This window comes from Heterocephalus glaber, unplaced genomic scaffold, assembly GCF_053883595.1.
Source record: "Heterocephalus glaber isolate CG9 unplaced genomic scaffold, H.glaber_assembly_v1.0 deba00001463, whole genome shotgun sequence".
Taxonomy (NCBI): Eukaryota; Metazoa; Chordata; class Mammalia; order Rodentia; family Bathyergidae; genus Heterocephalus; species Heterocephalus glaber.
The window spans coordinates 9,611,485-9,683,573 of NW_028258310.1; the positions used below are offsets into that span (position 1 = coordinate 9,611,485).

General features: G+C 39.1%; 1 protein-coding gene and 1 pseudogene across 1 annotated transcript; both read left to right on the top strand.

Moving 5' to 3' along the window:
* Positions 1 to 21,499: 21,499 nt before the first annotated feature.
* Positions 21,500 to 47,365, top strand: Znf300 (zinc finger protein 300). The gene is made up of 5 exons (XM_013075742.3): positions 21,500 to 21,750; positions 23,362 to 23,402; positions 39,041 to 39,167; positions 39,412 to 39,522; positions 40,827 to 47,365. Exons 2-5 carry the CDS (start codon positions 23,391 to 23,393, stop codon positions 42,374 to 42,376), a joined length of 1,800 nt encoding a protein of 599 aa, XP_012931196.2. The 5' UTR covers positions 21,500 to 21,750; positions 23,362 to 23,390; the 3' UTR covers positions 42,377 to 47,365.
* On the top strand, positions 30,380 to 33,895 carry LOC110351121 (WD repeat-containing protein 70 pseudogene; annotated as a pseudogene).
* Positions 47,366 to 72,089: the final 24,724 nt, after the last annotated feature.

Consider the following 72,089-nt stretch of genomic DNA (forward strand, 5'->3'; position numbering starts at 1 on the left):
ATGAAAAATTGTAAACAAAGTCTTTGTAAACAGGGAGGGATGGAGGGTTTGAAGGGAGGGCAGGGGAAGGGGGAAAAAATAAAAACCAAGAGAGTATGTAAAGGTGCATATCTCCAATGATGAATGTCATTATATTGTACACCTAAAATGTACCAATAAGAGGATATACAAAAATAAAAATAAAATAAAATAAAATAAAATGAGCCCTGAACATACATGTCCACCTCTGAGTTGTCAGGATTAGGCAAAATTGAGATAGGAAAGCACAAAGGGTCTCCAACCACCTTGCTCGATGTCACTGCCTTTTGCAGGGTATGGCAATAGGGAGTGGCCCCAGAAGTGGGCTTTACAAGGGGTGCAGCTAGATCTTTGAAAGATACCTGAGGAAGCTGAGGGGTTAGAGAATTAGGGTTCTCCTCAGCACACTTTGGTGGTAGAGAAGAAGCTGCAGTGAGATTAAAGCAAAGTGAGGAAGAAGCCAAACAAGGGGAAGCATGGCCAGAAGGGTGGGTGGGAGGAGGGATAGCTGAGGTATCCCGAATTGACTGAGAGAATTTGAGAGCAGAGTGGACTAAGGTCCAAGTGGGTAGCATTTGGAGGAAGAGACAATCACCCCTTCACCAGGTCTCGCTGAGAATGATACCTACATGTTGTCATGCTATTAAGTTAGTTGTCCCTTCCTGGGAAAGGATGGGAGGTACATTTATACATCTTTTAACAAATCTATCACAGCATCCTTTGATACTGGATACATAGCTTGCTTTAACAGCAACTTAAGTAATTTGGCAAAGTTACACTGCTCAGATGACAGAGACTGACCCATACTTGTAACTCAGCAAAGATAGAAAATTACCCCCAGCTGGACACACCACCAGTGTCCTTCATCCAAGTCTGGAAATTGTTCTGGAGGATCTACATGCTGTCTCTTTTACTCTGAGTTTGTCTCACAAGTGAGTGCACCCCAGGATCTGATACACATCAATGTCATTGGGCATCAAATGTAGGGAATAGGGGAAGGGGACATTACTAGGACCTCTCCAGTAAGTCCTAGTCTCCTGTGAACCATGGCAGCACAAGGCAAATTAACTTATTATACAGGAAAGGTAGAAAAAAATGAGACTTTGAGAAGAAGCTGAGCTTTGGGCCTGATCAGTGCTGCTCTGGGCAGCAAGGACAAAAGCCCCCAGCTTATTACACCTTTTATTCAGTACATCAGGAGAAACAGATGTAACAAATGACTTGCAGAGAGTTTAGTACATCTGGATAAACAAAGTATAAAAAATGACTTTAAGAGTGTTCAATACATCAGAATAAACAAAGTGTAACAATCCAAGAACAATTAGGAATTGAGTAGATAAAGATTTTGTTCCTCCCAGGATGTCTTCAGCTGGTGTAATCTTGTCCTGGAGCATCACTGCATCACTAGATCATTGAGGTCTCAGTTGTGATTGGGGGCCAAAATGGAATTATGTCCCCAAATGCCATAGCTGGCATGTAGGCAGGAGAACTAGGCCTAATCAAATGGTTTTTCTCTAAAATTACGTAGCATTGCTCCCGACAAAGGTTATACACCATGAGCAAGTAGGATTCATCACAAGGATGCAGGGATGGTTCAACGTAAACAAATCAATAAGTATAAGACAACATATTAACAAAGCCAAGGACAAAAAGCATATGATCATCTCAATAGATGCAGAAAAAGTGTTTTATAAAAGGCAACACCCATTCATGATTTTTTTTAAAACCCTACAGAAAATTGAAATAGATGGTCTTTATCTCAATCTGATAAAAGCCATCTATAACAAACCAATGGCTAACATCATACTACATCATCAAAAACTGAAAGTTTTCACTCTAAAATGAGGAACAAAATAAGTATGTCCACTATCGATACTTGTATTCAATGTAGTTCTGAAAACATTAACCACAGCAATTAGACAAGAGAAAGAAATAAACAGAAGAACAGGAAAGGAAGAAGTTAAATTATTATTTGTGAATGACATCAAATTCTACATAGAAGATCCCTAAAACTCCAACAAAAGACTTCTAGATTAAATAATGAAATTCAAAAGCATAACAGAGGAAGCTTCTGGATCGACATGATGCAGCTCCCAGCAGAGGAGGCTTCCAGATAATTGTACCACAGTTCCCAGTGCAGAGTACAAATCTTCCAGGCCAACCTACCACCACTCCCAGCACAGAGGAGGTAAGCCACGTGGGCACCAGTGGCACCCCCGTTGAAATGAGAAGGCACATAAACAAGCCTCAGAACCAGACTTCCAGATCACCTACAGCAACCCCAAAGGGAAACAAGATGAAACACTCTGATACTCAAACACCTGGACTCCCTGAGCTAGCAACAAAAGAAAATCTGGAAAATATGAAATCAGAAATAATTTCTCAGATAACAGCAGAGATTGTGCCCATAGTGCAAGACATGATTAATAAATCTAGAGAAGAGACAGATAAAAAAAATAGAGGAGCTGAGGAACATGATGGAATGCCAACATGGGAAATAAATGGAATCCATAAAATAGATACAAACAGATTTCCAGGAGATTAAAAACTCCACTGAAAGTCTATGCAGCAGAATGAGCCAATGTGAGGACAGAATTTCAGATATAGAAGATACGATGGTAGCTACTGACAAGGAAAGGAAAAATTACTTTAAAATTGTAATGGATCAGGAGAAATCTGTCCAGCAACTGCTAGATGATGCAAAGAAGAATAACATAAGACTGATTGGAGTCAATGAAGAAACAGGAGAGAGTGCAGAGGACATAAAAAGACTGTTCACAGAGGTGATGGCAGAAAACTTCCCAAGCAGGAGAAAAGAATTTGACATACAGATAAGTGAGTCATATAGGACTCCAAGCAGCTGTGATCTAAAAAAGTCTACACATAGGCATATAATAGTTAATATTTCAGAAACCCAACAGGAGAACAAAATTCTACAAGTAGTTAGAGAAAACAAACAAATTACATACAAAGGAAAGCTCATCAGAATCACAGCAGACTTCTCAATGCAAACCCTCAAGGCAAAAGAGCTTGGAGTGATGTGTTTCAAGCCCTAAAGGAAAACAACCTCCAACCCGATTCATGTACCCTGAAAAATTATCTTTCAAAATTGATGGAGAAATAAGATACTTTCATGACAAAGAGCACCTTAGGAACTTCAAAAATACCAAACCAGCACTCCAAAAAATTTTAGACAATATCCTAGGAAAAGACAATGAGGATCACAACCCCAGGAAGTCCAGCAGAATGAATCAATCAGGCATGACAAGAAATTAAAAGCAAAGGGGGAGAATCCAACAAACAGAAAAAGTCATGACAATGATAAGAAAATATGTATAAGTTATAACCATCAATGTTAATAGTCTCAATTCACCAATCAAAGGAAATAGACTGGTAGAATTGGTCAAAAAAGCAAGATCCAATGATATACTGCATACAGGAAACACATTTAATTCAAAAAGAAACTCATACCCTGAAATTTAAAGGGTGGAAAACAATACTCCATGTGAGGGGAACCCAAAAAAAGCAGGAGTAGCTATCCTCTTTGCAGATCAAGTGGATTTCAAACCAAAATCTGAAAGACTGTGGTCCCAAGAATTTCAGATAAGGGATAGTCAACTTGTGTGTACAAATCTATTGTGAACATGTGTTTTCATTCCTTTTGAGTAACTCAAAAACAGAACTGTTGGTTCTTAACAGTAATACAAGAAATTTCTATATTGTTTTCCAAAATAGTTTTATCATTTTACATTCACATTAGCAGTATTAGAAAGTTCTAACTGGGTCACACCTAAGCTGACATTTGTTTTTTTTAAACTTTTAACTTCATCTCCCTAATGAGTGTATAATTCAATCTTTTTTTTTCTGTTTTTTTTTTGTTGTTTTTTTTTTGGTACCAGGGATCTAACTAAGGACCTTGCACTTTAAAGGCAGGTAGGGGAACCACTGAGCTAAATCTCTGGCCCAAATTCAATCTTGTTATTTTATTTTTTAATATTTTCTGATTCTAGTGTTGCACACCTTTCCTTGTGCTGTAATGGCTACTTATCATCTTCTTGTGTCTACTTTTTATTTGAGTTGTCTATTAATGAGCTGTAAGAGTTCTTTATATACTCTGGTCATAGGTTATATGCATTATAAATATGGTCTGTTTAAGGACTACTTTTCATTTTTTTAACGATGTCATCTAAAGTTCTAAATTTTGATGGAATCTCATTTATCCTTTTTTTTCCATTGGCTGAAAACACTATCTTTTCCTCTGCTCTTGAATTGAATGTGTGTTCTGTTAAATAATCTTTCAAAACTCAGTGGACCATATATGTGTGCTTCTATTTCCAGATATTCTGTTTTATTCCAATGATCTACATGTCTTTCCTTAAACCAACACTGCCTTGATTACTGTAGCTTTAGTGGAAGTCTTAAAATTAGGTAATAAATGTCTTCCAACACTGCTTTTTTTTCTTTTTATTTTTCTAGACCCTTTGGACTCCTACATAACTTTTAAATTTCAAGATTCAATTCTTTATTTATAGCAAGTATACATAGACCTGAATTTTTATATGTACCGTGTGTTTTCTAATTCTGCTAAATTTAAATATAAGTTCTTAGGGATTTCTTAGTATTTTCTCTGTAGATGGTCATTTCATCTACATATAAAGATTTTACTTCTACCTTGCTAATCCTATCCTAATTGTGTCATTTTATTACCAGACTATTTTGGTTTAGGCCTATGTTTCAAAGTTATTGGACCAATGAAGACAAGGCATATCTGCCCTTGTTCCCCACCTTAGGGAGAAAGTATCATATCTTCTCCATTCATATAAGGCATTTTTGGTGGAAGTATGGAGTACATGGCTTATCTTTTGAGAAGGTTTTGTTCTACTTCTAGTCTCCTGATAGCTTTTACCATGAACAGCTGTAGAATTTAGTCCAATACTTTTTCTGCAACTACTGACAGGATCATATGGCTTTTTCCTTTCCTCTGTTAAAATGATGACTTTTGGGGGTGGATCTTCCAATGCTGAACCAACACTGCCATCCCTATAAGAAAACCACTTTCTACATACTGCCAGATCTGACTTCTAATAGTTTGTTTTGTTAAACAAATTTCTATCCATGGTCATACTTTTTTCTTCTATTATCTTTATCCAGTTTTAGGATTAGCACAATGTTGATTTCCTAAAATGAGGGGAGACATGTTCCTTCTTTTTTCTGCTTTAATTGTTTGATATAATTTATCAGTTAAAATGTATATCAGCCTGTTATTGTCATATAGGTAGGTCTTCAAGCTAGGAATATACTTTTTTGAATAGGTGCTATTCAAATTTTATATTTCCTCCAGAGTCAGTTTCATTAATTTGTCTTCCAAGGTACTTCTTAGAAGTTATCAAATTTATTTTCAAAACAGATTTTTGAAATATGCTTTCTATATCCTTTTAAATTCTGTAAAATCTGTGGTAATGTCTCCTAGGTCTTGATATTTTAATTTTTAAAATGTATGATTGATATTGTGTAATAGGAAGTAAAGGTCTAAAGGAGCAGGGGAAGTGGGAGGGGTAGGGGAAAGGAAAGAAGGGAAAAGAAAAAATTTGAAAAAAGGAAAAAAATGGAAACAAAGTCTTTACAAATAGGGAAGGGTGGAGCCCGTGAAGGGAGGGCAGGGGAAGGGGAAAAAAATAAGAACCAAGATACTCATGTAAATGTACAAGATCCCAATGATGAACATAACTGTATTTTATACCTAAAATGTACCAATAAACTTAATAAAAAAATTCAAAAGCATAGCTGAATACAATCTCAACAAAAAATCACTAGCATTCCTGTACATAATTAACAAACTCACTGAGAGAGAAATTAGGGAAACCACACTTTCACAATAGAATCCAAAAATTTAAATATTTAAGAATCAATCTAACAAAGGAAGTAAAAGACATTTACATTGAAAATTACAATACTCTCAAAAAGGAGGTTGAAGAGGATATCAGAAAATGGAAACATATCCCTTGTTCCTGGGTAGGAGGAACCAATATAGTGAAAATGGCCATACTTCCAAAAGTGTTATATAGATGTAATGTAATCCCAATCAAAATACCATAGTATATGTCACAGAATTAGAGAAAACAATCCTAGAATTTATTTGGAACCAGAAGAGACAGAACAAAAAAAGCAATTCTGTGTAACAAAGGCAAGGCAGGGAGCATCACAATCACTTACTTGAAATTACACTACAAAGCTACTGTGATAAAAACAGCATGGTATTGGCAAAAAAAAAAAAAGACCCAAGGATTAATAGAACAGATTAGAAGATGCAGAAACAACTCCAAACACATTCAAGCATCTTATCTTTGACAAAGGGGCCAAATACCTTCACTGGAAGAAAGACAGCCTCTTTAATAAATGGTGCTGGAAAAACTGGTTTTCCACATGCTGAAGATTAAAACTAGACCCATATCTTTCACTATGTATTAAACTAAAATTGAAATGGATCAAAAATCTAAATATTAAAACAGAAACACTAAATCTTCTGCAAAATAGAATAGGTAGGACTCTCTAAGACATAAGTAGAGGCAAAGACTTTATAAAGAAAACCCTGAACCCACAGAACATATTACAAAAAATCAATAACTGGGATCTCATCTCATTCAAAAGCTTTTGCACAGCAAAAGAAACCACCAACAGAGTGAAGAGACAACTCACAGCGTGGGAAAAAAATTTTTGCTAGCTGTTCCTAAGACAAAGTACTACTATCTAGAGTATATAAAGAATTCAGAAAAATCATCCCTCCCAAATTTAAAGATCCAATCCAAAAATAGGCATCTGAAATAAATAGACATTTCTCAGATAAAGAAGGACAATTGGCAAATAAATATATGAAAAACTGTTCAACATCACTGTTCATCTGTGAAATGCAAAGTTAAACAACAGTGAGATTCCATCTTACTCCAGAAAGAATGGCTATTATCAAGAAAACCAATAACAAATGCTGGAGGGTCTGTGGGGGGAAAGGAGCCCTTCTCCACTATTGATAGGAGTATAGATTGGTACAACCACTGTGGAAATCAGTGTGGAGAGTCCTCAAAAAACTAGTTTCCATTTGACCAAGCTATTCCCCTTCTTGATATTTTCCCAAAAGAATTAAAAGCAGCATACCACAGTGATATAGGCCCATGTTTATCACAGCAGAGTTTGTAATAGCTAAATCTTGGAAACAGCTTAAATGCCCATCAACCAATGAATAAAGAAAATGTGTTCTTTTATACAATGGAGTACTACTCAGCCATAAAGAAGGATACACTTGAGACATTTCTAGGTTAAATGGAGGCACCTTGAGACTATACTGCTAAGTGAAATAAATTGGACATATGTGTTTAAATATTGCATTGTTTCTCTGGTGAGAAACTGAAAGGGTAAATAAGGAGCAAAATGTGAAATAGGAAGAAAATGTTAAAATGGGAAGGAGTAGAAGGGAGGGAAGAAGGAAGGAAGGGAAAATAAAAAAAGAACAGAAGGAAAAAATGGAAACAAAGCTTTTGTAAATAAGGAGAAGAGGGGTTGAAGGGAGGGGAGGGGAATGATAAAAAAGGGTCAATTTATATAATGTAAGGTACAAATTCCCTATGATTAATATTATTTTGTATATCTAAAATGTACCAATACAATTAATTTTTTTCTGGTACCAGAGATCGAACTCAGGACGTTGCACTTGCGAGGCAGGTGCAGTGCCCCTGAGCTACATTCCCAGCCTAATAATTAATTTTTAAAAAGATATAATTAAGGTTAAAAAATTATAAGGATGGGCCCTAATCTGATAGATAAGAAAAGAGACACCCCACACACCCTCCCTTTCTTTGTGCATGTACATGCACAAAGAGAGAAGGCTATAGAAGGACACAGTGAGATGTCATCTACAAGTTGAAGAGAGAGGCCTAATCAGAAACTAAACCTGCTATCACCATGATCTTAGACTTCTAGCCTCCTGAACTGTAAGAAATAAATTTCTGTTACTTAAGCCACCTATAATTTTCAGTTGTATCAACTTGATTAGCTTGAGAGATGCCTACAAGATTAGTAAAATACATTTCTGGGTATGTCTGGATGGGTCATGGAGGCATGACCTTGGGGACTATACCTGGTCTCTGGACTCTTCCTGGTTCTCCAGCCTCTTCTCTGGAGTGCCTGCACAGATAGACATGGCAAACAAATCCTAGGAAAACAGTTCCCTAGATAGGCCTATGTGAGCAAGCTGCTGTGGGCTCTCTTCTGAAACCAAAATCTTTGTCCCTGTGATTGATGGGGTTCTTGATAATTCCTTTCTTATTGTCACAGTACAAAGAACTTGGCTTCTTCCTAATGACCCTAATCTCTTTAGCAACTACAGCCTTCTTGACTGCAACTTTGAACATATTCCTTTTTGTTTTTTGGCACAGGGGATCGAACTGAGGATCTTGCACTTGTGAGGCAGTTGGTGACACCACTGAGCTAAATCCCCAGTTGAACATACTCGATTTCTATCAAAACTCATTTTTCAAATCTTTCCACTCTGTTTTTTGCTACTGATTCTCACTGTGAATCTAGTCAAATGAGCCAACAATACCCATACTGATGCCACAATATAGGGCTGCCCTCAAATTTCCTCTCCAAGAGTAGTCCATTACCTTAAACTGAACCTAACACAAAGTCTAAGGGGATGGATAAAATATTAACCATTTCTTTCCTAGAATATAAAATGCATTTTTGCTAGTCTAATTCTCAACAGATTACTCATTTCCATCTGTAATCTCATGAGTTGACCTTTACTCTTACATTCTTATCAGCATTCTGGTCTTCTAAGTCCTCATCAGAACTACCCATCAAGCTCTGCTTACATCATTTTAGGCTTTCTCTATGCCTCTTCAATTTTATGAAATTCCTTCTGCAAATGAATTCAAAGGCCTTCTGAACCACAGCCTCACACCTATAGTGTAGTATACTATAGTATAGTCACACCTATGACCTACACTGGGTACCAATCTTCAGTGCTAGCTTTCCATGAGAAAATACAAAGATAGGCAACTTATAAGGAGGAAATTTTATTTTGGCTCATAATTTCAGAGGTTTCAGTCCATAATAATTCAGTTCCATTGCTTCTGAGTCTTTGGCAAGGCAGTACATTATAATGGTAAGCATGTGGTTGAACATATTTGCTTACTTCATTGTAGGTGGGAAGCAAAGAAAGAGAGGAAGGGGTTGGAGTCCCAAAGTCTTCTTTCAACAACACACTCCCTATGACCTAACTTCTTTCCACTAGACCCCATCTCCTAAGGTTTCACCACCTCCCAGTGGTCCCAACAGGCTGGGAATCAAGCTTTCAACACTTGAAACTTTAGGGAACATTTAAGATCTGAACTATAACTGAGTTTCCTTCTATTTTTTAGTTTATTAGTGTTTTACCATTAAAGTGTTGAATCTTGTCAATTTTTTGTATAAAATGAGATGATCTTTTCTCCTTTCATTCTCTTGTGATATACTACATGAATTTTTGCATGTTAAGCTATCCTTGCATTTCAGGAATAAATCCCACTTGACAATATGCTATCAATTTCAGTTTGATAATCTTTTGTTAAGGATTTTTTGCATCAATATTCATCAGTATATTAGCATGCATTTATATTTTCTTGTAGTGTCATTGTCTGGATTTTGAATAGGGATAACGCTAGTATCATAAAATGAATCAGGAATTGTCCTCTCTTCAATTTTTTGGAAGATTTTTTTTTTAAACCGGGGATCAAACTCAGGTCCTTGCGCTTGCACAGCAGGCAGCAAAACCACTGAGCTAAATCCCTGGCCCTTTTGGAAGATTTTGAGAAGGCTTGATGTTTGATGTTTATTCTTTAAATATTTGATAGAATTTACCAGTGAAGCTGTGTGGTCCTGGGATTCTTTTTATTGGCAAGTTATTTACTACTGATTCAACCTCCTTCCTAGTTTTGGTCTATCAGATTTTCTATTTATTCATGAATAACTTTTAGTAGCTGAATGAATTTGTCAATTTCCCCTAGGTTGTACAATTTATTGGTATATAACTGTTTGTACTTTTCTCCTAATCCTTCATATCTCTGTAAAATTGGTATTTTATGTTCTCACTTCCATTTCTGATTTTAGTGAGTTTATTTTAATCAATCTAGGAAAAAGTCAATTTTGTTGGTCTTTTCAAAGAATCAACTTACAATTTTTTTCTCTTATTTTTCTTTTACATATTTCACTTATTTTTGCTCTAATCTTTATCATTCCTATCCTACTAGTTTTGCATTTAATTATATTTATTTTTGCAGATGTTTACCATAGTCCACTTAATTGTGTTTCATTAATCCCTTACACTCCATTCACTTTTCTCTACTTTTTTCTTTCTTTTTCTTAGACTTGGCAATTTCAAATGATCTGTCTTTAAGTTTATTGATTCTTATTTCTGCATACCTAAATCTACTATTGAATCCCCCCAAGTGACTTCTTTCAATTCATTTATTGTACTTTTAAGCTCCATAATTTTTTATGTATAATTTCTATTTATTTGCTGAAGTTAATTAAAATGTCATTTATCTAACTTTCTTTCATTCTTTGTGTTTTCCCTTAGATCTTTGAGCATATTTAAGGTAGTTATCTTTGTCCATTTGGGCAAATGAATACCACTTATTACCTAAGTGGCTGATAAAAATATCAATTTATTTTTCACAGTCCTGGAAATGGAAAGCCCAAGATCAAGAAGATTGCAGATGTAGGTGACATAGACAGCTCTCTCTCTCTCTCTCTCTCTCTCTCTCTCTCTCTCTCTCTCTCTCCTCTCACATGGTGGAAGTGTAAAAAAAATTTTCAATTCCATTCATGAGAACTTCTCATGAACTAATCACCTCCTACTGTCTCCATCTCCAAATCCTTTCATACTGGACAGTATGATTTAACAAATGAATTTGGAGTGGACACAAAAACTCTGTCTATAACAGTTCATTTTAAATCTTTGTCTGGTATATATGATGAATGAACTTTATGGGGAATTTGTGTCAAATTATTGGTTTAAATTGAACAAGTTTGCTTATTTCCTTTTATGCTTTGTTATTTTTTGCTGAAAAATGGAGTACTATATATGGCTATTACACTGTGACTACCCTAGAAATCAAATTACCTGCCTCCCTCAGAGTTGAACATGATAGTAGTTATTTTTTGGATTCTTTTTACAAACTATCTTTATTGGCAAATGAAATTATTTTAAGATGTGCATGGAGAAGAAATATTTTATAAAAACATTACTAGGGAAAAGTTTATTTTACTATGATCAGAACATTTACATGATTTTTACCCTGTTAACAAAGTTTTAAGTCTATAATGCATTGTTGATGACTATTTGTACAATATTATAAGTAGATTTCTAGAGCTTATCTTAACTGAAACTTTATGCCCATTGATTAGCAACTCCCCATTTCCTTCTCCCTCTGGACACTGACAACCCCAGTTCTATTCTCGGATTCTATAAACTTAACCATTTTTGATAACTTTTTTTGCACTTTATTAAATTCTTTTATTGGTACATTGTAGGTATACAACACAATTACATTTCACATTGGGAATTGTACCTTTACATAATGCATCTTAGTTCTTATTTTTTCCCCATTCCTAGCCCTCCCTTCACACCCTCCACCCTTCCCTATTTACAAAGACTTTATTTCCATTTTTTCCATTTCTCAGCATTTTTCCTTTCCCTTCTTTCCTTTCCCCTGACCCTCCCACTACCCCTACCCCTTTGGACCTTTTCTTCCTATTTTGCATTACCAATTATTCATTCTAATCATTGGTACATTTTAGGCATAAAATATAATGACATTCGTCATTGGAAATTTGCACCTTTACATAATCTCTCTTGGTTCTTATTTTTCACCCTTGCCCAGCCCTCCTTTAACCCCTCCATTCCTCCCTATTTACAAAGATTTTGTTTCTATGTTTCCATTTTTTCATATTAATCCCATTCCCTTCTATCCTTGCCCCTAGCCCTCCCACTTCCTTCCCCTTTGCCTCTTTTCTTCCAACTTGACATTGCCTATTATACATTTAGTCCTTATTTACACTTTCAGGTTCTCACACCAGAGAAACTATTTGGTATATATACATGTGTGTCCTATTTATTTCACTTAAGAGTATCGCCTCAATGTGCATCCACTTAGCTACAAATGTCTTGAATTTCTCATTTTTTATGGCTGAGTAGATCTCCATTTTATTAAAAAACACACACACACATTTTCTTTATCCACTCTCCAGTTGATGAGCATTTGGGCTGTTTCCAAGTTTTAGCTATCACAAACTGTGCTGCTATGAACATGGTCACACATATATTACTGTGGCATGATTCTTTTAATTCTTTGGGGAAGATACCCAGTAGGGGAATAGCAGGGTTAAATGGGACTTCCAGCCCTAGTTCTTCGAAGTATCGCCATACTGATTTCCACAGTGCTTGCACCAGTCTATACTCCCACCAGCAGTGGAGCAGGGTTCCTCTTTCCCCACAGCCCAGCCAGCATTTGTTATTGGTTGATTTCATGATAGCAGACATTCTTTCTGGAGTGAAGTGGAATCTCAGCATTGTTTTCATTTGCATCTCTCAAATGACCAGTAATGTTGAACATTTTTTCATGTATTTATTTGCTATTTCTACTTCTTTGTATGAGAAATATCTGTTCATTTCAGATGCCCATTTTCAGATTGGGTCTTTAAATTTGGGAGGTCTAATCTTTTTAAGTTCTTTATAGATTCGAGATAGTAGACCTTTGTCTGAGGAAGAGCAGGTGAAGATTTTTTCCCACATTGTGGGTTGCCTCTTCAAACTGCTGGTGGTTTCTCTTGCTGTGCAGAAGCTTTTCAATAAGAAGAGATCCCACTTGTTGATTGTTTGTGCTAGTTCACAGGCAACTGAAGTTTTGTTCATAAAATCTTTTCCTACACCAATGTCTTCAAGGGTTCTACATAACCTCTGTTCCAACTGGTTCAGGTTTCTATTTTAATATTTAGATTTTTAATCCATTTTGATTTTAGTTTAGTGCATGGTGAGAGACATAGGTCTAGTTTTAATCTTTGGCAAGTTGAAGCCCAGTTTTTCCAGCACCATTTATTAAAGAAGCTATCTTTCCTCCAGTGAGAGTGTTTGGCTCCTTTAGCAAAGATGAGATGGCTGAGTGTGTCTGGCATTGTTTCTACACCTTCTAATCTGTTCCACTGGTCCTCAGGTCTGTTTCTTTGCCAGTACCACACTGTTTTTATCATAGTAGCTTTGTAGTATAGTTGCAGGTTTGGGATTGTGATACCCCCTGCCATGTCTCTGTTACCTAGATATGCTTTTGCTATTCTGGGTCTCTTCTTGTTCCCAATGAATTTTTGGACTGTTTTCTCAAGGTCCATGAAGTATGCTGCTGGGATCTCAGTTGGAATTGCATTAAATCTATATAGCAGTTTTGGAAGTATGACCATTTTCACTATATTAATCCTTCCTACACAGGAGCAGGAGATGTCTGTCCATTTTCGGATATCATCTTCAATCTCCCTTTTCAGAGTGCTATAGTTTTCAGAGAAGAGGTCTTTGATTTCTTTCATTAGGTTGATTCCTAGGTATTTCAGTTTTTTGGATGGTATTGTGAAAGGAATTATTTGCCCTATTTCTCTCTCAGCGAGTCTGTCATTGGTGTAGAGGAAAGCTGTTGATTTTTGTGTGTTGACCCTATAACTAGCTACTTGACTGAATTTGGTTATTAAGTCTAGAAGACTTTTGGTGGAGTTCTTGGGGTCTTCTATATAGAGTATCATGTCATCTGCAAATAATGACAATTTGACTTCTTCATTTCCTATCTTTATTCCGTTTTTTTCTTTCTCTTGTCTGTTTGCCATGGCTAATGTTTCCAAAACTATATTGAACAAGAGTGGTGATAGTGGACATCCTTGTCTTGTTCCTGATTTTAGTGTGAAGGATTTCAGTTTTTGACCATTTAGTATTATACTGGCTGTTGGTTTTTCATAGATGGCTTTTATCAGATTAAGGGAGAGACCATCTATTCCAGTTTTTGTAGCTTTTTTATCATAAATGCATGTTGGATTTTGTCAAATGCTTTTTCTGCATCTATTGAGATGATCATATGGTTTTTGTCCTTGGCTCTATTGATATAGTGTATTACATTGATTGATTTGCATATGTTGAACCATCCCTGCATCCCTGGGATGAATCCCACTTAGTCAGGGTGTATGGTCTTCTGCATTCTATTTGCCAGTATCTTTTTAAGGATTTTTGCATCTATGTTCATTAGTGAGATTGGCCTATACCTCTCTTTTTCAGTTGGGTCTTTCTCTGCTTTGGGGATCAAGGTGATGCTTGCTTCCAGGAATGAATTTGGGAGTATTGCTTCCCTTTCAATTTCATTGAAGAGTTTAAACAGTAGTGGCAACAGTTCCTCTCTATTAAATGTCTTGTAGAATTCAGCAGTGAAGCCATCAAGGCCCGGGCTTTTCTTAGTTGATAAGTTTTTAATTACATTTTCAATTTCATTGGTTGATACTGGGTTGTTCAGAATTTTGATGTCTTCTTTGTTCAACTTTGGTAATTCATATGTATCTAGGAATCTGTCCATTTCTTCTGTGTTGTCCATCTTATTGGTGTATAGGTTCTGGAAGTAGGTATTGATGATCCTCTGGATTTCTGCTGGGTCTGTTGTAATTTCACCCTTTTCATCCCTAATTGCATGGATTTGGCCCTTTTCTTTCCTTTTTCTGACAAAGTTGGCTAAGGGTTTGTCAATTTTGTTGATTCTTTCAAAGAACCAACTCTTGGCTTCATTGATTTTTTGTATTGTTCTCTTAGTCTCCATTGAATTGATTTCTCCTCTGATCTTTATCATTTCCTCCCTTGTATGAGTTCTGGGGTTGTCCTGTTCTCTTTCTAGAAGCTTGAGGTGCAGCATCAGGTTGTTTAATTGGGCTCATTCTGTTTTCCTAATATGCGTATTCACTGCTATAAATTCCCCTCATAAGACAGCTTTCATTGTGTCCCATAGATTCTGATATGTTGTATTGTCATTGTCATTTAATTGAAGGAACTATCTGATTTCTTCTTTAATTTCCTCTGTGACCCATCGGTTATTCAGAATGTTGTTCAATTTCCATGTGCTTATGAAATTTTTTGAGTTTCTTTTGCTATGGATCTCCAATTTCATCGCACTATGGTCTGATAATATACAGGGGATAACTTTGATTCCTTTTCACTTACTTAAACATGTTCTATGTGTGAGTCTGTGGTCTATTTTGGAGAATGACCCATGTGCAGCTGAGAAGAATGTGTATTCTGATTTTGTGGGATGGAAGACTCTGTAAACATCTGTTAACTTGATTTGTTCAACAGTTTGATTGAGTTCTAGTATTTCATTACTTATTTTTTGTCTAGTCGATCTATCTATTTGTGACAGTGGGGCATTGAGGTCCCTCACTACAATTGTATTAGTGCATATATGACTTTTCATGGCCATTATTATTTGTTTTATATAGTTGGGTGCACTAGTGTTTGGTGTATAGATATTTATGATTGTCATCTCTTCCTCTTGGATTCTTCCCTTTACAAGGATGTAGTGTCCTTCTTCATCTCTCTTAATCAGTGTTGGTTTGAAATCTACTTGATCTGCAAAGACGATGGCCACTCCTGCTTTTTTTCAGGTTCCCATCGCATGGAGTATTGTTTTCCACCCTTTAACTTTCAGTCTATGAGTTTCCCTTTGAATTAAGTGTGTTTCTTGTATGCAGTATATTGTTGGATTTTGCTTCTTGACCCATTCTGCCAGTCTATTTCTTTTGATTGGTGAATTGAGACCATTAACATTGATGGTTATAAGTGAAACGTATTGACTTTTCATTGCGATGAGTTTTTCTTTTTTTTGGGTTCTCCCCCTTTACATTTAATTTCTTGTCATGTCAGATGGGTTCCTTCTGCTTTGCTTCCTGGGGTTGTGATCCTCAATGTCTGTTCCTAGGATACTGTGCAAAATTCTTTGGAGTGCTTGTTTGGTATTCACGAAGTTCCTAAGGTGCTCTTTGTCATGAAAGTATCTTATTTCTCCATCAATTTTGAAAGATAGTTTTGCAGGGTACATCAGTCTGGGTTGGAGGCTGTTTTCTTTTAGGGCTTGGAATATGTCACTCCAAGCTCTTCTTGCCTTGATGGTTTGTGTTGAGAAGTCTGCTGTCATTCTGATGGCCTTTCCTTCGCATGTGATTTGTTTCTTTTCTCTAACTGCTTGTAGAACTTTGTTCTTCTGTTGAGTTTCTGGAATCTCAACAATTATATGCCTATGTGTAGATTTTTTTTGATCAAGGCTATTTGGAGTCCTATATGCCTCACTTATCTGTATGTCAAGCTCTTTTCCCCTGCTTGGGAAGTTTTCTGCCATTATTTCTGTGAAGAGTTTTTTTTATGTCATCATTCTCTCCTGTTTGTTCATTGACTCCAATCAGTCTTATGTTATTCTTCTTTGCATCAGCTAGCAGCTGCTGGATTGATTTCTCATGTTCCCTTATAATTTTAAAGCAATTTTTCTTTTCCTGGTCACTAATTGCAATCTTATCTTCTGTATCTGAAATTCTGTCCTCACATTGGCTCATTCTGCTGTGTAGACTTTCAATGGAGTTTTTCATGTCCTGGAAATCTATTTGCATCTGTTTTATGGATTCCATTTGTTTCCTATGTTGGGATTCCATCATGTTCCTGAGCTCCTCTCTAGATTCATTAATCATGTCTTGCACTAGGAGCACAATTTCTCCTGTTATCTGAGAAATTATTTCTGATTTCATTTTTTCCAGATCCCCTTTTGTTGCCAGTTCAGTGGGTCCAGGTGGTTGAGTATCAGAGTGTTCCATCTCATTTCCCTTTGGGGTTGCTGTAGGTGATCTGGAAGTCTGGTTTTGAGAATTATTTACGTGTTTTCTCATTTCGACTGGCGGAGGGCGGCTGTTAGCACCTGCACAGATTACCTCCTCTGAGCTGGAAGAGGTGGGACAGGGGCTGGGAGCAGTGGTAGGGATGGTGGCCCAAAAGCCCTTTCCTGTGGGCTGGGAGCAGCAGGAGGGTTGTTGGCCGGGAAGCCCCTTCCTCTGGACCAGGAGCAGTGGGACGGCATCTCAGAAGCCCCTACCTCTGGCCCGGGAGCAGTGGGACTCAGTACCGTGGTCTGGTGGTCTGGTGTCCTCTGCGTCTTTCTGCTGTAGAACCAAGTGGCTGTACAGAGGAGCGGGGCGCGGGGGGGGGGGGGGGGGTCCCAGTGGATTGTTGCCGGGGCACAGGCTTATTCAGCGTGTTCCGCGTGACTCGGGACCTCGGTAGGTCATGGGGAGACCTGCCTGTCTGCAGCGGGGTGATTCAGCGTCTTCCACATGACTCGGGGCCTCAGTAGGGTGTGCACAGACCTGCCTGTCTGCAGCGGGCTGATTCGGCATCTTCTGCATGACTTGGGACCTCAGCAGGGTGTGCACAGACCTGCCTGTCTGCAGCGGGCTGATTCGGAGTGTTCCACGCGACTCGGGACCTCCATTATTTTTTATCTTTAAGGACATATATAGTGTGTATATGTGTGTGTAGTTAATCCTCATGACTCACAGATCCCACATCTGCAAATTTTCTTATTAAACTTACCTGTAACCTCAAAATCAATATTTATGATATTTTTCAATCATTTGCCAACATATGCAAAGGAGTAAAAACTTTGATGCTTCATATGCACATTTCTAGCTGAGACAGAAGAGGGTGATATTCTGCTAATTTGCTTCAGCTCTGAAACAGAGATGACCAGAGGATGGAAACAAAGGAGCAGTGCAATGGAACACAAGAAACTGCAGCTCTATAGCAGATGGAGGAGATGTGAATCTATTTCTGGCATCTGTTAGTGGAGTGACTTTGGGTAAGTCATTTAACATTTCTGAACCTTGTTTTATCTGTTGTAAAACAAAATTTAACAGTGTAATTCACTTTTAGGATTTAAGGTTATAATCTCTGACCTACTTCTCTAGGAATAATGGTTCACTATGTGCTAATTCATTGTGGCAACTTCATAGAAGGTAAGTAATGTGAATATAGAGAATGCACTATATAACCATTAATTTTTATATTTTACAAAACTAAATGGTTACAACATACTTTTTTCCTATTTTGTGCTTATACATATTAACATTATATCCTGAAGTTCACTCCATATTAGTATATTCCCCCCTAATACTACTTTTTTATATATATACCGTAATTTACACAACTAAACTTCTGTTATTGGCTGTTTACTGTTTTGAGTATTAATACATCTTATAAAATGCCAAAGATTAAAACTAGACCCATACCTATCACCATGCACTAAACTAAGATGGAAGTAGATTAAAGATCTAAATATCAAGACAGAAACACTAAACTTGCTGGAAGATAAGTTAGGTAGAACTCTTGAAGACACTGGCATAGGAAAAGACTTTATGAACAAAATCTCAGTAGCACGGGAACTAGCACAAAGAATCAACAACTGGGATCTCATCTTATTAAAAAGATTCTGCACTGCAAGAGAAACCGCCAACAGAGCTAAGAGACAATGTACAATGTGCGAAAAAAATTTTAGCAGCTGTACCTCAGACAAAGGTCTACTATCTAGAATATATAAAGAATTGAAAAAAATCAGATCCCCCCCCCAAAAAAATTCAAAGGCCCACTTAAAAACTGGGCATCTGAAATGAACAGACATTTCTCAGACAAAGAAGTAAAAGCAGCAAATAAATACATGAAAAAATGTTCAACATCAATGGTCATTCGAGAGATGCAGATGAAAACAACACTGAGATTCCACCTCACCCCAGAAAGAATGGCTGTTATCAAGAAATCAACCAATAGCAAATGCTGGTGGGGGTGTGGAGAGAAAGGAACCCTTCTCCATTGTTGGTGGGAGTGTAGACTGGTGCAACCACTATGGAAATCAGTATGGAGATACCTCAAAGAACTACAACTAGAGGTCCCATTTGACCCAGCTATTCCCCTGCTGGGTATCTTCCCCAAAGAATTAAAAGAATCATACCACATATGTGCACCCATGTTTATAGCAGCACAGCTTGTAATAGCTAAAACTTGGAAACAGCCCAAGTGCCCATCAACTGGAAACTGGATAAGATGTGGGTTTTTTTATAAAATGGAGTACTACTCAGCCATAAAAAATGAGAAATTAGTCATTTTTAGCTAAATGGATGCATATTGAGGCCATACTCTTAAGTGAAATAAATAGGACACATGTCTAAATACCAAATAGTTTCTCTACTGTGAGAAACTGAAAGTGTAAATAAGGATTAAAAGGATTAATAATGAATAATTGATACTTTGAAATAGGAAAAGGTCCAAAGGTGTAGGGATGGTGGGAGGGAAAGGGGAAAGGAAAGAAGGAAAAGAAAAAATTATGAGAAAAGAAAAAAATGGAAACAAAATCTATGTAAATAGGGAAGAGTGGAGGGGGTGGCGGGCGCACAGGGAATGGGGAAAAAAATAAGAACCAAGATACATCATGTTCAGGTACAAACACCCAACGATAAATGTAAGCGTATTGTATAGCTAAAATGTATCAATAAAAGAATTTTTTTAAAATCTTATAATGGATAACATTTTGTCTTTTTTGCTAATAAACATTTGAGATATATTCCTCAAGCAGGGCTCTGAATCATAAGGTAAAAAGTTACATAGTGTTATAGTTTTAGAGATGTCATAATTCTTCGATAATCATCCCCTTTGGAAGTAGAGCTCAATTCCCATTTCTTTGACTGTGGACTGTCCTTAGTGACTCTCTTTTAGTAAACAGAAGACAGAAATAGAAGCGATCTCTTCCATTTTAGGTTATAAAAAAGACTGTGGTTTCAGTCGTGTGTGCTCTTTCTTCCTCGATTCACTTGGTCCATGCAGAAGTCAGCTACCTTATCATCAAGCAGCCTTGGGAGGAGGGATGACACAATTTAAACTTTCATAGTTACATCAATTTTTTTTTTTGGTACCAGGGATCGAACTCGGGACTTTGCACTTGCGAGGCAGGCGGCAGAACCACTGAGCTAAATCCCCAGCCCACATCAATATGTATTGATTGGCATGTGCTTACGACAATGTAACCAAAAAGGGCAACACTGTATTCTTCCTAGGTGAAAAGCTGTCTTAGTCTTTGTTGTATTGCTATAACAAAATACTGAGCCTGGATACTTTATTAAAAATAGAGGTTATTTGGCTAGTAACTATGGCTTATTTGGAAGGTCTAAACAGCATGGCAACAGCATGTGGCAGCATCACAACACTGCAGAGAAGCCGAAAGGGAAGTATCCACAGTCAGAAGGGGACCAAGCACACGGCCTCACTTTAACGACCCACTTTTGTGAGAGCCATTTCTTACCCTCTGCTTTGTCTTCACCAACCTTTAGTCAGGCTTCTCCTGTGCTCCCAACAGACCTCTACACTTGAACTCACCTCCAAGTTTAAGCAGTCTAACCACTGTGCTACATGCCCATCGCCGCAACAGTCTTTCTGAAGGAAAGACTCTCCTTTGCTAGGTTCAGATTTGACATCAGAAATAAAATTGCTAAATGTAAAACTCCCCGCTTATTTAATTATATGCCAAAAATCACGGCCTATGTGAAAAACTATGATTCAAAATTGTATCCATTTACACATATGAAATATCAGTTTAACGTGAATTTTTTAAAAGGTATAAAAATTAGATGTAAGGTGTTATATTTAAGGTAACAATTTTAGTACTCACTTTCGGCAGCATTTTTTAAGTTCTTTTAAATCTTGTCGGTTTTTTAAAAATTCTTTAAACTCTTCCGCAGTCTTTCTTTTCATGTTCTTTCTTCATTTTGAAGTCTCTCTTTTCTATTTCAGTGTCTGAGTCTCCGCGGCCTGTCTCTGATTCCCTCCTCAGCTTGTCCCTCATTTCTGCCCTTGAGGACCCAGTCTCCCCTCGCGCCTGCACCTCCAGGTTTCCTCTTCCTCTGCTTCTCACCAGGCCTCTCCATTCCTCAGTTCCCCTCTTCCTGAGTCTAGTTTCCTCTTCTGTTCACTTCCGTCTGCCCCTAAAATGTATTCCCGCAGTTACAATTTCCCCTAGAACTCCTTTTCATTGTTTGATTGTTTCAGTTGCATTGGTGTTACCATAACTACAGATGGTTATTGTCACTTATCCCTTCTCATCCCCAGATTTTGGCCCCAGCCGTGGAATCTCCCAAGAGAGGACTGCACCACTGACGAACACGTTTGCGTTGAATCGCTGACAAAAATAGTTTACCATTCCAAATGTCTCCTCTCTCACCAAAGTATTCTTGCCGTAAACAACGGTATCACTCCAACTACTTGTCCACAAAACCTCTCTTTAAAAGTTCGCAGTTTAAAAAAAAAAAAGTTCTCAGTTTACAGTCTGACGCCATAGTCCCTGTCATCTGGCATAGCCACGCCGCTTGTACGGAATTGACCGGCCTCAAGATGGCTGCTCCCTTTGAAAGGTTCCTAGGAGCAGCCATATTGCCTCTTGAACAAAGCGCCCAGTACGGAATAGCGCAGGCTCCGAGCCCAGCGCGAGCTCACCTATAGGAAGTGGGAGAGATCTCACCGCTATGGACATAACGATGTGACAGCCATCACCTTTAAGCTGTGATGGGCGTCTCAGGGCCTGATACTCGAGCTGATGGTCAGAAAAGGTACATGTGCAGTAGTGAGTGAGTCGGTGGGTTTGGTATTGGAGGAGAGGGGTCAGTGAGGGTATGTGATAGGAGATTTTGGTCACAATTAAGGGATGTGGAATTAGTATTAGGCTTATTTGGGAATCAAGGATGGAGTGAGCTGTTTGATAAACAATTAGGGGATGATGAGGTGATGGGGTATTTGTGGGATCAGGGATGGCGTGTACCAGGTGAACTACCTGTTAGGCGTAACTGAGTACAGTGATTTAGTGACTAGTGGTCAGGCACTATGGACTACATGATGAGAGCATCTGTATGGGTTACGTGACTGCCAAGCCCAAAGGTTCCAACATTTGGAGGTGCGCTTTTGTGGTCAGAGCATCATGGTGGTCATTCCCAATTTTCTGAGGAAGGCTTTAACTTATATTAAGTTTTGCAGGTCATAGGCAACTTTTGAGTACTTAAAAGGTCACATCCCTCTTCACATCTTTTGTCAGCCTACCATTGCCCCCTTAGCCTAGTGCCCCCCGCATAGTGATCATTTTAAAACAAGACCAAACAAATCAAAGGGGATAGGATTATTGTGAAAAGTTGATTTTAGTTCTCTACTTTCATTGAAATTGTTTTATATTTTACACAAGAAATGTTTACTGAGCGTGTACTGGGTGTATGAACATTAATATAACTTTCTTTTAATTTTTTCCTTCCAGATCTATTTTGATAAGTCCTGGAAATATAAAATATTAATCATTAGTCTCCCTGTCACAGGAGCCCCCACTTCCTCTGAACCAATTCAACCTTCTCCTCATGATTCCTTCTGAAAATAAGAAATATTTACCAGGTTCTTGCTTTCCTGTATCATGGTATATTCCCTTTTATGGGTGATTCCAACTTATCATTTTTATATGCAGCCAACTGCATTATTGAAAATCAGCAATAAGGGGCCTGGGATTTAGCTCAGTGGTTCCGCCGCCTGCCTCACAAGCTCAAGGACCTGAGTTCGATCCCTGGTACCAAAAAAAAGAAAAAAGAAAATCAACAATAAAAATTTGAACAAAAAATCTTAAAATTAACACTTTAGACAATATTGATTTGACAGAAAACTTTGCTAAGGTAGGGAAAATATGAGAGTTCTTGCGAGGTTATTGGAATTTGAGCTGCTGGTTCTTTCTGGGGACTAGGGGAATAGATTCTACAGGTTTTCATTTAGTCATTCCCATTCTTATTACCAGAAAACTCCATCTGCAGTTAAATCTTTATGAATTTATCCATGATTATTGTCTTGTGATAATGTTCTACAATAGAATTGCTGGTTCCCAGAAGGAGCAATAAGTCATTAGTAAATTTACTGGAAATGTATCTCTACATCAATTAAAAAACACTTGCCCATGTTCTTTAAGTAAGTAATCATCAGTAATCCTGTTTTAACAAAGAAGGAGGAAAATTTGTTGGTCAGTACCTTCTTCAAATGGTGCTTGCTGATGTTTCCCTAAGGCTCAAACAACCTTCTCCCTCAGAGTGGTCATTACCCACTTGACTTCTGATGGTCATTGTTTCTAGAATGTGGAAGCCGCAGAATGGGTTTGGGCTGAGAAAACCTGATTCTGATCACCAGTTTTGCATTTTCAGGCATCTGCCCTTTTGGAAGAGTATAGAAAATGAAGTCCCAGGTGAGTTGCTTTTTAAAAATTAACCTCCTTTGTTTTCTATACAGTCAAATGTAAAGTATAGGTAGCTAAAATTTGGATTATGGAAAATGTAGTAAGAATAAAAATCAAGACTTAGAAAGAGTTGCTGAGTAATATGTAGAAAATCTGGCTTGAAACCATTTTTATAAATTCTTGCATCAATTTTCATGTCCTTTCTTACAGACATTGACAGCTATATCCTTAAACCCAAGGAGACAAATTTCGCATGGGAAGAAAATGTTTCTTGCCATGTAAGACTAAAAAGAAAAATTTCTTTTTGAGTCTTTCACTAGGTCATAGAGTACATAGTGTTCAAACATTCCTTTACTAAATGCAGCAGTAGTTGCCTTGTAACTTGTAGGGAACAGGGAAAGGGGACATTACTAGAACCTCTGCAGTAAGTCCTAGTCTTCTGCGAGCCAAGGCAGCACAAGGCGAATTACAGTAAAGGTAGAAAAATGAGACTAAAAAGCTGAGCTTTGTCTCTGATCAGTGCTGCTCTGGGCGGCAAAGACGCAAGCCCCCAGCTTACCGCACCTTTTATTCAGTACATCCAGAGAAGCAAATGTAACAAATGACTTGCAGAGAGTTCAGTACATCTGCGTAAACAAAACGTAACAATCCAAGAACAATGAGGAACTGAGTAGATGAAGATTTTGTTCCTCTCAGGATGTCTTCAACTGGTGTAATCTTGTCCTGGAGAAACACAGCATCACTGGATCACTGAGGTCTCAGTTGTGATTGGAGGCCAAAATGGAATTATGTCTCGGAATGCCATAGCTGGGTTGTGGGCAAGAGAATTAGGCTAACCAAATGATTTTTCCATAAAATTATGTAGCATTGCTCCCAACAGTAACTGTGTCTTAAAATTATCTTTTTAAAGAAAATATCAATGTCTTAGTCAAAATTTTTGGAGCAAGGATTGGCAAACTATTACCAGTGGGCCAAATCCAGTTCTCCAGCTGTCTTTGCAATGTTGAGGCACAGCCAAGCTGTTTGTTCACATACTGTCAGTGGCTGTTTTTGAGTTATTGTAGCAGAGTTAAGTATTACACCAGAACCATGTGGCTTTGCAATGCTAGAAATATATACTTTTCCTAAAAGGTTTGTTGATCCATGCCTTAGAGGAGGAAACCCAGTACAGTCTACTTTTTTGTTGTTGTTGTTACCAAGAATCAAACTCGGGGCCTTGAGCTTGCCAGGCAGGCTCTGCACCGCTGAGCTGTATGCCCAGCTCTACAGTCTACTTTTATCCAGAGATGAAATCTAGATAGTATAGGATAGACACGTTTTTGAATGCTGCTCCAGAATACATTTTTCTCTCAAAAAACAATTATTGAATTATATTTATCTGGTAAAGGTTTGGAGGGTAAAGTTCCCTGATGCTCCATCCTTTGCTGTGCTTCCAAATTTGTAGGATTACTTTTCAAAACTCTTCCACTTTTAAAAGTCTGCATTAGTTTTATTTTCTCTGTGACAGCATTCATTATATGTATGGTATAAATATTTTTCCTTAAATTCTTTTATTGGTACAGTTCAGTTGTACAATACATTTACATTTATCATTGGGTGCTTGTACCTGTACATGATGTATCTTGGTTCTTATTTTTTTTCCCCATTCCCTGTGTGCCCTTCACCCCCTCCATCCTTCCCTATTTACATAGACTTCGTTTCCTTCTTTTTTTCTTTTCTCATAATTTTTCCTTTCCCTTCTTTCCTTTCCCCTTTCCTTCCCACCACCCCTACACCTTTGGACCTTTTCCTATATCAAAGTATAAATTATTCATTATTAATCCTTTTTATCCTTATTTACACTCTCAGTTTCTCACAGTAGAGAAACTATTTGGTATTTACACAGGTGTGTCCTATTTATTTCACTTAAGAGTATGGCCTCAATATGCATCCATTTAGCTAAAAATGACTCTAGTTTCTCGTTCTTTATGGCTGAGTAGTACTCCATTTTATAAAAAAAAAAAAACCCACATCTTTATCCAGTTTCCAGTTGATGGGTACTTGGGCTGTTTCCAAGCTTTAGCTGTTACAAACTGTGCTGCTATAAACGTGGGTGCACATATATCACTGTGGTATAATTCTTTTAATTCTTTGGGGAAGATACCCAGCAGGGGAATAGCTGGGTCAAATGGGACCTCTAGTTGTAGTTCTTTGAGGTATCTCCATACTGATTTCCATAGTGGTTGCACCAGTCTACACTCCCACCAACAATGGAGAAGGGTTCCTTTCTCTCCACACCCCCACCAGCATTTGCTATTGGTTGATTTCTTGATAACAGCCATTCTTTCTGGGGTGAGGTGGAATCTCAGTGTTGTTTTCATCTGCATCTCTCGAATGACCATTGATGTTGAACATTTTTTCATGTATTTATTTGCTGCTTTTACTTCTTTGTCTGAGAAATGTCTATTCATTTCAGATGCCCAGTTTTTAAGTGGGCCTTTGAATTTGGCGGGGGGGGGTCTGATTTTTTTCAATTCTTTATATATTCTAGATAGTAGACCTTTGAGGTACAGTTGCTAAAAATTTTTTTGCACATTGTACATTGTCTCTTAGCTCTATTGGTGGTTTCTCTTGCAGTGCAGAAGCTTTTTAATAAGATGAGATCTCAGTTGTTGATTCTTTGTGCTAGTTCCTGTGCTACTGAGGTTTTGTTCATGAAGTCCTTTCCTATGCCAATGTCTTCAAGAGTTCTACCTAACTTATCTTCCAGCAAGTTTAGTGGTTCTGTCTTGATATTTAGATCTTTAATCCACTTCCATCTTAGTTTAGTGCATGGTGAGAGGTATCATCTAGTTTTACTCTTTGGCAGGTTGAAATCCAGTTTTTCCAACACCATTTTTTAAATAGGCTATCTTTCCTCCAATGAAAGTGGTTGGCTCCTTTGTCAAAGATGAGTTGACTGAGTATATCTGATGTTGTTTCTGCATCTTCTAATCTGTTCCACTGATCCTCGGGTCTGTTTCTTTGCCAGTACCTGGATGGTATATAATTTGAAACTACAAACCTTTCAATTTAAACTCCTCCTGTGATAATCAGTGTTAATTATTTGTTTTGAACCTTCCCAATCTTTTTTGGTATAACTGCAATTAACTATGTATATGTGAAAGTGCAAACAGAAAATGTCTATTTTCTCCTATTTTTCTTTTGGAAAATAGTATTATAATAAATATTTTGTTCTGCAACCTGATTTTTAACTTGCTGTCCACTATAAAGGTTTTTGTGTACATTTCATTTATCTTCTCATGTAATGCATTGAATTCTTCTTTATTATTTTATCAGATGTAAAATATTTCCTTGTATCCTGGCTGCCTCAGGTTGTTTCTCATATGTAAAAATAGTGACTATAGGGCCAGGGATTTAGCTCAGTAGTTCTGCCACCTGCCCTGCAAACACAAGGACCCAAGTTCAATCCCTGGTACCCCCCCCCAAAAAAAAGAAAAAAAACCAAATAGTGACTATAATCTTCCTAACATTTTTGTGAAAATTTGAGGAGTAGAAAAAGCATGCCTGGGTGTGGGATTTAGCTCAGTGGTACTCCTGCCTGCCTTGCAAGTGGAAGGTCCTGAGTTGGATCACTGGTACCACAAAAAAAATAGAAAAGCATGCCTAACCCTGTAACTAGAACATGGCTTTTACTGAATGCATTAGCTCTTATTACATCATCATCATTCTCAAATCTTGAAATTTGCTTTCATATTAGGAGTCTTTTTGTATATTTTACAGAATTTAACAACTGAGTTCTATTGAGAAAAGATGGATTTTTCTCTTGGCTGTTAATATCTTTAGAGCTGTGTTCTTCAATATAGTGGCCAACAGCAATATGTGGTTATTGAGCACTTAAATTTGGTTAGTCTGAATTAAAATATGCTTTGACTGTGATGTATTGGAATTTGAAAATGTTGTTTTTAAAACTCACTAGTAGAGTACATATTGAAATGATATTTTGAGTGACATATTAGGATAAATATATGTCATTAGAAGTAATCTTTTTATGTAACTCCTAGTCCTAACAGTTTCAGCATTGCTGAAAAGTTCAAGTCCAAAGACTACTCTGAGATTTAAGGCAAATTCTTTATCTGCAACCCCCTGTACAAATGAAAAGAAAGTTAAACCCTTCCAACCTACAATGACACAAGATAAACATTTCTACTCCAAAAGATACAAATAGGGGGATGCAAGTGTATGGGACCAAAGCAAGTCTAAAACCCAGCAGGGGAAACATTAAATCCTGTAGTTCCATGGCCAGTGTCCAAGACAATCTGTGGCAAAGTGTGTACTTCAAAGGGCTTGGGTAGGTCCAACTCTACGGCACTACAGATGGTTGTAGTTCCCATAGCTTCTGCTGGTTCTGCTCCCTCCTTGCATTTTTTCTCAGATAATCCACATTCCTCGCTTCTCTGACCATCTGGAGAAGCATCTCCACTGCACCTTTGGTTTCACACTCCTACCTTCACACACTGCCTTCTCAGGGAAACACTGCCTGGCCTTCAAGGCCTTCTTCTGAAATCTGGGTGGAAGCCTTCCTGACTCCACAGCTCTTGCATTCTGCATGCACCCTAAAACCAGCCCCCAGTGGAAGATGCCAGGGTCAGCCACTAGCTGGAGCAGTAGCCAGACTTCCTTCTCTCTTGGCTGTAAGGGTCCAGTGCCTATGAACCAAATCCCAAGGAACAACTTCCACTGCCATTCTAGAACATGGTTCTCCGGGGCTCTCTTCTAAAGCAAAATCTTTCACTTTTGCATTTTTGAGGCCACAAAGAGTGGAGTCCTGCTGGGTCTTATGATGTCCTCAGGCCATCTTTTCTATTGTTTTCTTCTGAAATACTTGGCTTTTTCTTGCTAGTCTTTTCAGTGCACAATTTCTCCTTTGTCCCATCTTTGCAGACTGCAACTTTACTGGAGCTTCTTTTTTGGCCAAACTCAAAATGTTTTAAATCATTCTGCTGGGCTCTTTGTTCTTGATTCTCAGTATAGTTCTGGCTAAAAGCCCCCAATGATAGCCGTGCCACAGCCTCAACATTAGACTACCTTGAAATTTCTTCTGCAAGATTAATTAGTTCACTGCCCTTAATCTCAGTCTCAAAGTCTCTGGACTTGAGCAAAATATAGACAAACTTTCTGCTGAGGCATAACATGCATTATCTGGAGTCCAACACTGAATGCAGTCCTTTTTCCCAGCAGAAACTTCCTGAGCCTGATCTTTACCAACAGCATTTCTTTCAGCATTCTGGTATTTGAAGCTCTAACCAGAATTTCTCATCAAGTACAGTTTAAGACATTCTAGGTCTGCTTGTTCAACCAGCATCTCCAAACCTTTCTAAACTCTTCTCACAAGCCAGTTCCAAAGGATCCTAAACCACATGGCCAGATAATGTTATAGCAAAGACCCCACTTCTCTGGTACCAAATTCCATCTTACTTTTTGATTGCTAAGACAAAATACTAACACTCAAATTTGAAGGGGGAAAGGTTTATTTTGGCTCACAATATGTGGAGCTTTTAGTCCATAATTGGCTGGGTCCAAGGCAGGGTGGCATAGCAGAGAGGCATGACAAAGGAGAAACAGTTCATGGCAAGCAAAAGGCAGCAAAAGTGTCCAAGCTCCAAGTCCAAGCAACCAGTGACAAAAACTAGGAGCAAGCCTCTTTCTATCCCTTATCTTGTATCCAGGCTACCTGCCCTTAGAGCAGGTAGCACTCACATCCTTAATCCTAGCACTCTTAATCTTAGCATTGCATCATAAATCAATCCTAGCATCACACAATAAATCCAGCTACCTGTGAAAAAGCTCCACCTATGACCACATGGGGCTTTGGAGTGAATCTAAACACAAGCCATTAGAGAATGAGAATGGCTTGTTTGTTTGTTTGTCCAGTAGATTCAGCTAGCACAGCTCATTGGCTAATTAAATGTTTATTGCTTAAGAAGAAGGCTTTTTATTTTTTCTGTACCATCCAGAAGAAAAGTCATCATTTTTCACACAACCTTCCTTTTTACCTCTAACACCTACCCCTCTTCAATTCTTCTATCTTCAAATGGCATTTCCATTCTCTAAGTCTCCCATGCTATAGAAATTGTTTGCAAATAACCAATTCCCACTGATTATGCACTACATTTTTCTCAAAATTAACAAAATTTATACTTACTTAGTATATTGAAGTATTTGAGTATCATTAATAAAGCAAATGTTAAAATAACATTAATTTTCCATCTGAATGTGTTTCCTTTATATTCCACATTTATTATCTTTCTCGTGCTATTACTCTTCAGATCAAAGGAATGTAATTGGCTAATTTACAAAAACTATTTTTAACTAAACAGAAGTTTTCACTTATTTTAATTTCTGCAATTTTCATTCATTTAATTTTAGCAAACATTTCTTAAGTACCAAAATCATGTCATATGTATTAGCTAGCTGTTGACTGTCTCAAGAAGATTCCTTTCCTGAGGATACTGCAGAGAAAAATGAGATAAAGAGGTATGGAAATCCAAAAAAAGCTCTATTACAGACAGGAGCAATGTGCTGTTATCACAGAGATAGAGGAGCAACCAGCTTTGTAAGTTCAATTATTGAACTTTGGGTCATAAAGGAAGTGTGCTGAAGATGGAAGGAGCTTTTGTAGAAGTAGAAAGTGCAAGGTGATTTTAGGAAGGCTAAGAATTTGAGAAAAACTGAAGTGGAGATTGCTTCATGGAGAGATTGACTAAGGGTGGAGTATTAAGGTGATAAAATATGAAAGATCATGCTTGTAATGTCCAGGAGGCAGTTTGCAGTACAGTAGTTAAGAAGCAGGCTAGCAAGTCACAGTAGAGCTTGTAAATCTGAAAGTTAATCAGTCACATCATCAGCATATAACCTTTGGCAAATAGTTACTTAATCACTGTAGTCCTCAGTTTTCTGGTATGTAAAATAGGAATATTAATAATGTTGTCATGGTTAAACTGAATGCTTGGCAGCTTAAAAGTATACATATGGTACTGGATATAGCATGAGAGAAAATTTAAAATTAAAGTGATTGAGATAAGACTGTGCGAGGAGAGAAACAATAGAGGCTCTTAAATGTGGAAATATTGAAACATTTAATTTGTTTTCATTCTGAAAGCAGTGCTAATAATAATGGAATATTGAGGAAAATACTGAAAAGTAACTTAAAATAAGCTAACTAGTAGCTTAAAATAACAAATCATTCTGCTATTTGATTATTTTCTGCAACAAGATCACGATTATGAAAATAATGATGACATTGATTCAAGTAAACAGTATCCCTCCAGAGACATTGGCTACCTGTGTCCTTAACCAAATATTTTATTTTGTTCCCAACTTCCCTGTTTAGATTTTCTTCATGAATATTTCCTGTACATTTCTTTTTGAGGCTATTATTTGGGCTTTGTTACATTTTGTTGCTATTGCAATTTGTGTATTTCATTATATTGCTAGCTGTTGTGCATAAGAGAGCTGTTAAGTTTGGAGGAAGTGAAGATCTTTTTCTGCCAAAATGAGGAGATTTTGGTTAATTATCTTCAAAAACTCTGTGATTTTCTATTTTGTGTGTTGTGTGTGTGTGTGATTTTCTAAATGTAGTTTTTCTTTTTTTTTAATGTTGGCCTTCTCAGCTCTATAATTATGAATAAAAATTTTCCTTTTCAATATTTCTGTTATTTTTATTGTCTCTGGAACTTTTTCTTTTCCTTTTTTCTTTTTTTTTTTTTTTGCTTCAGAGATCGAACTCGGGACCTTGTACTTGCAAGGCAGGCAGCACCACCACTGAGCTAAATCCCTAGCCCTTCTGGAACCTTTTTAAAGTTTAAATTTTGTTTGCATGAGAATGTGTTTGTTCTGTTTTTCAAGGATGTAAGATGAGGTATATTAGCCACAGTTTGCTATGGCTACCATAGCAAAGTACTACACTGAGTGCCTTAAATAACTGCCATTTATTGTCTCACAGTTCTGGAGCCTTAAAGTCCAAAATCAAGGCATCTTCAAAGTTAGTTCTCCTGAGAATTGTTCAAGAAGGATCTGTTCCAAGCTTCATTCCTTGGCATATTGATGGCCATCTTCCTTATTTCTTTGCATTATCTTTCCCCAGTGCTTGTCTGTCTCTGTATTCAAATTTTCCCTTTTGTTAAGAGTATCAAACTTGACTTCCTCTTGGTTTACCAGGGAGAATGCGCTAGTGTTGTGGGCTGTAGCTGTTGGGTGTCTTGCTGTGAGGACAGCTATGGAGCCATCCGAGCCCAGTGAAGTGACAGGGACCGGACCCACAGCTGCCAGTGACCATGGGCTTCACGGGGTTCAGAAAAAAAGCTCTTGACTTGGAAACAATGTTTGAGCAAACTCGAAGATCAGCTGTAGAAAGAAGTTGTAAAACACTGAAGGCAAGAGAAAAAGAAGAAATGAACAAAGGGAAACAAGACAAAATGAAGATATGGAACCAACACCATCAGACTCAAATGTGGTCAGATTGCTCAAAATCATCATCCAGAGATACAAGCAGCAGTGAAAGTGAAGACAGTTCTGATTCTTCTGATGATGAGTTAATTGGCCCTCCTTTACCCCCTAAAATGGTAGGAGAACCTGTGAATCTGGAGAAAGACATCCTGATCCTTTACCTTGACCTCTTTCTGAAGAAGGAGATGATGATGATGATAAAGGAGAAGAAGAAAATCCTGTCCAAAAGATTCCTGACTCACATGAGATAACGTTGAAGCATGGCACTAAAACAGTGTCTGCTCTGGGTCAAGATCCCTCAGGTGCCCATTTGGTGACTGGAGGATATGACTGTCATGTTAAGTTTTGGGATTTTGCTGAAATGGATGCATCTTTTAAGGCTTTTCCATCCCTGCAGCACTGTGAGTGCCATCAGATCAAGTCATTACAGTACAATAACATGGGAGATATGATTCTTGTTGTATCTGGAAGTTCACAGGCCAAGGTGATTGACAAAGATGGTTTTGAAGTAATGGAATATATAAAGGAAGATCAGTATATTGTAGACATGGCCAGTACCAAGAGTCACACAGCAGTGCTTCACACTGCCACATGGCATCCCAAAATGAAGGGAAAATTTATGACTTGCTCCAATGATGCAACTGTGAGAATATAGGAGGTTGAAAATCTGAAGAAACAAAAAAAAGTGTGTTTAAAGATAATGCAGAGTAAAAAAGTCATACCCATTACATGCACATATAGCAGAGATGGAAACCTCATAGCAGCTGCCTGCCAGAATGGAAACATACAGATCTGGGATCAAAATTTGACTGTTCATCCTAAATTTCACTATATACAGGCTCATGATCCAGGCACAGACACTTCTTATGTGGCTTTTTCCTATGATGGTAAAGTCCTTGCCTCCTGTGGAGGTGATGACACATTAAAATTATGGGACATCTGACAATTTAATAAGTCACTTTTTTCAGCCTCAGGTCTTCACACCATGTTCCCAATGACTGCTGTTTCTGTCCAGATGATAAACTTGTAGTCACTGGCACCTCTGTAAAGAGAGGATGTGGTAATAGCAAACTTGTTTTCTTTGAACATAGAACTTTCCAAAGGGTGTATGGAATAGACATTTCAGATGTGAGTGTTGTCCACTGCCTGTGGCATCCAAAGCTGAACCAGATTGTGGTTGGAACTGCAAATGGGTTGACTAAAGTCTCCTATGACCCCAACAAGAGTCAGAGGAGAGCAAAATTATGCATGGTTAAAACCCATTGGAAGGTGAAACAAGCTGAGACTCTGACCCAAGACTACATTATCAACCCTCATGCCTTGCCTATGTTCCATGAGCCCCGCCAACAGAGTATGAGGATACAGCTGGAGAAGGACAAACTGGATCCCCTCAAGTCCCACAAACCTGAACCTCCTGTAGCAGGCCCAGGTCTCAGTGGCAGAGTTGGAACCTATGGGGGCACTCTACCATCCTACATTGAGAAGAACATTGCTTTGGATAACACAGACAACAACAGTAGCTACTGGGAAACCATTTTGCCTCATGCCAAAGCAGCGGAAGACAGCCTATACTGGGTTTCTCCAGCATATTCCAAGACTCAGCCCAAAACCGCCCAAGTTGCATCTGATGATGAAGGATCAAAGAATGAACCAGAATGGAAAACAACATAAAATTGGAAGAATCTCATTTGAGAGCTGTTTGCATGAGAAGGAGGGACATGGAGCAGTGCCCCCGCTTAATGCTAATAAAATTTTTAAAATACATTTATATAAAGAGTATCAAATTTGGAGTAGGGCCCACCCTAATGATTTCGTATAACTAGTTGTATCTGCAGTGACTCTGTTTCCAAGTAAGGTCACATTTTGAGGTACTTAAGGATTAGGGTTTTAACAGAATATTTTAGTAGATTCATTTCAACCCAAAACATATTGCTTCAGTATTACTCCTTTGCTGTTCAGTCACTTTTTTTACATTTTATTTTATTGGTACAATTTAGGTATACAGTATAATGACATTCATCGTTGGAAATTTACACCTTTACATAATCCCTCTTGGTTCTTATTTTTCCCCCTTCCCCTGCCCTCCCTTCAACCCCTCCCTCCCTCCCTATTTACAAACACTTTGTTTCCATTTTTTCATTTTCTCATATGGATTCCATTCCCTTCATTCCTTTCCCCTACCCCTCCCGCTTCCCCTTCCGCTTTGCCACTTTTCTTCCTATTTCATATTATCTATTATACCTTTTAGTCCATACTTACAATTTAAGTTTCTCACACTAGAGTAACTATTCGGTATTTACACATGTGTGTCCTATTTATTTCACTTAAGAGTATCGCCTCTATGTGCATCCATTTAGCAATAAATGTCTCCAATTTCTCATTTTTTATGGCTGAGTAGTACTCCATTTATCAAAAACCACATTTTCTTCATCCAGTCTCCAGTTGGTGGGCATTTGGGCTGCTTCCAAATTTTAGCTATTACAAATTGTGCTGCTATGAACATGGGTACACATATATCATTGTGGTATGATTCTTTTAATTCTTTTGGGAAGGTACCCAGCAGGGGAATAGCGGGGTCAAATGGGACTTCCAGTCCTAGTTCTTTGAGGTATCTCCACACTGATTTCCACAGTGGTTGCATGAGTCAACACTCCCACAGCAGTGGAGCAGGGATCCTCTTTCCCCACAGCCTTGCCAGCATTTGTTATTGGTTGATTTCATGATAGCAGCCATTCTTTCTGGAGTGAGGTGGAATCTTAGCGCTGTTTTCATTTGCATCTCTTGAATGACCAGTGATGTTGAACATTTTTTCACATGTTTATTTGCTATTTCTACTTCTTTGTATGAGAAATATCTGTTCATTTCAGATGCCCATTTTTGGATTGAGTCTTTAATTTTGGGAGGTCTGATTTTTTTTAAGTTCTTTATAGATTCAAGATAGTAGACCTTTGTCTGAGGAAAAGCAGGTGAAGATTTTTTCCCACATTGTGGGTTTTCTCTTCACACTGCTGGTGGTTTCTCTTGCTGTGCAGAAGCTTTTTAATGAGAAGAGATCCCACTTGTGGATAGTTTGTGCTAGTTCATGGGCAACTGAGATTTTTTTCATAAAATCTTTTCTTACACCAATGTCTTCAAGAGCTCTACCTAACCTCTGTTCCAGCTGATTCAGCATTTCTATTTTACTATTTAGATCTTTAATCCATTTTGATTTTAGTTTAGTGCATGGTGAGAGATATAGGTCTAGTTTTAATCCTTGGCAAGTTGAACTCCAATTTTTCCAGCACCATTTATTAAAGAGGCTATCTTTCTTCCAGTGAGGGTGTTTGGCTCCTTTATCAAAGATGAGATGACTGAGTGTGTCTGGAGTTGTTTCTACACCTTCTAATCTGTTCCACTGGTCCTCAGGTCTGTTTCTTTGCCAGTACCATGCTGTTTTTATCACAGTAGCTTTGCAGTATAGTTTCAAGTATAGTTGTGATACCCCCTGCCATGTCTCTGTTACCTAGAATTGCTTTTGCTTTTCTGGGTCTCTTCTTGTTCCAAATGAATTTTTGGATTGTTTTCTCCAGGTCTGTGAAGTATGCTGCTGGGATTTCAATTGGAATTGCATTGAATCTATATAGCAGTTTTGGAAGTATGGCCATTTTGACTATATTGATCCTTCCTACCCAGGAGCAAGGGATGTCTTTCCATTTTTTTATATCATCTTCAATCTCTCTTTTCAGACTGCTATACTTTTCAGAGAAGAGGTCCTTGATTTCTTTAGTTAGGTTGATTCCCAGGTATTTCAGTTTTTTGGATGCTATTGTGAAAGGAACTGTTTGCCCTGTTTCTCTCTCAGTGAGTCTATTGTTTGTGTAGAGGAAAGCTATTGATTTTTGTGTTTTGACCTTGTATCCAGATACTCTACTGAATTTGTTTATTAAGTCTAGAAGACTTTTGGTGGAGTTCTTGGGGTCTTCTATATAGAGTATCATGTCATCTGCAAATAATGACAATTTGACTTCTTCATTTCCTATCTTTATTCCGTTTTTTTCTTTCTCTTGTCTGTTTGCCATGGCTAATGTTTCCAAAACTATATTGAACAAGAGTGGTGATAGTGGACATCCTTGTCTTGTTCCTGATTTTAGTGTGAAGGATTTCAGTTTTTGACCATTTAGTATTATACTGGCTGTTGGTTTTTCATAGATGGCTTTTATCAGATTAAGGGAGAGACCATCTATTCCAGTTTTTGTAGCTTTTTTATCATAAATGCATGTTGGATTTTGTCAAATGCTTTTTCTGCATCTATTGAGATGATCATATGGTTTTTGTCCTTGGCTCTATTGATATAGTGTATTACATTGATTGATTTGCATATGTTGAACCATCCCTGCATCCCTGGGATGAATCCCACTTAGTCAGGGTGTATGGTCTTCTGCATTCTATTTGCCAGTATCTTATTAAGGATTTTTGCATCTATGTTCATTAGTGAGATTGGCCTATAGTCCTCTATATTGGTTGGGTTTTTCTCTGCTTTGGGGATCGAGGTGATTCTTGCTTCCAGGAATGAATTTGGGAGTATTGCTTCCCTTTCAATTTCATTGAAGAGTTTAAACAGTAGTGGCAGTAGTTCCTCCTTAAATGTCTTGTAGAATTCAACAGTTAAGCCATCAGGACCTGTGCTTTTCTTAGTTGGTAAGTTTTTAATTACGTTTTCAATTTCATTGGTTGATATTGGGTTGTTTAGAATTTTTAGGTCTTCTTTGTTCAACTTTGGTAATTCATACATATCCAGGAATCTGTCCATTTCTTTTGTGTTGTCCATCTTATTGGTGTATAGGTTCTGGAAGTAGGTATTGACGATTCTTTGGATTTCTGCTGGGTCTGTTGTCATTTCACCCTTTTCATTCCTAATTCCATGGATTTGGGTCTTTTCTTTCCTTTTTCTGATAAGGTTGGCTAAGGGTTTGTCAATTTTGTTTATTCTTTCAAAGAACCAACTCTTTACTTCATTAATTTTTTGTATCATTCTCTTAGTCTCCATTGAATTGATTTCTGCTCGTATCTTTATAATTTCCTCCCTTGTATGAGCTTTGGTTTGTTCTGGTCTTCTTTTTCTAGAAGCTTGAGGTTCAGCATCAGGTTGTTTATTTGGGCTCGCTCTGTTTCCCTAATATGTGTATTCACTGCTGTTAATTTCCCCCATAAGACTGCTTTCATCGTGTCCCATAGATTCCGATATGTTGTATTGTCATTGTCATTTAATTGAAGGAACTGTCTGATTTCTTCTTCAATTTCCTCTGTGACCCTTTGGTTATTCAGAAGTACGTTGTTCAATTTCCATGTGTTTATGTAATTTTTGAAGTTTATTTTGCTACTGATCTCCAATTTCATCACACTATGGTCTGATAATATACAGGGGATAACTTCAATTCCTTTGCACTTACTTAAACACGTTCTATGTGTGAGTATGTGGTCTATTTTGGAGAACGACCCGTGTGCAGCTGAAAAGAATGTGTATTCTGATTTTGTGTGGTGGAACACTCTGTAAATATCTGTTAAGTTCATTTGTTCAAGAGTTCGATTGAGTTCTGGTATTTCATTACTTATTTTTTGTCTAGTTAATCTATCTATTTGTGACAGTGGGGTATTGAGGTCCCCCACTACTATTGTATTTGTGCGTATATGATTTTTCATGTCTGTTAGTATTTGTTTTATATAGTTGGGCACACTATTTGTGTGTTAGTATTTGGTGCATAGATATTTATGATTGTCATCTCTTCCTGTTGGATTGTTCCCTTTACAAGGATGTAGTGTCCTTCTTTGTCTCTTTTTTAAAAATTCTACAAGCAGTTACAGAAAGGAAACAAATCAGGTACAAAGGAAAGCCCATCAGGATCACAGCAGACTTCTCAATGCAAACCCTCAAGGCAAGAAGAGCTTGGAGTGATGTATTCTAAGCCGTAAAGGAAAACAGACTCCAACCAAGATTGATGTACCCTGCAAAATTATCTTTCAAAATTGATGGAGAAATATGATACTTTCATGACAAAGAGCATCTCAGGAACTTCATGAATACCAAACCATTACTCCAAAAAATTTTAGATAATATCCTCAGAACAGACAATGAGGATCACAACCCCAGGAAGCACAGCAGAATGAATCCATTGTGCACAACAAGAAATTATATGTAAAGTGGGAGAATCCAACAAAAAGAAAAAGTCATGACAATGATAAGTCAATACGTATCAGTTATAACCATCAATGTTAATGGTCTCAACTCACCAATCAAAAGAAATAGACTGGCAGAATGGGTCAAGAAGCAAGATCCAACAATGTGGTGCATACGAGAAACACACTTAATTCAAAAAGAAACTCAGATTGAAAGTTAAAGGGGTGGAAAATAATACTCCATGTGAGGGGAACCAAAAAAAAGCAGGAGTAGCTCGCCTCTTTGCAGATCAAGTGGATTTCAAACCAACATTGATTAAGAGAGACAAAGAAGGACACTACTGTTCAGTCTTTTAAAAAAATATTCATTGAATATTCTGTCTTCATCTGAATTCTTCAGATGCTATCTTTTGTCTTATTCTCTTTGCTCATCACTGAGAACCAATACCTGACACCTATGACTTCAGAAAGATAGATTTATTTTGGCTCAGGGTTATACTCCATGGTAGGCTCTCTCCAAGGCAGAAACAGTATGGCAGAAGACCATGGTGGATGAAGAGTTGCTCATGTCATTGTGGCCAGGAAGTGGAGAGAAAACAAAGGAGCCAAGGAGCGAGGCATAGCCTTCCAGGTCACACCCCCAGTGATCTGCCTCTAACCAGGCCCCACCTCCTAAAAGCAAGTCAGTTATAAACTTATCAGTGGACTAATCCACTGATGAATATAGCACCCTCATGATCCAATCACCTTCCAAACACATGAGGCTGGAGGAAGGGATACCCAGATTTAAACCATAATACATAACAATTTATTAAATTGCCATGTACACTAGGTAGGTTTACCACTTCCATTTTCTTGATCTGTCTAGCTCTTTTTGCTTAAGACAGTATGCAACATTGTTTCTCAAAAACACTGTAATGCAAAACTAGGTGTGGGTATATTTTGGGTACTGTAGTAGAAATGGTAAGAATGATCACTTCAGACTGAACAGGAATGCACTCTTACAGGGGTTAGTATCATTCAAGGATGTGGCTGTGGATTTTACCCAGGAGGAGTGGCAGCAATTGGACCCTGCTCAGAGGACCCTGTACAAGGATGTGATGCTGGAGAACTATAGTCACCTGGTCTCAATGGGTAAGGATAGCTTCCTCGCATAACTTAGGAGTTGTCCAGTCAAGTGCTTTTTTTTATTAGATATTGTATTTAAGTGTTTTGCAACATATGTATTTATTTTTATGACCTTCATAACTTCTCAAATGGGGAACATTACTTTGTTTAATGCTAACTGCACAACTTCATTGTAAACCATCAGAAACTTCACCTTCTCTTCTTCCTTTCGTATAATTAATCTAGTTTCTTCATGATTTCCATGTAATAGGTTATCCAGTTTCCAAACCAGATGTCATCTCCAAGTTGGAACAAGGAAAAGATCCATGTATCATGAAGAGAGATATACCGAACTGGACCTACCCAGATGAAAATCACAGAGGTAAAAGACAAAGAAAGTCAAATATCAGTTTGTTTGATTTTTTAATTGATTGGTGCCTAAAGCTTATGGCTTATCCTTATTTAAATCTCTTACTCTTTATTCTTGTGCTGAGAATTTAGTAGGCATTCAAGAAATACTCTTTGTAGGCATTTAGTAAACATTCAATAATTAATTGAAAGTAATTGTGACCCTTTCCATGGAGAAGTATTTATGATTTATTTGCTCTTTAAATAGATGATAGATAGACAGATAGACTATATGCTTTTTATGATGTGAAAGAGCTTTAGAGGCAATAGAAGACAAAATTCTTCCAAAAATATAGGTTGTATTTTAGAGTGTAAAATTTCCTGATACATGACTGTACACAATTAAATGTCAAATAACTGTTTTAAAAGTTGAGAGAAATTCAGAATTTAAAGAGTTATAACAGAATTTGAAAAGGTGTTTTTCAGAGAATGCAGCTGTACCTGCTTTGAATGACATAAGTTGTGGTGAGGCTGCTGGAGACAAAGGAAAGCTAAAATGATATAGAAAAGAAAATATATAAGCAAAACCTTGGAGTTAGAAAGACATGGCTTTTCTGGGATTTGATAGTTTTACTTGATACACATAGAAAGTACTATCAGGAATAGTGGAATTTAAGTGTATATTCTTGTGTGAATCTGATATTGAATCTATAGAAGGATCTTGAGTTTTCTGTTGTTATACTTGTTAGGAAAATAGACAGGAGAATTAAAGTGTTTTGGGGTTTTTTTGCTGTTTTTGATTTGTTTTGTTGAGACAAGGTCTCACTTTGTAGTTCAGGCTGGCCCTGAACTCACTGTGTAGCTCAGGTTGCCCTCAAATTTGCAGCAATTTTCCTGCTTCAGCCTCCCAAGTGCTGGGATTACAGGTGTACACCACCACACCTGGCTTACTTAAAGTGTTTTGAGTACAGAAGAGATCTTTCTTTGGAGTGGTGGCAGGCTAATAGTGAAGTATATATAGCAAATGGTTTATAAGACAAAGGAATTCAGAAAGTGTAAAGGATTTTTTATTTAGAAAGCAATGAAAATGAGAAGATCCTAGAAGCATAATCTGAGATTAGAATAGTAAGAACCTAGATACTCTTCCATCTTTAAGTCTAAATTTTACATGAATAATTTCTCATCAATATCCTTATGTATTCTACCAGTCATATTTTAGGCTGCAGTGTCTTCCAAAATGCATTTTTCTAGTTCATATACTATGTTGAATCATCCATTTGTTCCTCTTTTTGCACTCTTAATTGTCCCTTATACCTTTTTTATTGTATCTTTTTTTAGACAGGAAGAATAACCTTCATAACTCCCAATCATGTATTTTGGGAACTGTTTCATTCTATAATAAGATACTAAAAGGAGTCACAAAGGACAGTTCATTTTACCCCATTTTAAAAGTCTATCATGGTGATGGACAGCTGCAGACATGTCAGGAAAACCAAGACAAACTTTTCAGGCAAGTTACATTTGTCAGTAGCAAAACAGTATTTGAAGCATCAAGTCATAAATATAATGCATTGGGAAAAATATTGCAAGAATACATAAAGCCAGATATGCCAAAAGAAAGGCTTCATAAATATGATTCATTCAAAAAGAATATAAAACCAAATATTGACCTACCTAATTGCAATACAAGTAATTCAAAACAAAACTTAGATGAGAGTTTTGATGCTGCAAAATCACCTATCCACCATGTATCTAATTCTAATATTGAGAAATTACACAGTGGAGTAATACCCTGTAATGATAATCTATGTGAAAACATTTTCCTCAATAAACAATCTCTTATTCAGTATCAGAATGTTGAAACTAAGGAGAAAACTTGTGTCTGTATTACATGTGGAAAAGCTTTTGCTAAGAAGTCACAGCTCATTGTACATCAAAGAATTCATACTGGAAAGAAACCATATAATTGTGGTGCATGTGGAAAAGCCTTCAGTGAGAAGTTTCATCTCATTGTACATCAGAGAACTCACACTGGAGAAAAACCTTATGATTGTTCTGAATGTGGAAAAGCATTCTCTCAGAAATCATCTCTCATTATACATCAGAGAGTTCACACTGGAGAAAAACCATATGAATGTAGTGAATGTGGGAAAGCCTTCTCTCAGAAATCACCTCTCATTATACATCAAAGAATTCACACTGGAGAGAAACCTTATGAATGCAGAGAATGTGGAAAGGCCTTCTCCCAGAAATCACAACTCATTATACATCATAGAGCTCATACTGGAGAAAAGCCATACCAGTGTACTGAATGTGGAAAGGCCTTTTGTGAGAAGTCCCACCTGATTATACATAAAAGAATTCACACTGGTGAAAAACCCTATAAATGTGCTCAGTGTGAGGAAGCCTTCAGCAGGAAGACAGAACTCATCACACATCAGTTAATTCATACTGGGGAGAAACCCTATGAATGCACTGATTGTGGAAAGACCTTCTCCCGTAAGTCACAGCTCATCATACATCAGAGAACACACACTGGAGAGAAACCCTATAAATGCAGTGAATGTGGCAAAGCCTTTTGTCAGAAATCACATCTCATTGGCCATCAGAGAATTCACACTGGAGAAAAACCTTATGTATGTACTGAATGTGGGAAAGCCTTCTCTCAGAAGTCTCACCTCCCAGGACATCAGCGGATTCATACAGGAGAGAAACCTTATATATGTGCTGAATGTGGAAAAGCCTTTTCCCAGAAATCAGACTTGGTTTTACACCAGAGAATTCACACTGGGGAAAGGCCCTATCAATGTGCTGTATGTGGGAAAACCTTCATTCAGAAGTCACAACTCACTGTGCACCAGAGAATTCATACAGTGATAAAATTATAATGAACTGACCACAGGAAAGCCTTCAGCTTTAGGTCAGGCCTTAATAATTACTAGAAACACATTAACTTGATAAGCATGAGCATAATATCTTTATAAAGTTGTACAAGGGAAATAATGTTTCTAGTGTGGTAATGCCTGATGTTTTCAGCTAAGATAATAGAAAATAATTATGTAAGTAGACTTTTAAAAAAAAAATTTTGAGACAGGGTCTCACTATGCAGTTTAGGTGGACCTTGAACTCACTATGTAGTCCAAGCTGGCCTCAAACTCCTCCTGCCTCAGCTTCCCAAGTGCTGGGATTACAGACATGTGCCACCATACCTGGCTATAAGTGGAATTTTTTGATACAACATGTAAAGATTTTAAAGTTTTGAACATATTGATCCATGGAATAAAACATACATACAGAATATTTTTGATTTGTATACTTCTTACCGTATCATATGTTAATGAAATGTTGAAATTGCCAATATCTGCTTGGTTGGTATAAGTATAACTGTACAGATCATGGAAGAAAGCTTAAGTAAAAATTCAACACAAAACCGATTATTGTCACTGTATTATAAGAAACTGCATGTAAAATTCTTATACAGGGCCAGGGATTTAGCTCAGTGGTTCTGGCGCCTGCTTTGCAAGCTCAAGGTCCTGAGTTCGATCCCCGGTACCAAAAAAAAAATTCTTATACAAAGATGGAAAGGTAGCTTAAGCATATTCAACAGAGATATAGATATATAGATATTTTTCCATCTGAAGTATATAAGTTGACCTGCATCTCTGAAAGGACCCTAGCCCTTGAAATTGATGCATTTTGACCAGGTTCCTCCTTTACTCTCCCCAACCAGTAACAATGTGGAGACTGTTTTACTAAAGCCAGATTATCTTGGGTTTTAATCCTCACTCAGCTACTCACAGATGTGTGACTTCAGGCAAGTGTACATCACTTGTCTGAAAATTTCTTCTTATCAGTAAATAAAAGTACAATGTAGAACATATATTAACTTAATATTAGTTCTTTATCTTTCTATTCTCATGCAACAGGGTGCTAGGACTAATGTGTGAAATCTATATCTGAGCTTGCTTTGCACTCCGAATACTCCTTATGATTGCCTACCCCTGACTCATCCATTTTACTCTCTGACGTTGATGGCCTTGTTCTTGCTATGAGAAAATGATATTTTTAATGCTTTTGTTTTTCTACATATATAAAGTGGTGATTGTACATAATGATCCTGCCTAATGTGTTTTCAGCTCTTTCTGACCCCTACCATGTAGCTCCAACTGTTTTCCCTGGAAGCTGAGCACAGTTAAAGAAAAAAACTCTTGAGATGAGATGATGCACCTTACACCTGCATAGATTGCAGAATTCAGTATCTCTAAAATTCCTCCCCTCCAACTCTTGTGTTCCCAGTGATTACTTTATAAGCAGCTTTAGTTAAGCAATTCTGCTGATGATACCCTTCAGGAGGAGCACATTTGACAAGGGTGATGGCATCTTTGTGGCAAAAGCAATATTGCACATAATTTCTGCTTGAATCCTTCACATTTCCAGCTCATCTGAACTCTTTCTAATTGACTAAACAGTCTGTTGTGAAAATTCAGGGGTCATCAGGGAAGGAAACCTTGCAGAGTAGAGGCACAACTAACAGCAATGTGAGAACTCAGTATTAAGGATGTCAGTTTTCCCCCTATTTATTGTTAAGGGAGAGGAAAATGAAACCCAAAGGAACAAGACCATTTATAAATAGAAAGTTAGCTAATTTTATTATTAAACAACAAAAGTAATAATACCATATAGCATACAGGTAGCCAAGATCTGTCTATGAACCTCTAGTGGGTTTTTAGCTCTATTTATGTGAAATTAACAATACAGTTGTTATAAATCATCCTGCTGTTGGTTATCAAATGACAGATACTAAATTTTCATCAGTACATACACTGAGTTTACTTTGTTCATCATTCATTATCAACATATTGTGTTATTGTCTCTTACAATGTATTGAACACACCATTAGTTGTATTCCTCAGCATTCCTCAATGAAGTTATGTCGTTTAGTTTCCCACAATATTGAATGCATCTCATGCCAAAATCCCAATAAAATTTAAAAATGGGTAGTCAAATAGACTGAGGGTAAAAGTGAATCTGAAAACTGAAAATTATCTGTACATACTTGAATTATGGCAAAGGTAACAGTCTAAAGTAGTGGGAAGAAAGCATGTCAGTTATCTGGGTAAAATAATAAGATCTGAACATCACATACCATTCATAAAATCAATTCCAGATGAAAGTCTCCAGGATTTTTTTTCTTCATAGTACATCTCTGCCACCAAACCACCTGACTAAAGAGACACCAGTGAGTAAATGTTCTGGTGTGATCTAAAGCACAGGGGTATAAGAAAACAAATACTTTCTTATTTCATACACTCTGAAGATACCGCCTTTCTTCTTAGCTGGGAATCAACTCAACATTCATACCTCCAAAACAGTTCAATTGGCCAAATGTGAACATTTTTGCCTAGCTCACTGTCACATTGTTAAAAGTTATCATCATCTTACCATCTTTATTTTTTGAGGCTACTCATGAACCCTGAAAATGAGCTGTGTGCCAGGCATTGTGGTGAATCCCTGTAATCTCAGAACTCAAGAGGCTGAGGCAGGAAGATCACCACAAGTTTGAGGTCAGCCTGAACTACATAACAAGACCCTGTCTCAAAAAAAGAGAGAGAGAGAAAATGAATGAGCTGTGTTAGATTTAAAGACAGTTCTAAAGCAGAGAGAAATGTTAGCAGGGGGCCTACCTCAAATCAGAAGTTGGCTGGCCAATGAACAATCTCAATCTCTCCCTCTCCCTTTTCTTCTCCCTCCCTTTCTCCCTCCTTTTTCTTCACTTCCTCCTCTGCCTCTCCATCTCACTCTGATCAACATGAGAATTTGGGCTATTAAATTAAAATTCCTGTAGAGGCAGATATGGGTAGCTATGTTTTGCCATGATCTATTGCTGGCAGAGAGCATCTTCTCTCAGTATCCTCTATGCTGAATACTAACAAGCATCTGGAATAAATGGGTGTAGGAAGTAGGCCAGTGCTCAGGCCATCTCTCTTAGATAAATATTTTGAATGTCACCCACAGATACCTAGGTAAGTCAGCAATATGCAGACAGAAAAGCTCAAAACAGGCAATGACTGACAGGAGCTAAGATGGAAGAGAACCAGCCTCCAAAATATGGAAAGTAACCCTCACTCCTGATCATTCCTCCCATTGTCTCCCTTCTGCCAGAGAACTACATGTGTAGTAGACATGCCCTTATAGTTCTGACTACCAGTGAGCTGCATAAGGAGCAATGTGCCCTGTCTCCCTGAAGAAATATCAGCTAGAATAGAAAAGTAATGAAACTAAAAATCACTAAATTCTTCAGAATTTCTCAAGTGCCCACACCTACTTTTTCCCTTCTTCTTAGTCCTCGATAAAGTGAATAATTATAAGATGATGACTCAGACACAGATAGAGGGAATGCTCTGTGGGGAAGCCCCAGGACATCAGCACACTTCTAGGACACTTTGTCCCAACAGATGGATGCCCTTCCCTGACCCCAGGCCCTGCCATCATGGACTAGCCTTCAGGAAAGAATTTCATATCTCTTCCCTCACTCACAAATCCCTCATGAAAAGTATCTCATCTTTCTCCCTTTCACTTAGGCTATATTTGGCTCCAACTTCTCTGATCCTAAAGGTCAAATCTGACTCATGTATTTTTTATTTTTGTCTTGGAAACTATTGACTGTCATCACACTAACCAGGAAATGGGAGCTAGCAAAAACCCTTGAAACTTGCCTCATTGTGCCACAGTGGGGCTCACAGTGGTAGCAAGTGACATAGGGACCCTTGCTGTGAGGCAAACTGCAAGGGGCTCTTTGGATCACTGGGCACCTCAGAAGCTTTCACAGTATGGCTCTAACAGCCCTGAAAACATCACTGCTCATTAATATGCAAAGTGAGGAGGTCCAACACAGAGATAAGGAGCTCCTAGTCCCTCCTTGGATGGAAAACTGAGATTCACAACTGATTGCTTCCTCACCACAATCATAGTGCATGAATCTGTGGGAAAGTGTTGCAATTTAAGAGACTCACATTTTCTTTACAGTCTCCTTTCCTAGAAAGTGAAACTAGATGTGTTTTTCTTCTTTCCGGTAAAGCATATCCTTCCCTGGTTAAGAGTGTGAAAGTCTCTCTGAACTAGTTCACCCTTCACAGATAGCTCAGTAATCCAGTGGAAGGCAGGAAGCCAGTTGGCTAGCAGAATAGGTTCTCAGGGACTGAGAGGTACCTTGCATAGATTCTTCATTATGGACGTGCCTTCAGTAGCTACTGTTCATATTTGGGATGATGGAACAGGGCTCTCAGGTCAGTGAAAAGCCAGCTCTGGGATCTCCCTCCAGTCAATGCCGGTCAGATGGAGAGCTCTTATCCTCCCACAGTCTTATTTACTGAGGAAGAGCTGGCCACTGGACACTCGGGGCACAGTGACAGGTTGAGGAATCTGCTTGGAAACATGGACAGAAACTTGACTCTTTCTCATTACCATCCCCTGCATCAGTGCTGCCCAGGGAAACTGGATACTCCTGACATCTGGTTGAAATACTATGCAGGCTCGCTGGCTCTTTGCCCATGCTCAGGGAACATCCCCTCTGCCAGACAACTCAGATAATCAGATATCTTAGTAAACAATGTGAAGACCCATGTCAATCTTGAATCTCCCCTCCTCCAACTCAATCCCATCTCAGACTGAGAAATCAGTAGTCAAGAAGAGTCAGCTTCTGGGCTTTTCCTCCTTTTTCCTGTTTTTCTTTGACTTCTTCTGTTTGGAACCTTAAAAAGAGATCATGAGGGCCGGGGATTTAGCTCAGTGGTGCCTTGCCTGCCTTGCAAGCACAAGGTCCTGAGTTCAATCCCCAGTACCAAAAGAGAGAGAGAGAGAGAGAGAGAGAGAGAGAGAGAGAGAGAGAGAGAGAGAGAGAGAGAGAGAGAGAGAGATCATGGATGTAGAATGAGTGAAAAGTAGAAAGATAAAAGTTAGAGGGTCAGATGCAAGACAATTCTCACTCGTGCTACTTAGCAGTCTGGCCTCAATGGCCTCTGCATTAGGAAAATCCACACTACTGCCTGTCTCTGGAATTAGGGACCATGGGAGCTCACTCCAATATCCCCACTGGAATAGACAAAGCCCCAGTCCACAGGCCTCCTAATGTTTCCTGGGTGTCTGCAACAGGTGATCAGTTCTCATCCCTTTATCTGAGCTCATTTTGTCTCCAGAGATTTATGTCCTGCTCTCTGGGTTCTTTCTCATAGCCTCCCAACTGCAAGCAAGCTATACTGCCCCCATAATCCAATCACCTTCTGTTTCATCCAGATATCCCGTACAAAGCCTCTTGCAGTCATAGGTGGGGATTAGAGTGTGTGAATGTGGATGTGTGTGATGCTAGGATCAAGGGTGCCCCATACTGGAGGAGGTTGGGTGGCACTAATCAATAAGCTTGCAGCCTGAATGGACTATAAAGCAATAGAAAGGCTTGCTGCAGCTGTTGTTGCTGTTGCTACTGCTGCTTGTGCTGCTGCTTGCTGCTTTTGCAGCCTCCTGCCTTCCAAGCCATGAACTGTTGTTTCTTCTCTGTGATGCTCCTTTGCCACGTCACCCTGCCTTGGACCCAGCCAGCTATGGACTGAGATCTCTACAAATTATGATCGAAAATAAACCTTTCCTCCTTTAACTTTGGGTGTTGAGTATTTTGTCTCAGCAACAAGTAACTAAGACACTTTCCAAGCACATAAAACTTTGGGGGTCATTTTAGAACTAAACTATAACATTCTGCCTCTAGTCCCCAAAGGCTTATGAGCCTCTTTTATGAAAAATGCATTTAGTCTAACTTTAGAAGTGGCTAAAGTCTTAACTGTTCCAGCATTTCTGTAAAGTCCATATCTAAAGTCTCCTCTGAGACTTGTGAAACTTTTAGCTATGAGCCCCTGCAAAAAATAAAAAAGAAAGTTAAACACTACCAACATACAATGGTGTAGGATAAACATTCCCATTCCAAAAATGGTAGAATCGGCATAGAATGAAATCACACCAAGGCAAGACTAAAACCCAGGAGAAAAAAAACTTTAAATCCTGTAGCTACATGTCATAGACAAGTTGTGGTGAGATGTGAACTCCAACTGACTTAGATGGCCCCACACCTATGGCATTGCCAGTGGTTGTAGCCCCACAGCTTCCCTGTTTGTTATGGCTTGTGTCTAGATGTCCCCCAAGAACCTCATTTAGTCAGAGGGGGGCTTTTTCACAGGTGACTGGATCTAGAGTGTGTGAAGCTGGAACTGATTCATGCAATGAAGGGCTCTAGGATTAAGGGTGCGAGTTCTACATGTCCTAAGGATAAGTAGCCTGTCAGGACTTTGGAAACTCTTAGAAATGGACTAAATCCCTTTGCATAAAGGGATGTGCATGAAGCCAGGCATGGTGACACACACCTGTAATCCCAGCACTTGGGAGACTGAGCCAGGAGGATTGTCAGGAGTTTGAAGCCAGCCTGGGCTACAGAGTGAGTTCAGGGCCATCCTGAACTACAAAGGGAGACTGACCCTGCCTCAAAAAACAAACAAAAAGGGATATGCATGAGTCTTGGGGGTGCAGGGCCAGAATGCTATGGGTCATGTCTAGATGTCATCCCAAAGTCTCATGTGGCCATAGATGGGGCTTTTTCAGAGGTGGCTGGATCTAGAGTGTCTGATGCTGGGATTAATTCATGGTGTAATGCTAGGATTAAGGGAACTAGGATTAAGGGTATGAGTGCTATCTACCTTAAAAGGAGGTAGCCTGGATACAAGATAAGGAACAGAAAGAGGCTTGCTGCTAGTTGTTTGTCACTGGTTGCTTGGACTTGGTGCTTGGATGCTTTTGCTACCTTCTGCCTGCCATGAACTCTTTCTCCTCTGTGATGCCCCTGTGCCAAGCTGCCCTGCCTTGGAGCCAACCAATTATGGACTGAAACCTCTACAAATTGAGCCAAAATAAACCTTTCCCCCTTTAACTTTGTGTGTCAGGTATTTTGTCTCAGCAAGGAGAGAAAAGTAACTAAAACAATGAACTGGCAATGCTCATTCCTTGTGACTTTTCTCAGACATTCCACGTTCCTGGCTTTTCCAGTTTCCCGGGGTCTCCACTGTGCTTTCAACTTCACTCTAAGTTTCATGCAAGGCTCTCTCAAGAGCGCATAGCCTAACCTCTAAGTCCTTCTAAAATCTGGGTGGAAGCCTGCCTGACCACACAGCTCTTGCATTCTGCATAACTGCAAAACCACCACTGTGTGGTTGACACCCTTCTAGCTCTAGCTCCAGCTTCTAGCTCCAGCAGTAGCTACACCTTTTTGAATCATGGCTGAAGAGGCTGCTGAACACCTAGATGGCTTAGTACTATAAACCAAATCCCAGGAAACAATTTCCTTGGTAGACATTCTAGGGCATGGTGACCTGGGGCTCTCTTCTCAAAGCAAAGACTTTCACTTTTGTAATACTAAGCCTGCAAAGGATGGAGCCTTTCTGGTTCCTCAGATGCTTTCAACACATCCTTCTAATTGACCTGTTGTAAAATATTTGGGGTTTTTATGCTAATCTTTTCAACAATCAAGCTCTTTTCTGCTCCAGCTTTTCAAACCTCAACTTTAGTGGAGCTACCTTTCTGGCCAAACTCAAAACTTTTAAAATAATTTATCTGTGCTATTTGCTCTTGATTTTCTGTATGAACCTATCTAAAAGCTGCCAGAAGTATCCATACCATGACCTAAAGGTTGTGTGCCCTTGAAATTTCTTTTACCAGATTAGTTAGTCCACCACCCTTAATCCTAGTCTCTCACAAAGTCTCAGGACATGAGTAAAATGTAGGCTAATTTTCTGTGAGAGCATAACACACATGTTCTTGAGTCCAACTGCCAGTGGAGTTGGACTAAAACCTCATGAGCCCGGCCTTTACCATTTGCATTTTTATCAGCATTCTGGTCATCTGAGCTCTGACAAGAATCTCAAATGAAGCTCAGTTTACAGCATCCTACATCTTTTCATGCCAGCATCTCCAAACCTTTCCAAACTTCTGCTGCAAGCCAGTTCCAAAGGCTTCTGAACCACATGGTCAGGTAGCAGTCACAAAAACAACTCCATTTCTGGTACCAAAATCTGTCTTAATCACTTTCTTCATAGCTGCAACAAAATACCTGACAACACAACTTAAAGGAATCAAAGGTTATTTTTGGTTCATGTGTTTAAAGTGTTAGTCTTTGCATGGCCTCCATCATGATGGAGGTACCTGGGTGGAGAAAAGCTGCTCACCACATACAGAACAGAAAGCAGAAGGAGAAGGGAGGAATTGAGGAGAGAGAGAACTATTGCAGGACATGCCCTGAGTGACTCATCTCCTCTGACAAGACCCAGCCTTCCAATGCAAGCCCACTGCTTGCTACAAGCCCTCTTAATCCAGTCACCCAAACACACCAGGCTTTGGGGGCCATTTTAGACCTAAACCATATATGTGGGATTGAACCCAGGGCCATTGCACTAAGGTACATCCCTAATCCCCCCACCCCTTTTTTCTAATTTGAGACTGGGTCTCAATAAATCCATAAATTGCCCAGGCTGGACTCATATTTGCAATCCTCCTGCCTCAGCCTTCCAGTGTCCTGGGATTACACCATGTATCACTATGCCCAGCTTTTAAAAAAAAACCAATTTTTACCCATAGCTGATTGAGTTCATGAATGCAGTGCCCACAGATATGGAAAACTGTCTGTATAGGATTTTATAATTACTTCCAAAATCTATCATGGACAGCCAATACCCCACACTAGCCAGGGCCCTGCAGAGTGTACTATGAAATAGTATATATAAGAGTAGGCTCCATGCTCAGCAGGCAAAGTTTATAAAGGAAAGTTAACATATCTGCCAACTACAAAATATAAAAAAAAAATATGGTGTTTCATTAATCAAATAAAAATATTAAATACTTCTTTGGCACTAGAAGTAAAGACTCTAATGGAAATATATTATAGTAAAGCCCAGGATCTGCATGTGGACTAATATGATGCCAAACACTTAGTACTAGATGAAGCAATACTTTCTGTGATTATTTAGGTAAAAAGTGGCCCAGTCAAGGGCCCAAACTTGGCTCCCACCTACCTACACTCCCACTGCACTCTGCCGTGCATGCATCAGGTATAATGTTGTGAGGAAAGGGAATGCTCAGTTTCTCACCTTAACCAACACACCAGCTATCTGCACGAAACATTGATAAAATTCAGCCTCACCACACCTGCTAGGTTGCCAAGAGACTCCATTCCACCTCCTTCCTTCCAGATTCCAGAGGTTACCATTTCACTTTTGTGGATTAACCAAAATAAATTGTATCTAAGTACTATTTGATGAATAGAAACTTGCTATTACTATAAACCAAAGTAATTATAGTTACAAATGAGATATTTTCTATAACAGCCTTAGCTGATGCTTGGAATAGGAAAAATCAAACATCAGTTGCTGCTGTTGCCACTTGATAAGTCACAAAATCTTCCCAAGGCAAGTTACACATGAAGAAATTGAAATTCATGTACAGCCCAAAGAACAAAAGCTCTATCATCTATATCTTCTGCTGGGTCCTTTCCTCATATGCCATAGGTGGGCAGCTGAGGTTAGTTCTCTGGTTATTGGGTCCTTTACTAAGAGATAAATACTGAGTAAACCCATTGTCCTAGACACTCAGGAGGCAAAATTCTGTGTGTATGTGTGTGTGTGTGTGTCTGTTTGTGTGTGTGTATGTGTTATGGGAAACTGTATAAGCATTGTGGACACCCAGCATGAGTGAAGGAATATGTGTTAGGCTAAACAGTTATGCATGAGCATAGTGTGAGTATGTATATATGCACCAAGCATAATTTTGTGTGAACATGTGCCACCATGAATCAGTGTGTTTGGATGAATGTATATGGGGAGTCAGTGAACCTGTTGCAGCCTGAATGAGCATATATGAATGTAGGCAATAAGGACACGTATTCTTACATGTATTCCTGAGGATGCCTAAGCACCGGTTATCAGGGAATGCCTGAATCCCTGACAGAGAGTACAGCAGAGGATGAAAGAATAAGACAAAGAATAAAGAACAAAGAACAAACAATAGTTTATTACTGGGAGCTGGGATCTGATCTTGCCTCTTCCTAGCTAAGATCATGAGCTCTGCACTTTGTCAGTATTTATTGATTACACAACATAGCAAGGGTGTAAGACAGATGTAAGGAATAGAGGGCTAAGGCACTAATGAACCAGCCTTGGAAAAGGGAAGAATGATTGCATTTTTGTGAAGGATGGGTCACATGCGGTTAACAAGCCACCTGTGTTATCTTGCAGCTTGTAGTTTACAAGCCACCTGCATTATCTTTAGCTAACATTTGATCTGGGAGGATGTCTGTACAAGAGTCATAATTCCTCAGCTGAAGTGTCATCTTGCTATTAGAGACATCACAGTATCATCAATCATTACGATCTCAACTGTGACCATTGGCATAGGGAATTCTGTCTCCATATGCCAGCCAAAGGCTCATTTAGCAAGTCATACAGAGGCCTTGGATTGACTCATAATTTTACTCAATAGCCAAATTATAAGTTAATTCAATAATTTTTCTTTTGGTACCAGGGATTGAACTCGGGACCTTGTGCTTACGAGGCAGGTGCCAGAATCACTGAGCTAAATCCCTTTCCCTTCAATAATATTTTAAATCCTGCTCAGTGCAGTTTCAAGCTGGTCTCCTGCATATCAGCTTGAGTACGTTAGGGTGTATGAACATGTTTCAGTGTAAATGGATATGTACAGATGTCCACATGGAGTTCAAGTGAGTATGCATACCAAGGGGAGTGAGTGTGTGAGTGTGTGTGGATGAGTAAACATGGTTGGAGATGGATGAGGGCATACAACAAGGTTGTATTTCAATATATATGGGTGTGTTCAAAGTGTGGTTAGTATGTAACTAAGTGTTCACACTGAGTGTGTGAAACTAGCATGCCAGTACACTTTGGTAGCAGAGAATCATTGTCAGGAGCATTACTACCTAAATTTTGGGGAAAAAAATCATATCATAATTAAAGTATGACTATAACTGTCTAAGGCCCAATGTTGCCTTGCCTGACAGCCAGCTATGGCATGCAGAAACATAACTCCATTTTTCCTCTGGTCACACCTGAGGCCTCAATAGTCTGTGAAGCTGTGGTGCTCAATGGCAAGATGATACCAGCTGAAGACATCCTGGTTCCTTAAGAACCCAGTAGTAATACAAAAGAGAAAGATTTCACCTGGGGAGGGATGAGTTCCTTATCAGCTCGGCTCATCCCACCTACTGAGGTGGGAATGTTGTAAGTAGAGTGAGATGAGTGATTCTTGTCAGAACTCAGAAGACCAGAATGCTGATAGAAATGAAGACAGTAAAGGCCAGGCTCATGCCTGTTCAGTTGGGAACAAAAATCTATTGGCAGTTGAACTAGGGGCATTTGTATACACTTTGGTAGAAAATTAGTTACATTTTGCCAATGTCTTCAGGCTTTGTAAAAAATTGAGATTAAGAGTGACAGACTAATTAACCTGGATGAAATTTCAAGGCAGCCCAATTTTCAGGCTATGGCATGGCTTTCAGTCAGATTTTCAATAGTAGGAGCAAATGGCACAGCTCAATGATTTTAAAAGTTTTTGGATTTATCAGAAAGAAAATTTCAGAACATTAAGGGTAGGGAGAACATGGTTGCTAAAAGACTAGCATTAAATGGTCCAGGATTTAGCTCAGTGGTGCTGCCACCTGCCTGGCCACAAGCACAAGGTCCTGAGTTCATCCCAGATACCAAAAACAAAAACAAAAAACCCTAGCATTAAAAAGAAACCAAGTGCTTGCCATTAGCACAATAGAAAAGATGCCTTAAAGGTATCTCAGAAACTAGCAAGATCTGATCCTTTTCAGGGTCAAGAGTACAAAAGAGCCCAGGGCCTTGTGTCAAGAAGGGCCACATAGGGAATTGGTTCCTTGGAATTCATTTCAGAGTGCTCTGCCATCCAAGTATTCAAATGCCTCGGCAGGCATGACACAATGGGGCCTAGCTGCTGCTCAAGCTGGCAGCAGACCTTGGAATTGTGCACATAGTGCATGCTATTACATGCATGCAGAATGAAACAATTATAGAGTAAGGGAGGATTCTACCCAGATATCAGAGGAAGGACCAAAAGATGAGGCAGTGTACACCTAAGAGGGCACTGTGTAAGGCTGTGAGGGTTAAGCTAAAAGGGTAATAGAAAGCCCAGGAACTTGACAATGCCATGAACATGAAATATCTGCTGAGAAAAGCTTCAGGAAGTGATTGGAGACACCCAAAAAGAGACTCAGACAAACATTTGACCAAGTAACAAGGGCAAGAGTATTCCCCTACAGGCTTGAATAGTTAAGTGGAGAAGCAGGTGACTTGAGTCTGAAGGTGGTATCTGTATAAAGAGAGCCATCTTACAAAAGCACTGGCAATGGTAGAGGTTTGAAACCTACCACCAAGAGTCCTAACATGGAGAAAATAAAACTGTCCTCATTTCCCCCCCTGACAAACTCCTGCCAGTGAGGCCCATTAGACGAATCCAAAAGAACCAAGAGAGAGAGACTCCAGTATTTTAAAACTTTATTTCACCTCAACATGCTAATTTTAATCACAAATAGATCCCTCCATTGTTCAGCATTTCTCATGACAATATAGGGAGAAGAGATGTAACTTCCAAAACTACTAGATATCTGAAATACAAGTTTGTGTTCTCTAAAATTGAAGAATGAATTCTAGGAATAGTGGAAGTTAAGAGTAGGAAAACTTATTGAGAGAAAGAAAGCTTCTGTCTAAGAGAGACAGAAGAGGGACTGGAAAGTGGGTTGCCCAAAACCCTATTTCCCAGGGGATATTTATGAACCAAAGCCATGAAGTAAGGCGGGTTCAAAGTGGGACAAAACTGAGACCCAATGGAAAATTACAAGGTGGGCATGAGGTGGGGCAAAACCATGACCAATCAATAAGATTACAAGTACAGTCACCCAGGTAATTTTGATTAAATGGGGGTGAAGTGGCGGAGCAAGCCACATAGCAAGCATACAAGGATTTTCAGTAAGGGTGGGTCAGGGATCTTTCCTGAAAAGGCTGGGTTAATACCTTGGCCCTCACCCAGGTGACTGATACTTGTTTAGAATATCAATCACTGCTATTCATCCCCAGGGGAAGCACAAGTGTATAGTAGTTTCTCTTCTTTTATAATGTTGGCCTTCAGTGGATGTGTCTTGATTGTTCTCCATATTGGCTCCTTGAGTGTCCTCCATGTTGGCTCTTTGACTGTCCTCCATTTTGACTTCTAAAGGGCCAGCCCTGTCTAACTCCCTACAAGATATGTAATTAACTTACCTATTCTACAATAGTAACAAAGTGAAATGGAACTTAGTCAACCCTATCAGAATGATAGTCATATGAGGATTAGCTTAACTATATGAGTTTTAGCTAAATCAGTCTGGGAATAGGCACAGGGAATGGACAGAAGGATGTGACGAAGAAAGCAACTATGAAAGCACAAGTAGCTGAGATAGAGGTTTAGATTATGAAATAATGACTTGTATCTAGTCTGATCTATGGCCAGGATCTTACACAATACAGATTTCTGCAGATATAGCATGGACACATAATAATACCCAATGATCAGATATGTCAACCTCATGACACTGCATACACTCTCATCATTAAATATATGCCTAGAAAAAGGAAAGGATTGTTCTGAGTTTTCTGACCATTACTCGATACGATGAGGATTCAACATAGAAATTAAACTCAATAATAGAAAAAAATAAACAAAGAAACATTGCTTCACTCATGTAAGATAGTGGCCCAAAATATGTAACATTTTCACCTATGTGTTAATCATCAGCACATTTCATAAAATTAGGTACTTAAAAAATACTCAGTACATGTTTCTTGACCTGAACTACATATACTCTCCCAAGACAAACCCCCTTCTCTGAAAGCAGTTAAGATTTAAGGAGAAGGGAAAAAAAAAGTAAATAAAATTTTTTCAAAAAAAGATTAAAGGAGAAGTGGCAAGGGTGAGGAAAACATACCATCATACTCCACCTTCCTTGATGGAAGGAAATGGATGTAAGGTGAAAGGAGGCCCAAGAAAAACACATTTGAACACTCAGGGGTGTGTATCAGCGGGAAAAGATGAGATTTAGGTTGAGTAGGAGTGATTGTGTGTGGTGTAACAAGATATTTTAGAAGACCTAAATGAGAACAAGTTTCATTAAAGCAAGAGAAATGTATGAGGTTCCACTGCTCCCAGTGCAGAGGAAGGGGCTACTGGGCCACCATACCACCACTCCCAGTGCAGAAGAAGGGGCTTCCAGGCTGCCATTCCACCACTCTCAGCACAGAGGAGTTGATCCATGCAGGCAAGAAGAGCACCACCCCACCCCTGTCAAAATGAGAAGACACATAAACAAGTCTCACAACCAGACTTCCAGATCACCTAGAGAAACCACAAAGTGAAATGAGATGGAACACTCTTGATACTCAACCACCTGGACTCGCAGAACTGTCAACAAAAGAGGATATGGAAAAAATGAAATCAGAAATAATTTCTCAGATAACAGCAGAGATTGTACTCATACTGCAAGACTTGATTAATAAAGCTAGAGAAGAACTGAGAAACATGATGGAATCCCAACATAAGAAACAAATGGAATCCATAAAACAGATGCAAATAGATTTCCAGGACATGAAAATCTCCATTGAAAGTTTATGCAGCATAATGAGCCAATGTGAGGACAGAATTTCAGATATAGAAGATAAGATTGCAATTAGTGACCAGGAAAAGAAAAATTGCTTCAAAATTGTAAGGGACCACAAGAAATCAATCCAGGAGCTGCTACATGATGCAAAGAAGAATAACATGAGACTGATTGGAGTCAACAAAGAAACAGGAAAGAGTACAGATGACATAAAAAATCTGATCACAGAAGTAATGGCAGAAAACTTCCTGAGCAGGGGAAAAGAACTTGGCATACACATAAGTGAGGGATATAGGACTCCAAATAGCCTTGATCAAAAAAAATCTACACATAGGCATATAATTGTTAAGATTCCAGAAACCCAACAGAAGAACAAAGTTCTACAAGCAGTAAGAAACAAATCACATACAAAGGAAAGCCCATCAGAATCACAGCAGACTTCACAACACAAGCCCTCAAGGCAAGAAGAGCTTGGATGTATTCCAAACCCTAAAGTATTCCAAGCCCTAGAGTGAGGTATTCCAAGCCCTAAAGGAAAACAGCCTCCAACCCAGATTGATGTACCCTGCAAAACTATCTTTATAAATTGATGGAGAAATAAGATACTTTCATGACAAAGAGCACCTCAAGAACTTCATGAATACCAAACTAGCGCTCTAAAAAATTTTAGACAATATCCTACGAAAAGATGATGAGGATCACAAGCCCAGGAAGACCAGCAGAATGAATCCACTGGATGTGACAAGAAATTAAATGTAAACGGGGAGAACCCAATGAAAAGAAAAAGTCATGACAATGATAACTCAATACGTATCAGTTATAACCATCAATGTAAATGGTCTCCACTTGCCAATGAAAAGAAATAGACTGGCAGAATGGGTCAAGAAGCAAAATCCAACAATATGCTGCATACAAGAAACACACTTAATTAAAAAAGAAACTCAGAGACTGAACGTTAAAGGGTGGAAAATAATATTCCATGTGACCAAAACCACCCCAAAAAGCAGGAGAAGCTATGCTCTTTGCAGATCAAGTGGATTTCAAACCAACACTGAATAAGAGAAACAAAGAAGGGCACATCCTTGTAAAGTGAACAATCCAACAGAAAGAGATGACAATCATAAATATATATGCAACAAATGCTAGTGTGCCCAACTACATAAAACAAATACTAACAGACATGAAAAATCATATATGCACTACTAAAATAGTAGTGGGGGAACTCAATACCCCATGGTCACAAATAGATAAATCAACTATACAAAAAATAAGTAATGAAATACTAGAACTCAATCGAACTCTTGAACAAATGAACTTAACAGATATTTACAGAGTGTTCCACCCCACAAAATCAGAATACACATTCTTTTCAGGGCCAGGGATTTAGCTCAGTGGTTTTGCCACCCACTGCACAAGTATAAGGACCCGAGTTTGATCCCTGGTACCAAAAAAAAAAAAATTACATTCTTTTCAGCTGCCCACAGGTTGTTCTCCAAAATAGACCACATACTCATTCATAGAACGTGTTTAAGTAAGTCCAAAGGAACTGAAGTTATCCCTTATATATTATCAGACCATAGTGCGATGAAATTGGAGATCAACAGCAAAACGAACTGCAAGAATTTCATAAACACATGGAAATTGAACAGCACACTTCTGGATAACCAATGAGTCACAGAGGAAATTAAAGAAGAAATCAGACAGTTCCTTCAATTAAATGACAATGACAATACAACATATCGGAATCTATGGGACACGATGAAAGCAGTCTTACAAGGGAAATTCATAGCAATTAATACTCATATTAGGAAAACAGAGCAAGCCAAATTAAACAACCTGATATTGAAACTCAAGCTTCTAGAAAAAGAAGACCAGAACAAACCAAAGCTCATACAAGGGAGGAAATTACAAAGATCAGAGCAGAAATCAATTCAATGGAGACTAAGAGGATGATACAAAAAAATTAATGAAGCCAAGAGTTGAATCTTTGAAAGAATAAACAAAATTGACAAACTCTTAGCCAATCTTATCAGAAAAAAGAAAGAAAAGGCCCAAATCCATGCAATTAGGAATAAAAAGGGTGAAATTAAAGACTCCCCTGCTGTCATTCCACTCTCCTAGGGCAGAGAAGATGAGCCAGTCCCAGCACCCAGAAGGGTGCTCCTCTGCCACCATGCCACACTCCTAGGGCAGAGAATATGAGCCAGTCCCAGCACACAGAAGGGGGCTCCCCTGCCACCATTCCACACTCCTAGGGCACAGAAAGTGAGCCAGTCCCAGCACCCAGAGGGAGGCTCCCCCGCCAACCATTCCATGCTCCTAGGGCAGAGAAGGGGAACCTTTAGGGCAACAGAAGCACACCCTCCCCCGTGGAAAAGAGAAGACATGTAAACAAGCCTCAAAAACAGACTTCGAGGTCACCTAGAGCAACCCCAAAGGGAAACGAGATGCAACAGTCTGATACTCAACCACTTGGACTCTCTGAACTACCAGCAAAAGAGGATCTGGGAAAAATGAAGTCAGAAATAATTTCTCAGATAACAGCAGAGATTGTGCTCATAGTGCAAGACATGATTAATAAATTGAGAGAGGAGCTGAGGAACAGGATGGAATCCCAAAATAGGAAACAAGTAGAATCCATAAAGCAGATGTAAACAGATTTCCAGGAGATTAAAAACTCCATTGTGATGGACCAGCCATCACCAGTCAAAAGATTCCTGAATGGGGGAAAGGAGGACTGAGAAAATAAGACAAAGAGACAGAGTCAGGAGGGCTCCCAAGACCGAGCAAGCAAGTTTATTTACACCTCTCTTTTATACACTCAGTGAGTTAGGTCATTAATCATGACCTTTATACCAAAAACACCTGCTTCCTTGTTTACCAGTTTTCTGAACATTCCCCACCCTCAAGGGCTACTTTGTTTCTTGAGGTTACAGAACAGTCATCTTGTTTCTAAGGCAACCTCTGAAAGTAAGCATCAGAGTTGGCAAGGGCACGGTTCCCTATAACATAATCTCCTAACTATTTACAATGGAGGGTAAACTTAAAATGGAACTTCTTTGGCTGACACCGCTCCCCACATCTCCCCGTTTTATATATTATGATCAAGGTCCCTTGATCACGCAGATGGACTGTGCCTGTCTTAGGCGAGGAATATAAAGAAATCCCTTACCCGTCATGGAGTCAAGAGCGTCATTATACTCATGCTCTGTCTTAGGTTGGTGATTTCCCATACTCCTCTTACCCGTCATTGACTACCAGCCTCTGCAGGGGATTACACCAGGGGCCTAGGCAGCATAGCATGTAATTGTAGACCATGGATACTGCCAGCCATCTTTCTGAAGGAACGCATAAACACCCGTAATAACACCAGGAGGATTATGCATCCAAGAATTAACCCTCCTCCAATGATTGCTACAGAAATGAGTAACCGTGTAAATGAAGATGCAGATGGCAAAATTTTTCTAATTTGTTCAATAAAATCCTGTGCAGCCTGGGCTGCATCAAATTTTAGCGGTTCTGCATTTTGGAGATCCATAATTTCTTTATGAAGCCTTATTAAATCCAAAGACACATTAGCACTGTGCCAAACCCCTTGTAAATGTTTTCTAATCCTATCCCACTCATAACCTGTATCATTATACATCTTACTAGTAACACAGATCCATTGATAATCAGCGTGACATTTCAGTTTGCTTCTAATTTTGAGCCCCTGTATTTCGTTTCCTAAGTAGGTGACAATAGAATATAGGGCATCTATTTTTTGTTCCATCTTAAGATCTATATCCTCCTGTGTCTTTAAGGCCATAGTAACATTTTTTGACAGCTCATTAACATAATGTGCATTTTGTATAGACTGAGAAATGGCAACAGCGGCAGTAACAGCAGTGGCTATAAGAGATATAAGTGCAACTACTCCAGCAATAATTAACCCTACTACTCTTTTTTGCCTACTTAGAGCCTTATTAATTTCTTCCAACACCTGTAACCCTTGATCTGCATACCATGCCCCTGTAACATTGACTGGCATCATAACAAATGCTGGCTACTGCAAAACCATCACCTGATTCTCTGTCTGGGTAACACAATTACTTATTTGACAATTAGTGCAAGCAACATTATAATAACCATTACCTTTTTGAATATTAATATTTCCTACAAGCAATACATAAGGGCGCATGACACATGCAGTGACATTTCCTTTGGGATGATAAGAATTTTCGGGTTGGGCTTTAACCTCATCCAAGGCTGCAGCCAATTTCCAAATATATGTTTGAGCATATCCTTTATCACTCCACCATAACCCTGCAGAGAGTGCCGTTTCGCTTAATGGTGGGGGACTAGGAGAAGGGGAATTACACACCTGTGCAGAGGCATAATCTCGAGATTCAGACCAGTCCAAAACATAAGTATCAAATCCAGTAATATTATATCTCACAGGAGCATCCACAACACATCTCATCCATGGGATAGTCTTATTGGAGCATTCTCTCCTCCCACAAGGGGGAAAAGTCTGAGGCACTACACCAGTAGTCTCCATACCCACAGGTAGATGAAGTCGGACTCCAGTGATCCCGCTTTTACATTGATCTACCTGTCTTCCTAACAAGGTGCGAGCACTCAGTCTTATACAACCAGTCTTGTTAATTTTGGAGACACATATAGGAGTTCCAGTTCCTGATCCCGTATAGTTAAACGATCGAACCTCTTTCTTGTCAGGGGCCACTGGGTCATCCAACAGCCTGGTAGTATTTACCCATACCATTACTTCTCCATTTTCCCAGCTCATTGGATGTACAACAGGTGGATCAGGCACATAAGTCCAATAAAGTTCTCCATCAACCATCATCATTAGATTTATCAGCAGGACAGTTGTTAGAATCATCCTGAGGGGCAGAAGAACTTCCCGCAAAATGGACCGATCTTTCAGGCAGCCACCGGGCACCTTCAGCGTCCTGTGGAAAAACACAGACATGCCCTCAACCCCATATTAATACCGGGTCGGGGCCATTCCATACACCCGTGAGGGGATCTTTCCATTTTACCAATGCATATGATGATTTGGTCTCTGGATGCCATAATCTTTCCGCTGCAGTCAACTCTTGAGCATCCACAATCAAAAAATTCAAAACAAATAATGCATGATTTAGAGAATTTTGTGAGGATAGGGGTTATAACTCCCCCTTCTTTACCTTATTTAATTGATTTTTAAGAGCACCATGGGCCCTTTCCACAATCCCTTGTCCTTGTGGATTATATGGAATTCCTGTTTTATGTACAATATTCAATCGATTGCAAAATTGTCCAAAGGCTTTATTGACATAGCCTGAGCCATTATCAGTTTTAATTATGGAAGGTAATCCAAAGGCAGCAAAACATTTTAAACAATGAGACATGACATGTTTGGAGGCCTCACCAACCTGGGCTGTAGCCATAATATATCCAGAGAAAGTATCAATGCTGACATGTACATATTTTTGTCTCCCAAATTCCGCTACATGAGTAACATCCATTTGCCACAACTGATTAGGTTTTAGTCCCCGGGGTTTTACCCCATAATGTGGGACAGTGTGATGTGGTGGACAAGCAGAACATTGCTTAACAATCTGGCACGCCGCTTCGCGGGTTATATGAAACTGTGCGCGCAAGCTGCGGCTATTTTGATGATGAAGTCGATGTGAACGGGAGGCCTTTTCAGTTTGAGTGAGCATCATTAAACACATTGAGTGATCAGCCAACTCGTTGCCTTTAACAAGGGGGCCAGGAAGGCCAGAATGAGCTCGAATATGTTCAATAAAAAAGGGCATGGTTCTATGTCTAATAAGATCTCTGATTTTGGGGGATAAACATAAGATTTTAACTTGTGATGTGTGAAGCAACTCCGCAGTCTCCAATAATGGAATAGCTCTAGCAACATAGCAACTATCGGTATACAAATTAAACGGCTGTTCTGACAAGACTTCCAGCACTTTAGCTACTGCCGATAATTCTACCACCTGAGCAGAGGAGGACTCAACAAAAATTTGATGAACTTTATCATTTAAAACATAAACGGCTACTCCCGAGACAGATCCATCAGTGAATACCAGGGAGGCAGCCTCAAGAGGTTGTTTAGACACCACTTGGGGAAAAACAAAAGCATGTAATGAGGCAAAATGTAACAGGCAATGACATGAAAAATGATTATCGATTTTGCCTTAATATCCTGCAAGGGCTATACCCCAATCATCCACATTTTGGAACAACCAATCAATCTGTTTATTATTATAAGGAATAATGATAGCAGGGGGTTCTTGTCCAAAATAACTCCAGGCTTCCGAACGACTCAGACTTATTAATTGTGCCACAGCTTCATAATATGGAACTATAACTTTGGATGGAGAAACTGGCAGATGAATCCACAAAAGTGGCCCTTGTTGCCAAAGAACTGCAGTGGGCGTATATTTGGTGAAAAGAATACCCGAAATCCATGGTCTGGTATAATCCATATAGGATATTTGTTGTTCTTCAATGGCTTTTTCAACCAACTTAATAGCCTCTTGGGCAGCCAAGATTAATTCACGAGGAGAATTGGGATGGGAATCTCCTTTTAAAATCTCAAAAAAGGGCTTTAATTTTCCGGCAGTTAACCTCAAAGAGGGCCGGAGCCAATTAATGTCTCCTAATAATTTTTGAAAATCATTTAAAGTTTTAAGACCATCTTTTCTTATGTGTAACTTTTGGATTTGAATACTGTCTTTAAATAGGGTATACCCTAAATAGGAAAAGGGAGAATGTCTCTGAACTTTTGAGGGGGATATCACGAGCACATGGGCTTGTAGGGCTTTCTGTAAGTCTGAAAAAGCAGCCAACAATCGTCCCTCCTTCTCATCTGCCAAAAGAACATCATCCATATATTGAATGACATACACTTGAGGATATTCTGCTCTAACCTGTTCTATAGTGAGAGCAACATATTTTTGACATAAAGTAGGGCTATTAGCCATACTCTGTGGAAGAACTACCCAATGATATCTTTTTACCGGTTCTTGAAAGTTTGTTGAGGGAACACTGAATGCAAAACGTTTACAATCTGGAGCCGCAAGGGGGATGGTGAAGAAGCAATCTTGAAGATCAACAATTATTTTAAAGGTTCCCTTGGGTATAGCGGAAGGTCAGGGTAGACCTGGCTGAAGAGCCCCCATGACTTCCATGGTGGCATTAACTTGTCTAAGATCTTGTAAAAGTCTCCATTTTCCTGACTTCTTTTTTATAACAAAAATAGGTGAATTCCAAGGAGAATTAGAAGGAACAATATGTCCCTTATCGAGCTGTTCCTGTACCAACTGCTCTGCAGCCAATATCTTGTCCCTGGTAAGGGGCCATTGATCTACCCACACCGGCTCATCACTTTTCCAAAGGATCGGGTCAGCATGGGATACAGGGGGACCAATAGCCCGTGTTAAAAATATCCAAGTCCTCTATTTCCTTGATTACCTATAGATTGTAAGAGTTCGCATCTCCCTTGACCATGAGGTCCCAAGCCCTGATTGGGTAGGAACCCTTGATTTGAACATTTGGTGAGTAACTTGAGTATTGGGGCTATATGGATAAACTCCCATATCTTTCATGACATCACAGCCCCACAAATTTACCGGTAACCCTGAAATAAGATAGGGCTGGAACAATCCCGTATGTCCTTTATCATCCATCCAAGAAAGCAGGTCACTGCTTTGTTCAGTACTGCAAGTTTGGCCTATTCCTTGTAACTGAGTAAGAGACTCAGTTTTTGGCCACATTGAAGGCCACTGATCGGCCCGCAGGACCGAAACATCTGCACCTGTGTCTAGCAATCCAATAAATTTTTTTCCATTAATTTGTAGTTCTAATTCAGGTCTGTGAGTCTCAATATTTTGAATCCAATACACATCCGATGATCCAAAACCTCGATTACCTCTTACAGCCTGAATGGTCTTACTGGGCATCGGATATTGGGGCAAAATTAATAATTGAGCAATCCGTTGTCCTGCTTCTATCACGATGACATCACGGGAAGTACAGGCCATAATCTTAATCTCCCCATTATAATCCGCATCTATTACCCCAGGGGCCACCAAGAGTCCTTTCATAGTATTGCTACTGCGTCCTAAAAGAAGTCCTACGGTATGTAGGGGCAGGGGGCCCCAGACCCCAGTAGGCAGGGCTTGCATTCCCATACTGGGGGTCAATACTGCGCGGGAGGAGGAACAGAGGTCCAAACCTGCGCTGCCTGAGGTGGCTCGGTACAGTTCAGAAATGGATTGTTTTCCTGAGCTGGGATGAAATTCTGAAGAGCCCCATACGCTTGTTTCGGGGCCTGGGGCTGGCCCCTCTTTCCGTTTCCCGGTAAAATATTTCCCAGTGCATCTCTTTTTGATCTACAATCTCGGCCCAATGATTTCCTCATCTGCATCGAGGGCAAAGCCCTGGCTTCTTATCATTTGTGGTGTTTTTTTCCTGCGTATCTCCTCCCTTTACACGACGGGGACATTGCCTAACTTGATGACCCATTTGGCCACATCCGAAACAACTTCCCGGTGGCCTGGGAGTCCAGGCTCCCCGCCTCTGCTGTACCAGAATTTGCTGTACAGTCTTTCCCTGTAAGGCGGCAGCCATAGCTAAGCCTTGGGTATAGGCAGGTCCAATTTCAGCACATAATCGAATATAATCCGAAATAGACCCTCGATTTTTATACGGCCGAATGGCTGCCTGACAGGGGGCATCAGCATTCTCAAAGGCCAATTGTTTAAGGAGCATAGCACTAGCATCTGATTCTCCTAACAAACGGGTAATTGTTTGCATAAGGCGCTCGACAAAATCTTGAAAAGGTTCATCAGCTTTTTGTTTTATCTTAGACAGCTCCTCTGCATGCTGGCCGGAAGGGGGAATTTTGTGCCAAGCATGTTTAGCCGCAGCATTGGATTGAATAAGTGCCTCCCGGGAGAGTTCAGCTTGGGCTCATATGGTGCGAAACTGTCCTTCCCCGGCCAGCATGTCAAAGGTAAAATTGATCCCATTCGCGGCATTTATCTCAGCGGCTTTCTGGCATTGTTCCCCCAAATCAGTTTTCCATAACAAACAGTCGCCCCCTGACAGACAAGCTCAAGCAAGTTGTTTCCAATCCTCAGGTACGAAAACATCAAACGAGGTGAGGGTATCTATCAGAGCCTGTGTAAAAGGGGCATTGGGGCCATACTGAGAGCAGGCCCCTTTTAGTTCCTTTAATTGCTTAAAAGCAAGGGGGTGATAATCAGCCCCAGAAGATTATGCTGATTATCACATCTCTGCACCACAGGAAAGGCCCTACAGGTGGTGACATGTTGAAAGCCTGGGATTACTTCTCCACGATCACCTCCTTCGGCCAAAATTTGTTGCAATGGGGAGAGCTCTTTATTCCTTTGAAAAGTTTTAGGTTCCCTATCTTCCTGGGACAGAAACGCCTCCGGCAGACAAGTCATGCGTGTGATTTCTGCACGTTGAGGGGGTTCAAGAACGGCGCCGGGGGCGGGGGGGGGGGCGGTTTCTTTGATAACATCCCTTCAAAGTTTTGTCTCAATTGTTCTATTTCTTTTTTTAAATTTTCTAGTTCCGTGTCTCGGCTTTTATCTTTCTCGTTTTCTTCTATAGGTAAAGGCTTGTCATCTTCCTCCTGTGCTGCCAAAGCAACCACAGGGGGAAGGGGCCAGTGATCATCTAAAACTTCCTCATCTGAAGGATCAACATTGGGAGGGGCAGAAGGGCCCTCATTTAAAAAGGGATTAGTGGACAGGGGACGACAATTTTCCTCATCCTCTTCTTTTGAATATTCAGGCATCTTAAAACTTTCGCGCCATGGATCTAGACTATCACGTATGAGGATCCATAGACTAATAATATCTACAGGCACTTTGGAAGGCCTGTGGCCGGCATGATAATCCTGTAATTCTTTCCTACCTTATTCCATAATTCTAAACTAACAGTTCCCTCCGTGGGGAACCAGGGGCAGACCTTTTCAACAAACTCTAAAAAGGCACAGAGCTGTTGATTCCCGAAGCATGCACCTCGGGCCTGTAACATAATTTTAAGCATTTGAGCGAACAGCGCCCTGCTACTGACTTGCCCCATACTCTCCCGAGTATTATCACCGCCCGTCACTTACCGAGGGCCCTCGTATTCCCGCGGCGTCCTTCACTCTGGTATCCCCCGTATTCAGGTCCCTGTTCGGGCACCACCTGCGACGGACCAGCCGTCACCAGTCGAAAGATTCCTGAATGGGGGAAAGGAGGACTGAGAAAATAAGACAAAGAGACAGAGTCGGGAGGGCTCCCAAGACCGAGCAAGCAAGTTTATTTACACCTCTCTTTTATACACTCAGTGAGTTAGGTCATTAATCATGACCTTTCCTCTACACAAACAATAGACTCACTGAGACAGAAATAGGGCAAACAGTTCCTTTCACAATAGCATCCAAAAAGCTGAAATACCTAGGAATCAACCTAACAAAAAAAATCAAAGACGTCTTCTCTGAAAACTATAGCAGTCTGAAAAAAGAGATTGAAGACAACATCAGAAAATGGAAAGACATCCCCATCTCCTGGGTAGAAAGGATCAATATAGTCAAAATGACCATACTTCCAAAGCTGCTATATAGATTCAATGCAATTCCAATTGAAATCCCAGCAGCATACTTCACAGACCTGGAGAAAACAATCCAAAAATTCATTTGGAACAAGAAGAGACCCAGAATATCAAAAGCAGTTTTAGGTAAGAGACATGGCAGGGGGTATCACAACCCCCAACTTGAAACTATACTACAAAGCTACTGTGATAAAAACAGCATGGTACTGACAAAGAAACAGACTTGGGGACCAGTGGAACAGATTAGAAGATGCAGAAACAACTCCAGACACACTCAGTCATCTCATCTTTGATAAAGGAGCCAAACACCCTCACTGGAAAAAAGATAGCCTCTTTAATAAATGGTGCTGGAAAAATTGGGTTTCAACTTGCCAAAGACTAAAACTAGACCTATATCTCTCACCATGTACTAAACTAAAATCAGAATGGATTAAAGATCTAAATATTAAAATAGAAATGCTGAATCAGCTGGAACAGAGATTAGGTAGAACTCTTGAAGACATTGGTGTAAGAAAAGATTTTATGAAAAAAACCTCAGTTGCCCATGAACTAGCACAAACAATCAACAAGTGGGATCTCTCTTTACTAAAAAAGCTTCTGCACAGCAAGAGAAACCACCAGCAGTGTGAAGAGACAACCCACAATGTGGGAAAAAATCTTCACCTGCTCTTCCTCAGACAAAGGTCTACTATCTCAAATCTATAAAGAACTTAAAAAAATTAGACCTCCCAAATTTAAAGACTCAATCCAAAAATGGGCATCTGAAATGAACAGATATTTCTCATACAAAGAAGTAGAAATAGCAAATAAACATGTGAAAAAATGTTCAACATCACTGGTCATTCGAGAGAAGCAAATCCAAACAGCACTAAGATTCCACCTCACTCCAGAAAGAATGGTTGCTATCATGAAATCAACCAATAACAAATGCTGGCGAGACTGTGGGGAAAGAGGAACCCTGCTCCACTGCTGGTGGGAGTGTAGACTGGTGCAACCACTGTGGAAATCAGTATGGAGATATCTCCAAGAACTAGGACTGGAAGTCCCATTTGACCCCGCTATTCCCCTGCTGGGTATCTTCCCAAAAGAATTAAAAGAATACCACAGTGATATATGTGCACCCATGTTTATAGCAGCACAATTTGTAATAGCTAAAACTTAGAAGCAGCCCAAATGCCCATCAACTGGAGACTGGATCAAGAAAATGTGGTTTTTTATAAATAGAGTACTACTCAGCCATAAAGAATGAGAAATTAGAGACATTTCTTGCTAAATGGATGCATATTGAGGAGATCCTCTTAAGTGAAATAAATAGGGCACACATTTGTAAATACCAAATAGTTTCTCTGGTGTGAGAAACTGAAAGTGTAAATAAGGACTAAAACATATAATAGATAATGTGAAATAGGAAGAAAAGGGGCAAAGGGGAAGGAAGTGGGAGGGCTAGGGGAAAGGATAGAAGGGAATGGGATTAATATGAGAAAATGGAAAAATGGGAACAAAATCTTTGTAAATAGGGAGAAATAGAGGGGTTGAAGGGAGGGCAGGGGAAAGGGGAAAAATAAGAACCAAGAGAGATTATGTAAAGGTACAAACTTCCAATGATGAATGTCATTATATTGTATACCTAAAGTGTACCAATAAAATAAAAATTTTTTAAAAAGAGAGAAATGTATGAACTTTTATGAAAAATACAGTAACTTTAAAAAAAACTTTAGTCATAGTTAAATATAAAGAATTAAGGCATAGGCTAAAGTACTCATTTTGAGAGGATTGGAAGATGGAATAAACTCTTCTGAGACATATTTATTGAGACTTTATAGTACATCACAATGCAAAAAGAAAACTTGGTTGAGTAGTGCTCACATTCAGTGATTGTACAGTCAGAAATCATAAACTATCATGTGCTGGAAGGAATGTCTGTGATTGGCAATCAGAGAAGACTCCTGGAACTTCTTCCCTTCCCTGGAGAGTTGTTTTCTGCCCTTCCAGATAGAGGCAGCTTCCTATAGGATTATCCACAACTACATTCCAGTCCCATTTTACTATAGAAATGTGTAAACCAGGGACTCAACATAGGATAAAGAGCAGAGAAACACTGTGGAAGAACTGAAAATGACAGACAGTGAAGAATTATCTTCATGGACCTGATTGGTTTTCACTTAGTGCTCATTGCCTGTTTCCATATGAAATGACTTCTATCCTTCATCTCCCACAACCATTGGCAAGCAAATCAGGTGAGAACAGCTTACATATTCCTGGAAATGGCATCATTTCTTAAAAAGCATATATGGAAAGGGTTTCTTCCTCATTCCTACAGGTGTCAGGCTGCAAAGGGTATAGAGGGTTGCACTATTGTCCTTTGCGAAGATGAGCAGGAATATATCCTTGAGTTTTCTGCTGCCTGAGCAAAGGCCAACTTGGTGTTATGGGACCTCTTACAGAGCCCCCACCCCTGACTTTTTCCTAAGCTTGCCTTCTTGTGTGATGCCACTGAATCCTGTGTGAGTGACAATCTTCAATCCCTAAATGAAACCTGGGGCCATAGATACTTTGGGAAACACTGAAAAGGTGTCTCCCTGAGTTGCATTTATCCCTGTCTAACCCTAACACTTACCCCTCCTCACCCTACTCTTTGCCACACAAACCACATCTCCAGTTCCTCCCTGGAATGTGAAGGGGGCCATTAGGTAGGGTGCCTGTCAACACTGTCATTCTTCCTATGGTCACAACTCCACTCTCAGTACCCTGTTACCCACCTCCCCATGGTTCATCCCATTCTGCATGCTTATGACCACCTAACAAATACTCAGAGTTTTCTACCATTTGTGTTATAAATAAACCTAGGAAGTCTATCCTACAAACTCATAGATCCTAGGGTGCACACGCATGTTGTTTGCTCTGTAGCCTTGACTCTTGGCCATGTGCTCACAGAGGCCTGTTTGAATAGGGCTATGGGCTGAGGTTTGCGCTTCTTAAGATTATTATGTTGAAGGCTAATCACCAGTACAAAAGTATTAAAAGGTAGGACCTTTAGGAGATGATTAAGCCATGAGGGCAATGTTCTCATGAATGAATTACTGCTCTTATAAAAGAGGAACTTATCTGCCCCTTTTACTTCTGAGAACATTTTCTTTTCCCATTAAGTTTATTGGTACATTTTAGGTATAAAATACAGTTACATTCATCATTGGGATCTTGTACCTTTACATGAGTATCTTGGTTGTTATTTTTTTCCCCTTCCCTTGCCCTCCCTTCACCCCCTCCACCCTTCCCTATTTGCAAAGACTTTGTTTCCATTTTTTTCCTCTTCTCATATATTTTCCTTTCCCTTTTTTCCCTTCCCATACAACTCCCAATTCCCCTGGTCTTTTAGACCTTTTCTTCCTGTTACACACTATCAGTTATACATTTTTTAAATTACAATATTAAGATCTAGGATATATTACCACAGATTTTACAGAATTTAAAAGGATATAGAAAGCATATTTCAAAAATCTGTTTTGAAATAAATTTGACAACTTCTAAGAAGTACCTTGGAAGACAAATTAATGAAACTAACTCTGGAGGAAATATAAAATTTGAATAGCACCTATTAAAGAAAGTATATTCCTAGCTTGAAAACCTACCTATATGACAACAGCAGGCTCATATACATTTTAACTGATAAATTATATCAAACATTTAAAGCAGAAAAAAGAAGGAATACTTCTCCCCTCATTTTAGGAACTCAACATTGTGCTAATCCTAAAACTGGATAAAGATAATAGAAGAAAAAAGTATGAACATAGATAGAAATTTGTTTAACAAAACAAACTATTAGAAGTCAGATCTGGCAGTATGTAGGAAGTGGTTTTGTTATAGGGATGGCAGTGTTGGTTCAGCATTGGAAGATCCACCCCCAAAAGTCATCATTTTAACAGAGGAAAGGAGAAAGCCATATGATCCTGTCACTAGTTGGAGAAAAACTATTGGACTAAATTCTACAGCTGTTCATGGTAAAAGCTATCAGGAGACTAGAAGTAGAACAAAACCTTCTCAACAGATTAAAGACGTACTCCATACTTTCAGCGAGAAGGCCTTATATAAATGGAGAAGATACAATGCTTTCTCCTTAAGGTGGGGAACAAGGGCAGATATGCTTACTCTTCTTCTGTCCATTAAACTTTGAAACCTAGTCCCCACCAAAATAGTCTGGCAATAAAATGACACAACTA

Bases quoted from the DNA above. Each gene is read 5' to 3' on its own strand.
- Znf300 (XM_013075742.3), top strand. The intron at 39,168-39,411 runs GTAAGGATAGCT...TCCATGTAATAG, and splicing joins TAGTCACCTGGTCTCAATGG to GTTATCCAGTTTCCAAACCA. The intron at 39,523-40,826 runs GTAAAAGACAAA...ATCTTTTTTTAG, and splicing joins CCCAGATGAAAATCACAGAG to ACAGGAAGAATAACCTTCAT.